Raw genomic sequence first — 72,089 nt, 5'->3', positions numbered from 1 at the left:
AAAAGTCTTTTCTGCAGATGGTAAGTTCTTTGTCTCTTACTCTGTGTCTGTACAGTGCCTAACATCATCTCAGTTAAGGTACTGCTATTTTACAGGGGGTTTGATAAACGGGAGTTTTGACAATGTTTTTGATTAACAAATAAAAATATCAAAAGGCACTGTAACGGGGTGGCATTCACCTCTCACAAGCGCCCGGGGTCGAGTATGTGTGCCTGCACTCTCTCAGTTTGTGGAGACCCTTCTCAGTGGTTTCTCAGGCAGGTTTTCAGTGACTCAGCCCTCTGACCAAGTCTCATACACAGTCTGTATGTGAAACAGAACAAACTCCTTCCAAGGTTTACAGTCATAGATATTTATTTAGGTCAGAAGGGACCATTATGATCATCTAGTCTGACCTCCTGCACAACGCAGGCCACAGAATTTCACCCACCACTCCTGCGAAAAACCTCTCACCTATGTCTGAGCTATTGAAGTCCTCAAATCGTGGTTTAAAGACTTCAAGGAGCGGAGAATCCTCCAGCAAGTGACCCGTGCCCCATGCTACAGAGGAAGGCGAAAAACCTCCAGGGCCTCTTCCAATCTGCCCTGGAGGAAAATTCCTTCCCGACCCCAAATATGGCGATCAGCTAAACCCTGAGCATATGGGCAAGATTCACCAGCCAGATACTACAGAAAATTCTTTCCTGGGTAACAGTCTTTAACTTGTCCCAGACCTGCTATAATGCTGTGCCCCCAGGGCTTCCTCCCTGGAGACACTGTCTTCCTGCGGCCCCTCCCTGGGGTCAGTCCTTACTCAGTCCTAGCAGCCAACCAGGAGCTCTCTCTTGCTACCCCGGCCCCTGTCAGAACAGAGCTGTCCATGGTGCGGCTGCTCTTTCAGCCAGCCAGGAACACAGTGTTTTCTCCTCCAGCTCCAGGCAGCAACTGGCTGACTCTGGCCCTGCAACTCCTTTTATGTGAATCTGTGGTGCCCTGATTGCCTGCTCCCTGTAGCCTCCCTCATTGGCTGCTTCCCCACAACCACTCTAGGCCGCTTGGAGGACGTCTCTTCTGCTTCTCTCTGGGACGGGGTGTGGTAGGACCCTGAGGCCTCCAGGCCTAGTTTACCCCATCACAGGCACACTTTAGTGAGAAATTAAATGTTCAATTTTGGAAAAAAAGGTAAATTTTCTACAAAAAAAATTTCGTTTGAAATTTTCAACCAGCTCTAATCTAGTGTCATGTAATTAGCTTATGATGTAAATAACTTCATATGATATAGCAAATCAGGACCCCAGTATTTGGTACACTTCCATGTACTGTATGATTGGCTAAAGAATATAAAATGAGTAAGATGTATTTGTAAAAAAAGAAAAATATGGATGATTGACCAATTCAGGTAACAAGCACCTTCAGCTCCTACAGACTTTACTAAAAGCTAGAGTGCAATACTCTCACCCAGGTTGAATGGTACCTTATTTCTCGAGTGGTCCCACTGATTTCAATGGGATAACTCAAGGAGTAAGTTAATGAGGAAGGACATCACTTTCAAGCCATAAGAGTTGAGTGTACTCAACGCCTTTCAGGACTGGGCTCATTGAGAGGAAAATTAATTTTAGCACTTTGAGATGAATAAAATTCATCTTTATGATATTTTCTAGAGTCTAAAAAATTGCACAATTTATATGCTAAATCCTCCTGGGGGATGGGAGGAGAATAGCTCCAGTTTCCATGCCTAAGTGTCTGTTCCATTTAAAGCATATTAGACAGGCGAATGAAAAATGCATGAATCAATCAGCAACAAGGACCTTGATCTCAGAATGAGACAATGCTGAGCACTGAGATTTATGGTCTTGCTACCATAAACAACAATTACAATGGGAGGTGACATCAGAATAGTGATTTCTTTTCTTTTCCTGTTGATCACAAGATGTTGATTTCTGTGTCACCCTGTCAAGTGACTAAATGTTCACTGCTTTAAAACCTTACCAACGTTTGTTTAGTTAAGTTCAGGAACATCTCGACTGCAAGTATGAAATTACCCTGTGTTTGCACGATGGATTATTTTATCCACGAAACAATTGCCTATTGCTCATTATTGTCCTGCACTTGTTCTCTGTGCAGAACTTCCACTGAAATTAAATCGCCAGGAAACATACTATCCTGAACGTCTTGCATTGACAGGGGTAGATAAGACACTCATTCTGACAGCTTGTGAACCCCATCTATCACATCCATGGACAGTGGCAGAATACGCAGTAGAGCTGTACCCTGCAGCTATGAGACCTACAGTGTGCATTGATGAACTACATCCTAATCTTAGGCCATATTCTGTAAAGTGCTAGAGATGGGACCGGTTCCAAAGTCCAAATGCAAATGTGTATCTGGATTTCAAACACCCCAAAGTTTATGGATGTTTGGATCTGGGGTTTTTGTTCACACCCATCTCTAACATAGGCAAACCAATTATAATGGACAGAAATATTTATAACGCAATATAGTTAGCACACAGAAAATTGTTACCCACATACTGTCTGCCCATATACGACACTCCTCTAGTAGAGGACTGTGTACATACACACATGGTAGGAGGGTGGAGAGACCCTCACTAGTAGCATATTATCATGGAGATGTATATGCATTTGAAATTTCAAATATCAGCTCCAAATCCAGATTTGAACTGCCCAAAGTCAGAGGATATTTGGATTTAGGGTTTTGTTTCATGACCATTTCTTGAATGAATGGCCCCTGTCCTGTGTTTTATCCTTGCTGCAATCAGTACAGCTCAAGCGGGTAATGGGGCAGGAGGCCAAAGGAGACTTTACACTACCTTTATGCCCTCCCCCACTTACTGATCCTGGAGCCAGCCAGAGATAATCTGCCTCAGGGCTGATTCAACATATGCTTGGCTGCCTCTGGCCTCACCATAGGGTTGTAGATATCACCTAGTCATGCTCCCTTCCGTCCAGACATGCTCCCTATTCCAGGGCCCAGGGCGGCAGGAGGTGTGGCATAGAACTCAAGCTAGGGATTCCTCTACACTGTGGGAATATGCCAATTACACAAGCATTATAGCTGTTCCCTACTGGAGTGGCACAGAACATCCATAGCAAAGCCAGGGGTCTGTCCCAATACCCGTGTATGAGAAAAATCCTAGCCCATTATATTGCTAAGGCAGAGTCACCAACCAAAGGGAACATTTTAAACATGGTTTCGCATAAAATCCCTTAAATAAATCTATACAGCGTGTAATCAGTCAGGTTAGTTAGCACAGGAAAAAGATACACAGAAATTGATATATATACATCCTGACTAAAAACAATTTAGTCACTTGTGAGACCAGTTCCACACCTCTAGTGTATAGTCTCTCTCAATGACCTACTGCACATGATAGAGAGCTGCAATTTCACACGACACATCATGCAATTCAATGAGGCTGAATCAGCAACAAAGCGAACTTTCAGGATGATGTAGCAATACATGAAGATGTTTGAGTCTTTGCTGTTCTTTATTTGATTTGTTAGACTGGTAATTCGAATTTGCACCTTGCAGCACTGGAAGACTTTGTGAAATAGTTTTTTGCTTTAGATTTAACCAGCTATTCTGCAGTGATTGCCTGGTACCTCCCTGACATATGGGAGGAATTTTGAAAAGGAAATTTGGTTATTACTATCACTCGGACCATTAAAAGTTGCTACTCTGCCAGGTTTCCATGCCTTTTCAGGATGTGATGCTACTGGCAAGTTGGCTGGAAAGACCAATTATGTTACTGAAAGGCATTATATTTGACCTCCAAAGACTCCCTCATCACTCTGAAGGTGCTTGAAATGGCTGAGACAGTCACTGATGAGCTCATAAATGCACTGGAGGCGTTCATATGCAATGTTTACCATTTGAAGACCAACATTATGACACTTTCAGAGCTATGTTGGTGGATGTTTTCCAAGAAGCAGACCACCACCAATGGGTGCATTTATACCTGCTATCAAGAGGGCAAATTATCAAGCAATGGAATGGCTCTGAGATGATCAAGCACATGCAAAACTATCCTCCCTATCGGGCTTGGAGGATAGACTGATCACACCAGTTATGTGTGAAATACCATGCACTCCTGAATCAATCCTTCAGCTAATCAAATGCTCATGTGCAAAGACCAGATGCTTACCACCTTGCAAATGTTTGGCTGGCAGCCTGTCTTGTACGGAGATGTGTGAGTGCAGCATGGACAAGGATCAGTGTGATAATGTGGCTAGCAGTGGCACTCTAGATGGAGATGACACCGATGATGACTGATAAATAAATGTTTTCCGTCCTACATGTCAAGGCTAACTTCCTTATAGGATTGCCAAAGATCAATGTCTTTTTTATATAAGCAATGCATCCTGTGTTAAAGAATATTTTTAAAAAGCTTGATTTTTAAACATTTTTTTGGAATGTATATCTACATCATTGTTCTAGGTTTATCATGTTTGGTACCATTGTGTTCAGAGGAGAAAGGGCTTTTGAATGATACCCAGCTTGACCCATTTCTGATGACTTTATATTACTAAAATTTCCACCAACTAGAGGACCTGGAATTGGGAGGCCGGGGCAGCAAGTCCCCCCTGCTACGCTGCAGAGGCTGACACCATAGAAATTATGATTCTGTAGATTTTTCTGAATCAAAATGACACCTCTCTTATCTTTCTCTCACTAACTTGCCAATGGAATAAGTTTTTACTACCTTATGCTCCCAGACTGTTGGGTGCATGGAGAATTTAGTCACGTCCACTAACATAAGTAGGAAATACTCATGTTATTCCTCTACACTTTAAAAATAAAATAGACCCTGACATCCATATTGAAAGAAATACATTTGTACTTTGACTTTACGGGTTTCAGCACTTCAGTGAATGTTTTCCTATGTTAATCTAGCCAAAATAATGAATGTTAAATTATATAAATTTTTTCATTTATATTTTCTAGGGACTGTGTTTAGTACAGTACCTCACAGAGAATTGTCACTCAATTCTTAGTAAGAATTCTATGTCTCCTGGCAGGAACATCATTTAATCCATGCCTAATTTCCCTAGAGGATTACTTGAACATTTATTTTAATTCCCTTTCAGTTTGTGAGTTTATGAAATCTTACATTCTTCATTTTAAAGCTGAAATACTTTTATCATGTCAAGTTACATTTTTACAGAACTGACAATAAGATCCACATACAGTAACAAATAATTCTATTGAATACTTAAGAGCATGAGCTAAAGCCCAGCAGAGTCAATGGGAATCTCTCAGTGTAGACAAGGCCTCAGAGTGGCAGACAAACCTAGCTGTGTATCTGCTATATACAGAAGTAGGTCAAGTATTTAGAGATACCTATGGAAAACAGAATGAAGTGCATGTGTCAGTGCCTGTCTATCCCTTAGCATCATCATTGTATGGGCCACAATGGGACTGTGGGACTATAGGAGAAACAGAGCCTCAGGAAAAGGCTTTAGTACCTTGAGAGAAAGATTAATAACCTAGAGTTCAATATTAGGATTAGAAGGATTTAAAAACTTCAGGAAGAAAAGTTAGGAGATTGTACAAGAAAAAAAGAAAAGCTGGAAATTAGGGAAATAGTAAAGCTGGGCAGAAAATAGATTTTCTGTTTTGTGAAAAATTCTGTGAGTTTCATACATTTTCCTTTCCAAGGAGGAGCAAAACCAAAAAATTCTGAAATTTCCTGCAAAATAAAATTCTGGAAAAAAATATTATGGCTTGACCAAAACATTTTGTTTCAATAAAATCAAAACATTTTGTTTAGATATTGACTTTTTTAAATTGAAAAAAATAATATAAAATGTAAAAAATTTCATCACAAAACCTGCCAAAACTTTCCATTCCCAAAATATTGAAACAGAACATTTCAACCTTATGAAAACGTTCTTTTCCAAAACAAAATTTTACTGAAACTGACACTTTTCCATGAAACATTTCACTTTTGATGAACTGCAGTTTTCTGTCAGAAAGACATTCCAGCAGAAAATTTCCAGCTAGCTCTGGGAAACAGCCGAGGGACATACTGGCCGCCACTTCCAGCAGCTCCCACTGGCCTGGAGCAGCGAACCGCGGCCACTGGGAGCTGCAATTAGCCGAACCTGCAGACGCAGCAGGAAAACAAACCGGCCCGGCCCGCCAGGGGCTTTCCCTGCACAAGCGGCGGAACAAGTTTGGGACCCACTGATCTAGAGGAAGCACCGTGTCATAATTCCCCCTCACCTTCAAGCAACCCCTTGTGGGTGGGCTTGGTAATGTTGGGATTACTTCCTCAGTGTCCCTCTCAAACTCCTTAAAAATTCCACCATGCATTCTCTTGTGTCCAATATTATCCCTCCCTGAGGCCAGTTTATTGTCCCACACAGTGCAAAGTGGTCCTTGAAAGCCCCAAATACAGTCTGTTTATCCCCCACACACAGTGCACATAGTTCAGAAACATCAGCAGGCTAGCTCCTCCACTGCTCTCCTAGCCTTCAGGCCTTTTCAGCCTCCCAGCACTGAGCATGGCTCTTCTTTTAAGCCCCTCCCTGGACAACTACCTCTTGCTCCACGTGTCTCAGGTTGGGCCGATTAGCCCACCCCTTTCCACCACCACCCCCAGCTCCCAAGCCTAATTATCTTGACGTAGATCCTCAAAGGTATTTGGGCTCCTAGGGTGGGATCCATGATGGTACTTAGGTGCTTAAACCACAGATTTAGGTGCCTAAATCTCAGGTTTAGGTGTCTAAATCCCAGTTTTGGCTTCAATGTGAGCCACAAAACTCCCACCAAACCTTGTAGGTGCCTCTTTCAGAGTAAAAGTTCCCTATGAATCTATGTTCCTGCCTCTGGGCATGTTCACTGCTGCCTCACTCAAGGCATCTGGATGCCTAAGCCTCAAAGCACTTCACGAACCAGGGGAAGACAGGTGTTCGGCCCCCTAAATTGCTTGCCTACATCAGTAGGTGTGCTCAGAGGCCATGCATCAGATCCCATTCTAAAACCAGCTGAAGAAAGAGGTGCCCAGGTTGTAATTTTTAGCCAAGCGATTCAGGCCCTCACCTCTGATATGGGAGACCCAGGTTCAATTACCCTCTCTCTGCTAATGGGGAAGATGAGATTTGCCATCTCTCCGGAGAGTGTTCTAACTACAAGACATCCACTGGGGAGGTGAAAGACCCTGAATCCTGTCCCCCTTTTCCAGCAACTCTTTCATTAGCTATCCAGAGCACAACAGCTTCAATCAAAGAGACTGAGGGAGTCCCGTACCAGAATACCTTAGAGCTCAGTGGTTACATCAGCCTCTAGCAAAGGGGAAGGCCCTTGTTCAAATCATCTATCCCCTCATGGCAAAGAAGGGGGAAATGAACCTGTATCTCCCATGTTGCAAGGGAGTGCTCTAACCACTGGGCTAAAAATCATAAGCCACACCCCCCACCCTTCTGGTCATTTTGTGTGGAGCAGGCAGGCACCTTGCTCATTCCCTCAAAGAGTATCTTAGGTGCCTAAGCCATCTGACTACAGGTGGTAGGTTCCCCTTGGTGGATTGCTAAGCTGACATAAGTGTCTACCTCAGAGAGGGGTGGGGCTTAGCGTCTCCCACTGGCTAACTGAATTGGGAGGCTAATATGCTGGCTTTTGTGGATCCCATTCTTAGGTGCCCGTCTCTCCCCATTCAGTGTATAGGGAGCTTAGGCACCTAACTCAAGCTTTGTGGATCACAATGTTGCTTCTGTGATTATCTAAGGGCCTAAAAATTAGGCACCGTCATGCTGAGTGTTGCATCACCTGAGTCTCTTCATGGATCCTACCCCTCCCATCCACTGAAATCAATGGATGTTAGGAACCTAAATACCCTTAAGGATCTGGGCTCTCCTGACTTCAGGTTATACCCTCGCCCCTAACTAGGCCTAGCCAGGGTGCACCTGTTCAGTTACAGAAGAACTGACACTCTTCCATAAAGGGGGCACCCATAAGGTCCTGTTGATGCCATTCTTGTATCTTCCAATAGAGGCTGCACTGACTTACTCTGACCATCAAAAACTAACAGTGCTACTTCAGGGACCCCCAGCATGACAAAGATAAGTCTGGAGATTAGATGTCAGGCCTCCCAGCTTTGCAACACACAGTGCTTTCTTATGTTGGCTTTTCTTTTAGCTAAGAAGGACCTTCCAGCATCACCCATTTCCCCAGCAAGGTTACTGCTCTAGGAAAAAACTGGCAGCAAACATAGTAATGAGCCTGTTTCCACTGAGATTTGCTAATCACTATTAATTTCCCCCCTGCTCCCAAATGCTTCAGGAACTACTTATTGAAATTCTTCTTCTCCTGTTTTACTGGAATCCAGCACTGCTGCTGCCAAACCTGCCAACAGGCGCAGCAATGCTACTGTGATAAAATAGGTCCAATTCTATCCCAATCTTGCTTTCCTAGGGAAGAACAGAACTCATTAAATAATTATCAACTGTGACAAGAAAGTAGCTGGCCAAACACTTGCTGCTAATCTGGGCATGACAGCAGGACTATACCTTTCAAAGAGGTAATTAGCTAGATGAACAACAACGTAAGTACCAGACAATGACATGGAAAAGATTGTCCCTAAAGGACAGATTCATTATATGTAGGGTTTAGTGTTTGCGTGACTTATGAATGTTATTTTCCATTATACAGTTACATTCCTCTCTTTCTCCCTCTTTTCATTTTGTTCTCTCTGTACAGTATATGTAAGGGGAGAGTGAGAGAATTTGTAGCGGCAGGTTGGAGTGAGCAATGAGAAGTAAGTGACAGTAGCTACTCTAAGAACACTGGTATTTTCATGAGTTAAGGAGTCACGGGATGGGGCAACACTATCATCAATCATTCCCAACTCATGAAAATTTGAAGTCTATTACACAGCCCACCATCATTTTATATTTGTAAGATATTTCTGTAGGTTTCTGCAAAACAAGTCAATGATAGTTATGAACTTCCAGAAATAACAGGCCTGATCTTCAGCTTGGGCAAACTGAAGTCAATGGAGCAGATTTACACCAATGAGAATCTGGCCAAAGAATTATTGATATATTTATCTTTGACTGGTAGTTTGCAACAATACCACTATATTTATATTCTAATGCTGTATACACTAATTTATATTATAATGTTGTTTGTTAAACCACTTTCTCTTGCATGTCCCTAATCTGCCAGAGATAATTCCATGAAACTGCAAAATTGACATTTTGTTGTACAGTGGTAAGAGGATCAGACTAGATTCTAAGAGGTGGGCAAACTACAGCCCGCGGGCCACATCTGGCCCACGGGACGGTCCTGCCTGGCCCCTGAGCTCCTGGCCCAGGAGGCTAGCCCCCGGCCCTACTTTGCTGTCTCCCCTCCCCAGCAGCCATGCCACTGCGTGAGCAGCACTCTGGGGGGCAGGGCTGTGCGCTCATGCAAGGCAGCGTGGCAGCATGTCTGGCTCCGGCTGGGCGGCGTGGTAGCCAGACATGCTGCTCTGAGCGACATGGTAAGGGGGCCAGGGCCAGGGGGTTGGATAAGGGGCAGGGGACCCCAGGGGGCAGTCAGGTAATAGGGAGCAGGGGGCAGTTGGATGGGGCGGAGGTTCTGCGGGGGGCAGTTGGATAGGGCAGAGGTTCTGGGGGGGCAGTCAGGGGATGGGGAGCGGGGGGGGGGGTTAGATAGGGGGTGGAGTCCTGGGGGGCGGTTAGGGGTGGGGGTCCCAGGAGGGGGTGGTCAGGGGACAAGGAGTAGGGGGGGTTGGATGGGTAGAGGGTTCTGAGGGGGGCAGTCAGGGGGCGGATAGGGGGTAGGGGTCAGGCTGTTTGGGGAGGCACAGCCTTCCCGGCCCTCCATACAGTTTCGCACCCCGATGTGGCCCTCAGGCCAAAAAGTTGGCCCACCCCTGGTCTAAGTTATTTCTCCTCGACTGAACATTAAAGGATGGTTCCTTTAAACCAAACAAATCATATACCCCAAACGACCCATGTTACAAGACTGACAATTACAGTAAACTGGTAATCAACACCAGTACTGGAGCAGTTGTTATACTGCATGAAATAAATCGCAGTCTGGAGAAGTTCACTGCTAATAATAAATGGAAGAGGCAAAACCATGATCTCACTTACACTCAGTTCTGGAACTATACGCAGCCAAACTTGACTTAAATGGGATTCTTTGTATGTACATAAGTGTTTACAGGATTGCAGCCTTGGTTTGGAATGCTAGAGTAAATCCAAGTGGAGGTGGATTAGTTAGCAGAGTGCAGGTGAGGTGGTCAACGGTGCATGCAGTTTATCAGATGGCTCTGTAATTTATTCTATGATTAGCACAACTGCATATTTGGTGTGGGGCTATAGATACACATACACACATATACACACAGAGCCAAACTTTTTTGGCATGTGGTCCATGCAATCATTTCAAACTGAGACTCTGGGCTGTACTTGTTCCAGGACTGCTTCTCTGTTGCTAACACACTGAAGTGCCTCAGGCTTCGGACTCATTCTTTGTTTGTTGGTCCATTAAAGTTCTTATCTCACACTCCCTTTTGGCAGAAAATCCTGTTATTCCTGCTTTATGCTGGCCTAGGCCCTTCTCTTGCCTCTGTTCCTATTAACCTATGGCAGTGACAGGAGCAAACTGAAGCAGCTGGCTGTAGACTCTGCTATCAAACTGTGAAACAGCTGCTGTGCAGAGGGACCACACTGAAAAACTTCTATATCTTGGCCACTCCAGACATGGGGTAGGGAAAAGGGAGAGCTTCCATTTACAGATATTTAATTGCTGAAAAACATAGGGGTGTGTGCAGCAGCTTTATTGGCTGTCACACAGAAGTAGCGCTTTTCAGGTATTTTTTGGCACTTACTAATGCCATTATCAGTCTCTGCATCAGCATCCAGTGGGCCCATGTTGCAACTGTGGGCTGGTCTACACTACAGTTAGGTTGACATGAGGCAGCTTATGTCAACCTAATTATGTCAGTGTCTACACTACAGCTACAGCCTTCCTCCCGCTGGTGTAAGTTCCCTACTACACCAACATAATAACACCACCTCCAGGAGATGCATAAGGCTTATGTCCGTGTAGTTAGGGTGGTGCAGTGTCTGTATAGATTCTGCATCCTTTAGGTCAGCTGTTGGATGTCTTGTCAGTTTCACAGCAAATGACAAGGTTGCCCCACTCCCATTGGAGAGCAGGAAGGGGAGGATGGGAGGAGTGAGAAGCCCTGGGAGGGCTCCCCGTGGGGAACGGGGAGGGTAGAAGCCCCAGGCGGCTTCCCCCACTTCTGGTGGGAAAGGGGGAAGCCCTCCAGGAGTCCAGGAGCCTGTGGGGCAGCCTAGCTCCTGGCAGGAAGCTGCCAGCAGAGCTGAGAGATCAGGCTTTCAGCTCCCCACACTGCCCCCTTACGTCGGAGGAAGAGCTCCTGGTGAGGACGCTCACCACCAACCCAAGGAGGGTAGTGTGGATGTGCACCACTGCAGTAATTACTGTGGTGGCTGTAAGTCAAGCTAATATAGGTTGACATACATTTCTAGTGTAGACATGCCCTCAGTGTGCAACTGATTTCCGAATTTTCTGTTTAAATTACTACATCTCCGTTGGTTATTTTTGGCAGGCATTTATTGATAGCATTTGGCACCAACTTCAAATGAGCAGCCAATTTCTGCTCTCAGCTACAACATTGTGACATCTGGAATAATATTTATACAGGTGTAACCAAGAACAGAATTTGGCCCTTGTATCTTTATATAATATGTCTTACATATTATATCTGTATGTAGATATAAGAGATGAGACTGAACTATAATCTCAGATCCAACTCCCATCCCAAGCTTTGGGAAAGTTTGGATTCTGATCTGATTTCGGGTCTGAACTTTGCAGCTTGGGCCCCTCCCTAACACATATAATAGTACAGGCAGCTTAATCTTCAGCAAACCATCACTTCAGAGCACTGTTGTATAATATATTGAAATAGCACTCACAAAAGCAGCACAAAATAGTCTGTACCACTATCAGCTAAAATATTTTACCATAAGTACCTTCAGATTCTTCATCATGTCAAGCTGCATTAATCACTTCACAATCCTTACAGCGATTTCTAAAGTAAAAGAAATAACAAAGTCATTGACCAGGGCATGGGAACTAGGTTTTCATTTGAATGAATTAATGGCGAGTGGGGTACTCCAAGTGACTGCTTACTCCACTTGTTCCACTGTGTGGTGTACCCATGCTGCCTGCATGTCAAAAGGTATATTTGTATACAGGAGTCTACATTGTCTAATTTTGGAGTGGGTACCAACACAAATATTTCAATTATGCCTATACAAAAACAATAAAATTGTATGCCAATGTCTATCCAATTGGCATGAAAGCCCGAGCTTAGGTTTGTTGCATTCAGCTAACATTAAAAAGCCATATATCAAGCCACTTTCCTGTTTATCATCTTAAAAATGGGAAATTGCTAACTGAACAAAGTCAGTCACCAAAGCCGCCAAGCTAAGTTTGCTGTGACATTGATGAATATTCAAGCCAATGTCTTTCAAACGTTATTGTGAATCACCTTTCCCTCCTTCCTTCCCTTGCTTCACTCATCTTGCTGGCTCAGAATTTTCACCTTTGTCTCAGACCTCAGCTGCCTTTGGTTTATTGCATATGATTGCTATTGTCTTTGTCTCTTTTATCCGCTTCACTGTGTCTCATTTTCCTAAAGTACCTGGCACCCACTTTTCCACAACATTGTTCCTTTGTTTCAGGAAAACATAATTTCAGGAGGCAGCAGAAATACGGTTCCAAAGGACATAAGGTGACATCCTCTCTCACCTGATCTTTATTCATATCTGGTTTTAATTGCATTTTTTTCCATTTCTCAAGCACTCTGCAACTCCCTTCCTCCCTGACAGGAAGGCGCATTTTATTTCTCATAAAAATGCTTTCCTACTGATCTTCTATTCTTCAGAAGTTTCAGAGGCCCTTCTGTTACCTGTTGGTTTTCTCATGTGGGTTGACCTGTTGGCCTTGCTTTAGTTTATTACTGTTTTGACATTTTTCCTCTTTCCTAAGTTAGGCAGGACTTTCCCCCTGCTGTCGTTTCTAATATCTGCTGTCATTGTCTTCAGCATGAATCTTCCCAATTTATGTGTTTAACTGTGTGACTGATAGCTTTCAATGTCTGAGCTGCAATGGCTTTCTTGAAATGAACATTTCCAATCTAAGGTTAAATCTTTGTGCTTGGCTCAAACATAAACTTATCTGCCTAATTTAAATAGTTCCATTTCTTGTCAATGCCATCTATGTTCATTTCTACCAGGTCAAGGAAAGGACACCATCAAAATTTATTGGCAGGTACCTTCTTATCTCCCTGATGCATTGAAAAAAAAACCCTCAGATCACTGAAATAATATAAAATCACAGGTACTTGTGTAAATGGCATGTGATTTTCTGTGTATACTGTATTTACTCCAGAAGACACAGTGCCTATTGAACATTCCATTTAGAAATCAAACACAATGGCCCTACAGCTGTATGGTGACATGCTAGTGAAGTTTAAGGCAGCACAAACTTGCCCATGAATCTGTAGATTAATGGCGCAGAGAAGTATCTTCTTTTTTACCCACAAAAGGTGGCTCACATGTTCAGATTGTGCTGCAGTCCAAAACCAAAGTTCAACTAGCCACAGGAGTCACAAAAACCACACAGGCATATACCTCAGAAACTGCCCAACTCTTTTGGAATGCTCCTACAGCATTTAATACAAAAAGGTAAGCTTTCTACAGGTTTTGTGAATCATCCTATTGCAGAGATATCCCTGCAATAGAATTCATTACAATGGTTCAATAAAGGATATATAAAGGATATAATTCTCTATAGGTTTTAGAGTCATTTCTGTAGAACCCTGTTACATTTTTATAGACCCCTCTGGGTTTAATGACAATTAAGTTACACAGCACTTTTTCATAAGAGAGCTATTTTCTGATAGCTGGTTGGGTGGCTTTCTGGAGGTGTTCCGGGGATAGCTAGTTAGCTTGTGAAGGAGAAGCTGGGGAAAGTTGTGTTTGTGGGATTCTCCAGAGGCAAGCGGCCACTAGAGGAAGATAACTGTAGAGGTGCTTTGTAGGAGGTAAGAAACGATGGCAGCTGAGGGTTCAGGGAAGCTGAGTGTATGGGGTGAAAGTTGGACAGATAACCTAGGGCCAGTACTGGGTCCACTCATCTTCTATCTCCACCTCTGCTCTGCCATCACTACATGCCTACTCCTCCTGGGTGTTCTTTCCTCTCTCCGATCCAGCAGAGTGAGCAGCTGGTATCATAGCAGGTACCACAGCCAGCAGCCTCTGGTGTCCATGAGCCCTAATTGCAGGCCATTCCCATGGCCCAGATGAATGCCCGACATCTCAGGTGGACTGCAGGAACGCAGGAGTGTCAGGCAAGGCATTTGTCAGATCTGCATGTGACTCCCTGTCTGGCAGCCCAGAAGGTATTGCCTTTACTCCCACAAAGCTAGAGGAAAGAACACAGAAGGTCACAGAGGCCAGATGCCCAAACAATATGAACAAATAAACATTCACTATGTCCCTGATCTGTAGATAAGACAACTTCAGTTTCCAGGTCCGTTTATCAATCACTCACTACCACCATTATGCATATAAAATAACAAATAGGAGTGTGTTATAGATATGAGAGATGGCACACTTAAGCAACTGGCATGGAGACGCTTGCCAATGTGATGGGCCTCAGTTCAAATATGACCATAAAACCAAATCTGAAGAAGAAAGTTTAGTCATCAGTGAAAACAAGTTTCTTCCCTTTTCCAAAGAACTGAAAAAAGGTCAGAAGTTGCTCTACCTTTCTTTGATGAAGTTAGTAACTTGATATTATTTCATGTTATTCTTATTATCATCCCATTATTCCAACACAAAAGACCAGGTCCTAATGAGATAAGGATACCAAGATTCTACACATTTATTTTTAAAAAAAAATGTGGTACCACATTGTGAACAAACATACAGTGTAATTCTAATTATTGTCCTCAGTAACTATCAGACCAAAAAAATCCTACAGTCACACTGGAGAAAAAGGCTAAATTAAATAGAACTTTCGCTTCTATCTGTCACCGATAAACTGTGTTATAGTGTCACTGGATTCACCAACCTATTGTTTGACTTCCGAAAGAAGACAAAAATTAAAGTGTCTGGAAGTCTGGCTCTTAATGTAAGCTGAATGCAACAAATTCCATATGAGCTTATGATGAATTCTGGTGTACTGCACAACTAAGTGATTGAAGAAATACTGCATAGGTTAAAACGGTCAATTACTCAGACATCTGCATTTACAGAAGTAGTAAATGAAATAAGCAACTTGACACCCATTCAGGCAAAGCATTGGCTATGATAAGGGAGATATGAAGAACAATGGAAGCTAAAGCTAAGTTTCAATGAAGGTTTTATGATCTATTGTCTTTTTCTTCTTCTATGGCCTTGACGCAGGGGTAACCATTATTATCTAAGAACAGGGGGTGGACAGAAGCATCAGATTCCTGGATGTAGAAGATGGCAGGATTTGTCATGTTAACTAAATGCAATTCCTTCTAACCACTGATGTTTTGCACAAAAAGAAGCCAGCTATTGTGGCTTGAACACATCCATCACATGGCCCATAAGGGTTTGCTGAAGTGAAAATAACTGACAATGATTCAGAGATTAACAAAATATAAGATACAAATTACAGCAACTGTCTTTGAGAGGACTGACTCAGTGAAGTGTTGAACAACATCCATGTGGTAGCTTTGAATCACCAACTGCTTATTTTGCTAATAAGGCTATCTCTGATAGGGACAAAATAGCATCCTGAATGACATATTAACTATACCTTACTTATTACCATCTTATTAACTAGTCCTAAGCAACCATCTTATCTGGATCCATTTTATCAGGTGTTAAATAAGGGGATCGAGCTTAGGCTTTGTCTACACTATGCACCTTTTACTGACACGGCTGTGCCACTAGAGCCATGCCGCTAAAAGGAAAGATGTACCGGTGTTATCAGTTACTCTATGATTTAACAAAATCAGCTTAAAATATCAGTGCAATGGCAGGAAGTGACAGCAGGAAAAATAGATCAACTAAAACTAATCATTTATTTAAATCTGGAAAGCTATGAGACTTACAGGGGTCAGCAACGTGTCCTTACATGGACACAAGTGTCCATGGTAAAAATGTTGAGGTCCATGGTAATTTTTCAAGAATCGTTGAATGACTGAATGACATACCCACCCCCCCCCCATGTCCATCACCAAGTACGGTAATTTTGTGAAGTGTCCGTCGTGCAACATGGTGGTGCCAACCCCTGGGACTTACACTGCATGATGCACTGGGATAGCTACAGTACTCAGGGCAGTGAAAGTGAGAGGCAGAGACAAGGTTCAGTCTACTACCCTCCCTCTCTTGACCATCTCCATGGGGAGCAGGAGTGCAAGTAAGGCGCTACCCGCCAGTACGCAGTACCGGCAAGAGATTTTTAGGAGGTACGGGGTACCAGAAAGACTTGGGGCTAGTACCCCCCACCCCAGGAGAGGTGTGGGGTGAGGCTGCACTCTGCTCCTTAAAGGGGCAGAACGTGGCTACGGAGGGCATTCATTTTTTAAATGGCTTTAACAGCACAGTACATAAGCTAACAAACTTACACAAAGGCTTTATTTAAGTTTGTTAGCATATGTATTGTCCTGTTATGTTGGTCAGGAGTCCTCAAGAGGGGAGCGGTGCGGGGAACGGATGGTGTTTAAACCGTGTTTTTGATTCTTTCTTCCCCCATTGGTTTGAATTATCCATGACATCCATACTGCATCACATCAAGTCCAGATCATTAGAGGAATGCCTCTGCTTGCACTGACCAGAGGATGTTTGGATTCTGATGTCAGCCCAGTTCTGCAGCCTTACAAGAATCAGGTGTTGTCCCCAGTGTACACAGAATGCTTCCTTGCAGCCAAACTAGTCTAACATGCATTCTGTTACCTGAAACTGGAGCAGAAAAACAAAGAAAACAAATGCATCATTTTCCAGCTTTGTGGGTGAGAGAACTATAAGTGAAGATTATAATGCCAGACACTGACGGCCTTAAACCAGCTGCCTCAGGAATCTGCCAAGAACTTTGCTGAAAATATGTTCCTCATCTTAGCAACGGAGCTAAGACTTATCACACATCTGCCCACCTTTATTTGAATGAAGCTCCTTCTGATCTAACAGCTCGGGAATTGTCAGTTTCACACAGAACAATATACAAACTTGAAACCTAATCCTGTAAACACAATCATTTGATCAATCCCATTGAAGGCAATGGGACTATTTGCATGACTATGGACCACTTTTGTGGACTGGTAAGAGTTTCAGGAGGCTGTTCCTATAAAGGAAGTTGAATCCCCCATTGAAATGCAATGTTTGGGCACAATACCATAAAGCAGTTTAGGATACAGTTCTACTTAAAATTTGTCTTTTAATAAGTCATACTATGCTGAAATGGCTCCTCACCCAACTCCCATATTCCATATAAACAGACTGAATACTACATATGTGGAGGGAGAAGTGAGTAGTTAAGCATGTTGATGTTTGTATATACATCAGGGGGCGTCGGAGGGGACAGGGAGAGCACGAGGAACCCAGGCTGGGGGCAGGGCGGGGAGGAGTCACATGGAGGGTAACATGGGGAGATCACATGCCCCCTCTTCTATCCCTCCCATGAGTGCAATATGGCAAGAAATTATTTCTACTTGCGCCACTGATGGGGAGGACATAGCAGCTCTGCAGAGCCGCTTCCCATCCTGTACTGCAACCATTGATGCAGTAGCTGACAAGGGGCATAAGGACAATGTTAATAAAACACATGTTAAATGGATTAAAAACTGACTAACAGATCTCAGTGGGGAATAATCATCAAATGGTAGTGTTTCTAGTGGGGTACTGCAGGGATCAGTACTAGGTCAGATGCTATTCAACATTATCATCAATGAGATGGAAGTAAGTATAAAATCAATGTTTATAAATGTTTTGGATGACACAAAAATTGCCAAAGTGGTAAATAACTATGAGGACAGGGCAGTCATACAGACTGATACGGATTGCTTAGCAAGCTGGGCTCATTCGAACAAAATATGTTTTGGTATAGCCAAATGCAAAGTTATATGTCTAGGAACAAGAAATGCAGGACGCACCAGCAGATTGAGGGACTGCCTCCTGAGAAGCAGTGACTCTCAAAAGAATTTAAAGCTGGACAAACAAGTGGACAAGCAACTTAATATGAGCTCCTAGCACCATGCTAGCACAACAAGGAGTAAAGTAATCGTTGGATGTATAAACAGAGAAGTAGTAAGTAGGGAGGTGATTTTACTTTTGTCAACAGCATTGGTGAGACCAATACTGGAATAATGCATCCAGTTCTGGTGTCTATATTTTTTGAACGATGTTGAAATATTGGAGAGGATGCAATAAAGAGCTACAAAAAACAGCTGGAGAAAATGCCTTGCAATACAAACTTGAAGATTGAGAGGTGACTTGATTAGAGTGTTTAAGTACTTACATAGGTAGAAAATACTGGTTACTAAAAAACACTTTAACCAGTGGCGAAAGGCATAACAAAAACCAGCAGTTGGAAGCTGAAGCCAGACCCTGGAAATTAGGCACAAATTTCTAACAGTGAGGATAATTAACCATTGGAACAAACTACCAAAGGAAGTGGTAGATTTTCTATCTTTTGATATCTTCAGATTAAGACTGGATGCCTTTTAGAAAGTTATGCTTTAGTCAAGCACAAATTATTAGACTCACCAAAAAGGTAAGTGCGTGATATTTAAAGGTCTGTGAGATACAGGAGAACAGATTAGATGATCTAATGGCCTTGTGGCCTTAAACTCTAGGAATCTATAGTTGAGGGTTTTGAGGGGCATGCTAAAATGGGAACCAAAAAGGACACTCACCCAGAATATAAGGGAGAGCCACCAGCCCTCCCCCACCCCCTCTGTGAACTTTTTTATTGGGAAAGTAGACATATAAAGACATGATTCTTGTCAATAGAGTGACTGGGGAAATATGTGGCCTTGCTTAGTCTTGGGGCCTGGGTCACCCAGGAGGGTATTATGTCCACGCAACTAGAAAGAGAGATACTGCTTGGGATATACCCCCATGTCAGTAAGGGCTTACTACAGATGGTGGGGTTCATTTAGTGTCATTCACCTGTGTCCCTGGGGACTTGCAGATATTTCCCTTGTCTACAATGCCTTTACAAGTAATAGGGCAGATATGATGACCCTGGGTATCTCATTCACTATCCTGGCCAGGAATCTGTGGGATAGATTTGGTCCCAGGAAGTGCTCAATGGGTCAAAGATCTTACTCAAGTCCACAGCACAACAAAAGTTGCAGATAAGCAGCAAAAGGGAAAGTATGTGGCAACTTCATGAGGTTGTGGTAACCTTGGACCAGATCCTTATCTGTTGTGAATAGGTGTATCTTCTTTGAAGTCCACAGAGCTATGCTGATTTACATCAGTTGAATATCTGACCCATGGTTGATGATTGTTTTTTTATTTGCTTGAGTCCTGCCGTGGCTCTTTAAGCAGAGGGTAATGCAGATCTGGCAGGGGCAAGCTGGAGTTAACACAGAATGACAGTTGTGAGGTTGCTGATTTTGTTGCAAACATCTGAGTGTTGAGTTTCAGAGTAGCAGCCATGTTAGTCTGTATCTGCAAAAAGAACAGGAGTACTTGTGGCACCTTAGAGACTATCAAATGTATTTGAGCATAAGCTTTCATGGGCTACAGCCCACTTCACCAGATGCATAGAATGGAACATATAGTAAGAAGATATATATACATACAGAGAACATGAAAAGGTGGAAGTTGCCATACCAACTCTAAGAGGCTAATTAATTAAGATGAGCTATTATCAGCAGGAGAAAAAAAGCTTTTGTAGTGATAATTAAGATGGCCCACTTCAGACAGTTGACAAGAAGGTGTGAGGATACTTAACATGGGGAAATAGATTCAGTCTGTGTAATGACCCAGCCACTCCCAGTCTCTATTCAAACCCAAGTTTGCAAATTAATTCCAGTTCAGCAGTTTCTCATTGGAATCTGTTTTTGAAGCTTTTCTGTTGCAAAATTGCCACCTTTAAGTCTGTTACTGAGTGACCAGAGAGGTTGAAGTGTTCTCCTACCGGTTTTTGAATGTTATGATTCCTGATGTCAGATTTTTGTCCATTTATTCTTTTGCGTAGGGATGGTCCGGTTTGGCCAATGTACATAGCACAGGGGCATCAATAGAGATGGGGAGTGGCTGGGTCATTACACAAATTGAATCTATTTCCCCATGTCAAATAAATTTGTTAGTCTCTAAAGTGCCACAAGTACTTCTGTTCTTTTTGAGTGTCACTTTCACACCTAGCAGCTGCCCTTGCCTGTTCCCTGTAGTTATCCAGTTCTGTCAGCATGATAAGGTCCTGAAACTGCATTTGTGCTGCTGTTACTTTTTCTCTTTGGTAATTTGTGTGAGGGCTTTTTATATTAACATATCAAAAATGCTTGCAAACTTCACTTAGTGGGTTAAAATACATTCATCTATTGGCAAACTAGTTCCATACAACAGGCAAAAACTCACATCTTTGCAACTTTCAGGCCAGGGCCTCATTCTCCCATATGCAGTAATAACCTGCATTGGGGATCTAAACTCTGAGAGTTGAAATTTGTGGAGTTCTATGGGAGTTCTCTCATGGGGCAGTGGGGAAAGGAGTTTTCTTCCTTCATGGTGTAGTAACTAGGCTATGTCTACACAGCGCAGCTTACAATGGTGCGGCTGTGCTGCTGCAGCTGCACTGTTGTAAATGCGCTGTGTGGCCACTCTTTGTGGCCGGGAGAGAGCTCTCCTGGCAACAAAATAAAACCACCTCCAATGAGGGGCGGCAGGTTCGCTGCTGGGAGCACGACTCCCACCGACGAAGCGCTGTCCACACTGGTGCTTTCTGTCGTTAAAACTTTTGTTGTTCAGGGGGGTGTTTTTTCACATTTTAGTGACTAAAGTGCCAGTGTAGACATAGCCTTAATCTGCGTTAGCCCTTGAGTTTGGGAGGGAGGAGAATCTAATATAGTTTGGCTGCTCCCCCAACCTATCTTGCCCCATTAGAAGCTAGGTACCTGTGTTGAAGGGAAGGAAGGAGTACGTCACAGAGGTAGCACTCCCCCTTTTCACCATTATCTCAGCTGTGAGTATGTCTACACTGCAATTGAAGGTGTCTTTGCAGCTCATGTAGACATCCCTTCCTAGCTTTAATCTAGCTAGCATGGCTAAAAACAGCAGTGAAGGCACGGTGGCACGGGTTTCAGCGCAGACTAGGAATGTGAGTACGTGCCAAGGAAACCAGGCAGGCGGTTTTACAACCTGTGCTGAAGTCTGTGACACAGCAGCTTCACTGCTATTTTTAACTGTGCCAGCTAGATTAAAGCTAGTGTGGGTATGTCTACCTGAGCTGCAATCACACCTCTGATTGCAATGCAGACATATCCTGTGATTCACAGGCTCAGACTCCTTGTGCATAAAGAAGTTATGGGGAGCAAGATGGCCTTAATTATTTCTATCTTCAAAGCTAGGTTGAGTCTGAAAGCTAAAAAGTGATTAACAGTGGACAGTTACTAATCTCTCTTGCTCCCTATCTTTTTCTTTATCTCACTGTTTCCTGGCCACCCTACTTATTATTATTTAAAAGCTAGTGGGGAGTTTGGCTGAGTAAGGAACGAGTAAAATCTGAGGGAGGGGGGCCCTCAGGATTTAGAATATTTCCAGTTCATAATAGTACCTACCACTCTTATACTGCATTTCAAAGAAGAGACAAGGCTCCCAAACCAGACCTCTCTGGAAGTAACAGCTCCTGATATAGAAGTTTTTTCTTGTCCTTTCTCTCCTCACAGGCTGATGGCCGATGATTATAGCCCTACCAAATTCATAGCCAGGAAAATCACGTCACGGACCATGAAATCTGGTGTGCCCCCCCATGAAATCTGGTCTTTTGTGTGTTTTACCCTATACTATATAGATTTCACCGGGGAGACCAGCGTTTCTCAAATTGGGGGTCCTGACCCAAAAGGGAGTTGCAGGGGGGTGGGGTCACAAGATTATTTTAGTGTGGGGAGGGGGCACAGTATTGCCTCCCTTACTTCTGTGCTGCCTTCAGAGCTGGGTGGCCGGAGAACGGCGGCTGTTGGCACCCAGCTCTGAAGGCAGCGCCCCACCACCAGCAGATGGGCAGAAGCAAGGGTGGAAATACGATACCATGCCACACTTACTTCTGCTCTGCTGCCTTCAGAGCTGGGCAGCCAGAGAGTGGTGGCTGCTGAATGAAGAACCAGCTCTGCAGGTTGCAGCGCAGAAGTAAGGGTGGCAATACCATACCATGTCATCATTACAACCCCTGTTCTCTAGCTGCCCAGCTCTGAAGACAGCGCCGCCACCAGCACCAGTGCAGACGTAAGGGTAGCAGTACCGCAACCACCCTTATAATAACCTTGCAACCCCTCCACAACTCCTTTTTGGGTCAGAATCCCTATAATTACAACACTGTGAAATTTCACATGTAAATAGCTGAAATCATTTAAATTATGATTTTTAAAATCCTATGACCATGAAATTGACCAAAATGGACCATGAATTTGGTAGGGCCCTAGCTATGATCATTGCTTACACATACCCATAACTGACTTTTACTCTTGACTCACAGTTCACTTGAGGTTTTAGGTCTTAGTGACTGACTCCCTGTAAATTCCAAGTGAAGAACCTTGCTTGGCAAGGTCTGTTCGTCCTGGTACATAATAGAAAAATACAGCTTTCAATGTAGGCTGCTCAAAAGTTTCTCAGGAATTCAGATCATGTTAAAATAACTATTGCTTCACTAACTAAACTAAAAATCTTTATATCATCCAGTACAATGTTCACAGTTTTCCACAGAGCAGTTCCAAGGTTGTGCATGAAGGTGAATGGCTTTGGTTCTAAGCACTTCTTCATTTTAAGAAATTCAAAGAACAGACACCACACTTTGTTCTTTGACTTTCTTAAACCTATACCACACTTCAGATCCTTCCACGAGCTTTCGTCTTTCAGTTCTAAAACATAAAAACTTCAGAGTTTTAAAAAAAAGATAGAGAAGTAGAAATGTCCTGGGACACAAGGTATCATTTAGAGATTTTATCACCCACCAGTCCTGCATGGTGTTGAGTGTCCTCAACTCCCCTTGTAGGCTTTGGGAATTGAGAGCACTCAGGCCCAGCTCCCATGGAAGTTAGGTGCCTAAATGCCAGATCTGGGCCTCAGCTGCTCTCATGGGTACCTAACACTTCACAGGAATGCTATCTGAACAGCAACTGTACAAATATTTATATGATTAACTTATTGAGAATCAGCATAAACTGATTAATACAAACATAATATTTGGAAGCTAGTGTTGGTTAGAATATCACTTTCCAGGTAATTATTCATTCTGCCATTCCGACTGATTCCCAAAAATCCATTCATAGAAACTCACATACAATGAGGATGAGCATGGCATGAAAACTTAGATAAATTAGACAGATCAGAACACTATGTTTTATTAGTTTAAATATGTAATTTTATAATAGGGGGAAAGAGGAAAGGAAATATATAGACAAGATATTCACAAAATTATTTTTATTAATAAACTATCAAACCAGTTTTAGTTACTGAAAACATCCAAAATATGTTAAAAGCTATCCAGGCAACTGGGTGAATTTCTCCCTAATGACTGAAATGGAGCTCAGGGCTTATGGTGAGTTTCACCCTACGTAAATAGATTCATATATTAACTCTTAGAAAGTTTGTACTATAAGCTAAGTTATCTAGGGTGTACTGAATAAAAGCCAATTTAGTAAATATATTTTTTTTAGAATTTTAGATTCTGCCTCTTTATCCTCAGCATGATCCGATGAATATGCTTCTTCCACTTATGCTATATTTCTAATGTGTTCAAGGGCTCAGTGTTGCAAGATGTTGAGCATTCTTTGGGACCTAAGCCAGTTAAGCGCATTGCTACAAGAGAGGACATGATGTGAAATCCTGGACCCATTTTTTAAATAATATTTAAATAATAATCATTATCCCAAATATTTTAGATTTTATTTATTTAGAATCTACTTTTGGAGTTCTAACTGACTATAATTCCATACTCAGTACACATAAATCTACGGTGGTGCATGATTAACATTTAGGAGGAGGAAGTGGTATTACATTTTTTAATTACTGAGCCATATTTTTTCCATTTTGGTTACTGACCCTTTCCCCTTAAAAAGATGTAGCAGTTGGACATAATTAAAATAGCTTAGACCCAGAGGGCTGCATTATTTTTGTAATGCTCCAGTTATTTCAATGTGTTAATATGAGAGAGAAGATTGAAAAACAAGAGCCATAACTGGATGGATGCTGACATAAAAATGTTTGAAGTTTATATTTAATAGCTTATACAGCAAGACTTTTCTATCATGGCAATTTGGAAGTTAATTTATCTTCATTTCATTTTATAAGCAGCTAAATCAGTTACATCAAAACAAATATCATTGAAACCCAGCTGTCAAGTCGTTGCATCATATTAGAAGGCAAAAACATTAAGGAAGCAGAACAGTTCATTTACCTGGATAGCACTAAACTAGCCAGTGGAGACCTCAAAAAAGAAGTAACATCGAGGATAGGAAATAGCACCCACAGCATTCACTAAACTCAACAATGTGTGGAAATCAAAGATATATAGCACCAAAATAAAACAGAATTTTCAACTCAAACATAATCTCAATGCTAATTTATGGGTGCAAGTGCTGGAGATCTATTAAAATGTTAGTTAGAAAACTATATACCCTTGAAACTAACTGCCTAGAAAGATTCTAAGCATTGAGACTGTATTACCAGTGAAGAGATCTGAGAAATTACCAGCCAGCAGCTTGTCTTCACTAGAATTAGAATGAAGTGTTGCATGTATTTGAGGCATGTACTCTGGAGGCCAACACAGAGACTCCCACATGAAGCTGTCAACTCGAAACTAACTGGTGTGATGAAACGAGAATACCCAAGAGAAAAACCCTTGGCAGGGAGGGCAGAACAGTTGATCTCAACACCATAGAGCAGATGGAAGTGGCAGCTAACTACAAAGAGGGGTGGAAGAGACTGGTTTCTGCCCTATGCACCAATATTGGTGCAAGAAAGACATAGGTGCTGGAACTAGGGGTGCTGGGGTGCTTCCACACCCCCTGGCTTGAAGTGGTTTCCGTTATATACAGGGTTTACAGTTTAGTTCAATGGCTCTCAGCACCCCCATTACACAAATTGTTCCAGCACCCTGAAGAAAGATATAATAATGATAAAATAAAAATAATAAAATAAAATAATAATAATTAATAAAGTGAACCATTCATTTACTTCCTTTTTCTGTGTAACCGTACACTCTTAATATACCAGCTTGGGCCAAATTCAGAGGTAAATCAAAATTTGTCTAAGTAAACCTAGTAGGAGTTTTAGGAGTGTGCCTTCTTTTGGCACATGGATTACATCCGTTTGGAATCTATCTACATTTAGTTAGACTCCCTTACATTTGCTTGCTTCAGTCCTTCTCCCTTTTGAGCCCCCCACAGCAAGGCTCTGCCGGCACAGAATGCCCTTCCTTCAAAAAGTGCATTGGTGAGAGCATGTTTTGCATTTTACATTTACCTACTGGTAATAATTTCATATTTCTCTGCTGCTATTTGATTAAGATCTTCTGGTGCAAGAACTGGATTGGAACATTTTGGTTAATGTTAAAACTCTATGGCCCACTCCTGTAGTTCTAATTTAGGGACAGGTTCTGATCTCATTTACACTAGACTAACACCAAGGAAGGAACTCTAACTTTACAGGGTATAAATGAGATTAACACCTGGCCTTCAGTTTTACTGGCACTAAAATCAACGAATGGTAACGAGTTTACTCTTTTAGTTCAAGAAATTCTTTCTCAACATTAATTTTTTTTATTCTTGTTTTGCACCCTCTTTGGTTTCTAGTTTATTCATTTACTTTTCCTTGTGAACTTTTTCATGTTTTATGTTCCAATCTGCACATCTAGACAAACTGTTTCCAGGTGATTTATTGTACAAATTATTTCATGTAAAACTAAATGATCACCTATTTATAGCACAGATAACATACCTTGGAGGACTATATTAATCTAGAGTACTCACATACTACAAGTGATGCAGAAAATATTTATATCCATCTGCATGCTTAACTCGTATTTCTGAAATGAATCATCTTCCAGTGGTAAGTCCAACTGCTGTATAACTAACACAAAACCTCATGTATTGAAACGCTTAGGCACAAACGTGTGAGTTAAGAGCACTATAATAACCTTAACTAAGCTTTCTTGAGCTTTGTGGGGTTGAGCCTTACCTTGAGTATAACTTTAGTATAGATTTATTGCATTTATTATTTCTAAAGTAATCAAAGGCAACATTTATTCCTGTTTTGAGTAAATTTAACATTTCCTTGCTCTGATGGCTTTTAGCCACATTTATGACATGATTTCTGCTGTCGCACTGGGACTTTTTGTCATTTGTTTTGTTGCTAATTATCTTGTTTATAAATGGGAGAGCCTCACCTGTGAGGCTAACTAGTTGTAGGTAACAAATAATTGCCCCCATTAATTCCACATATTTCCTTCCAAGCTATCAAAATATTGCAATATTCTAGAATAATGTCCCCATGGCCCTCCAATTCTCATTTTCACTGGTATAAATAAGGAATAACTCTGCTAAAATCAGTGGGGTTACATGGATGTAAAATAGAGGTATACTTTTTATAAGCAGGGCTTCCCAAAGCATCTGCGGTCCCTGCAATTCAATTTCTAAAGTTCCTTCATGGATTCAGTGGGGTTCACAACTACACGGCGGTGCATGTAGAGTGACATTGTTAAGCACCATTTTGCTGGGTTTTTCTAGATTAGGAAGTTTTATCACATTGGAACCCTTTCCAATAGCTCAGCGTGTTTGTGAGTGAGATAGCAATAAGTTACCCAAGGGCTGTAGTTTTGATGATTGTAGGGGACCCACATGAGCTTGCCCACTAGCCCTGTTTATAAGGCAAGCAACAAATTCAGAGGCTGTGTGTGACCTACAGAGCAAAAATCCTCAGCACGACCAGGTCTTCTGCATCTTTCTTTACATGCTCAGCTGCTCTTCTTGATAGAGAACCTGAGGTTGACGTGAGCCAATACTGGTCCTCTGAGATTCATTGTCTATTATACCCGCCCAAGATCAGGTTTACGGTTGAGACATAAGGGTTTATTAGTTTTGCTGCTTTATCTAGACGGGAATAGTTAAAGCAGCAAAACCTGCCTCCTGTGGATGTACAGCTTATTATGGTTCAGGAAGAATAAGCTACACTGGTATAAGGCACCTTGTCCTTTATACCAGTATAATTAGATGGCTTTTGCACAAAGCGTTATAATTATATTTGTTAAATTCACCCCCTCAGCCAACACAGTTATTGCTATAATTTTTGGAGTGCAGACCAGCCCGAGGGATTTCCACCGCTCTTAAGGCTGAGCCAGCAAGTTGAGAAGACTTGCAGCGCTGATTCCGGAGACCAGACCGCCCAATACCAGGGGATTTGTTTTATCCAGGCAACCCTTAGCCCCCCCCACAAAAAGTGTCCTGATTTCCCGCCCCTTGCTACCTGGTCACCGCAGTGCTGATGCCCGCGCTGACTAGAAGAGGGGAGGATCAGAGAGAAAAGTCCCCTCCAGGGAGGCCCCAGGTTTTGGCGCTGCCCTCGGCCCCTTTTTTTCCGCCTCAGAGGTGGGGCGGCGGGGAGCAGCCGCCCCGTCACGCCCGGCAGGCTTGGCCAGCTCTTGGCTGGGGGCCCTTCAGGGCTGGGGGGGGGCACCCGGTGGAGCTCCCGAGCCGGGCGGGCTCTAGGACCCGGCGGGCTCCTGCGGCGGTTTGGCGGGGAGTCGGCTGCCGGTGTACGTGGTGCCGCGCGGGTGGCTCGGCTCCATTAGTAGCGGCCTGGCGGGGAGCCCCCTGCCGGAGCGGGAGCGGGAGCGGGAGCGCCGCGCGCCTGGCTGGGAAGGATGCGGGCGGAGGGGGCTCCGTGCGGGGAGGGGCAGGAGCGGTTCACCAGCCCGGGCAAGGGCCGGGGGCTGCGGGCCCGGCAGCGCTTCGCCCCGGGGGAGCTGCTCTTCAGCTGCCCGGCCTACACCTGCGTGCTGACCGTCAGCGAGCGGGGCAACCACTGCGAGTCCTGCTTCGCCAGGTACCTGCCGGCCCGGCTCCCGCGCCGGGCAGCGGCTGCCCGCGGGTCCTAGCACCGCCCGCCGCCTGCGGGGCCCCGGGCGTGCCCGGCGCACGTGGGTCCGCACGTGGGCCCGGGGGGGGGGGGTGTCCCCAGCCCACAGGGGTCGGTGGGGAGTGGGGCTGTCGCCAGGGTATGCTGGGCTTGGGGAGGGAGGTTAGAAGTGGGGAGTGGACAAACTGAGCCTGGGCGGGGCAGGGGAGGTGAGATCTCCTGGACACGTGGGGTCCTGGTGGTAGGAGATGTTGGGTGGAGTCCAGCTGTCGGGGTGTTGGCCTGCACTACCGGTTTTCAACCTTTTTTTTTTTTTCATTTGTGGATCCCTAAAAAATTCAAATGGAGGTGCTGACTCCTTTGGAAAGCTTAGACATGGCCTGGGGGCCCTCAGGGGTCAGTGGACCCCAAGTTGAAAATCACTGTTCAATGGTAGTGACAATCTTTCACAGACTCCTTTGAGGTAGACTTCGAACCCACCGGGGTCTGTGGACCACAGATTGACAACCACTGCCTTAGATTAGGCTTCTGGGGGTGACTTGGTTTCAATCCTGTGCTTTGCCATGAGCTTCCTGTGTTACCATGAACAACTCACTTATTCTCTCTCTCTCTGCTTCCTTTTCCCATCTGTAAAATGGGAGTAGTATTTTCCTATTCCACACTGATGAATTCGGGTTGCCAATCCTCCAGCATTGTCCTGGAGTCTCTGGGAATTAAAGATTAATCTTTAATTAAAGATAATGTCATGTGATGAAACCTCCAGGAATTCATCCAACCAAAGTTGGCAACCCTATAAATATGTTAAAGGCTGAAGCACTCATATGTTAGGGTAAGGGAGGCTATATATCTTAGATAGATAGCAGGGGTCATGCGTGAATACTGCTGCATTCATGATTTGGCACTGCCAAGGGCTTTTACGTTGCTGAGACACCTCCCCCATCCTTTAATTCTCTCGGATGTTTTCTTCCTCAAGTCTATTACTCATCTGAAGATCCACTGACATCCAAGTTTGTCATTATTATGCTGTAACGTGATCTTCCTGTGCTGATTTTACTCCCTCCTTTTTATTAAGTAATAGTGGAGGTGAGCACCACAGGCATGTAAGCACATTCATAAAATAATCTCATATATGGGTTACAACTTCCTGTGGACTCAAGGATCCTCCTTTGAAAAAACTTTCCTTTTTACAGAATTGTTTCTTTCTTTGTATAAACTTTATATGGGTCTTTGGGTACAGCACTGATCCTAAACGTCTTTCTTAAAACTGTTTTTCTTTTGGTTTTATATTCAGTTCTGTGTAGGTTCATAGGCACCAACTTTTCCCGGCATGCTCGACACACCCTGCTGCCCCGACTCCACCCCTGCACTTCCCCCATTCCAACCGCTTCCCCAAAGTCCCTTCCCCAACTCTGCCCCCTCCCTGCCCCTATTGGACTCCTTCCCCAAATCCCAGCCCCGCCTCTTCCCCAAGCACTCTGTGTTCCCCCTTCTGCCCCCCAGCTCCCAGCTGTTTCATGGCGGCAAGCGCTGGGAGCTAGGGGGAGAAGAAGGGATGCGGCACGCTCAGGGGAGGAGGCGGAGGTGAGCTGGGGCGGGGAGCTGCTGGTGGGTGCAGAGCACCCACCAGTTTTTTCCTGGGGGTGCTCCAGCCCCGGAGCACCCACAGAATCGGTGCCTATGTGCAGGTTGTTATATCGCTCTCATCCCCATAGTATCTGAGCGCCTTCCAGAAGTGCATTAACTAAATGACTAACATCTTCCAGGTTTGTTCCTTCAAGTGTCCCAGAAAAGTGTTCCATTTCCTCTTGAGAATCTTCTCATACTCTGTGGCATGATTCTGAAAACTTAGGCCGAGGAATAACTTTATTCATGTGAATAATTGCATTGCATTCAGTTTTCAGAGTAGCGTCCATGTTAGTCTGTATTCGCAAAAAGAAAAGGAGTACTTGTGGCACCTTAGAGACTAACATTTATTTGAGCATAAGCTTTTGTGAGCTACAGCTCGCTTCATCGGATGCATTCAGTGGAATTTTTTGGTCTCTAAAGAGCCACAAGTACTCCTTTTCTTATTGCATTCAGTGTGACTAAAGTTACATGCATGCATGCCTAAATGTTTACAGATCAGAGCCTATAGAATGTATCCAGCCAAATGTTGCTCAAACAAACGTTCACCAAACTTCATCCGTTCAGCAAGATGTAGTTAAACTTGTACCTTTCATGGATCTTCTCTGTTCTCTGGCCGATGCCTTTCAATCTCCATGCTTCCTGAACCATATTTGAAAGGACACTTAAGTTGAAACTGTCAATTTCAGCAAAATTAACTAAAATATTTTTGGTGAATATGAATTTTTGACCTAGACCTAAGTCCCCTGGCACATTTTTTTAAAATATAGGCAGGAGTTCCTGTTTATTTTTAAATGTTTCTCTCCTCTGTTGCTGTGGGAAAGGCCCACCACCCAAAAGCCAAACACTCAAAGAGGCGGAAACTGATTAAACATGGGGGAAACCGTAAAACTGATATGCAAAGTGCTATCAGATACACAAAGGTAATGAACTGAAATATATAGAGGAAATTCTAATTACTTTTAAATATAATACTCTTAGGGGTTACTCAATAGTAGGCATACAGTTTTCAGATGGAAATTTTTTTACTCAGGGTGGCGATCTTTAAACCTCAACAGCTTTTTAAGGGGGGGGCATGGAGGGAGTACAGTGCACCTTGCAGCAAATTCCCTATGGTATTTGCTGTGTTATGGCTTTATACAAGTGAAAAGGGACTGTGGGGGGTTGAGGGAAACTTTTATAATACATTAATCACAGAGCAGATGCTGTACCCCTAATTAAATCACTTGAAAGTGTTTAAAATGTTGTGTGTTTAGATTTCAGAGGGCTTGTTGATTAAGAACATTTTCAACTACACAAAAACTGTTAGATAGACAAGCAATAGAACTAAAAAATTAGGACGCAAAAGATTTATATCCGTGATTAAATCAACCAAGCAACCAATACTTAGAGAAGAAGGAAAAGCAATATATCAGTGTGTGGAATGTAATTTCAAAGGATAATGTAAAATCTAGCAGCATAGAATAACATGTTTCTGAAACCATGGCTTGATTAGGATAGTAAAGTCTTTTACGTAATAACAGCTATTAGGAACACTTGCATTTGAAACTCTTAATAAATAAAACAAACAAAAATAAATAGACCAGGTTCAAGCTGTAACCAGAATATTCTGGACAGAAAGTCATTTGATTAGGAAAATACAGTGTATTGTGCAAGACTATTTTTTAAAAAAGTGCATTCCTGTCACATTCACTAAGCTGTGGTTGTATGTCAAACCTATAGGGTATAGCCTCTCTATTAAATTCACTATTAGAAGATGTATATAACTTCTGTTTTATTTTTTTAAGGAAAGAAGGATTGTCCAAGTGTGGAAGATGTAAACAGGCATTTTACTGCAATGTGGAATGTCAGGTATGTGTTACAACTTCTTGTGAGGAGGGAAAGGGGTTCACTAAAGCAGTAAGCTGCACTTATCATTAGTTTAGTACAGCACTGATAGGCTGTAATCACATCTAGTGTTAAGAATAGCAAGCTGGTCAGTTTCAGCATCCCAGAGGTGCTGAGAGTGGAGTTGTGCCTTGGACAATTACAGGATGTAAACATGTTCATATTAAGTCATTCAAGATCAGCTATGCTGGGACATGGTATTACTGAGACATTTGATTAGTACAGCCTACCAGCCCACTAATTACTTCAGTAACTTCAGCTTATTTTAAATATACTCAGATTTAACGTTAGTCCCGTAAGCTGGTGAAGAAGTCCTTGTCCAGCTGAAAAATCAAAAATAAATATCTCTGATTTAACTTTTTCAAAATCTATTGCAAGTGTTGCTGCTGTTGATAATTATAGTGCATATTAGTTTAGAAACCTACTGTGCTTCCTCTCTTAGTCTTCAAAAAAGAATGAGATAGGTTCATGGAGGATAGGGCCATCAATAGCTATTAGCCAGGATGGGCAGGGATGGTGTCCTTAGCCTCCATTTGCCAGAGGCTGAGAATGGGCGACAGGGAATGGATCACTTAATGATCACCTGTTCTGTTCATTCCCTCTGGGGCACCTGGCATTGGCCACTGTGGAAGACAGGATACTGGGCTAGATGGACCTTTGGTATGACCCAGTTCGACCACTCTTGTGTTCTTATGTTCTCAGACTTCTATTACGGGGCAGAGATAACCAGAGTGGCCATTCTCTGATATTCCTGTTATGGAGCTTTTAATATGCTTTAAAGTAGAATAGAATGAAGGACTGGTTCACTGAAAAACACCCCAGTGCAATTCTAATTCTGTTTTTTCTTTGTTTTGGAGGGAGAGCTTGTTCTTATCTAATTCACTGAATCTAGCCAATTCCAGTATGCTGCCTTTGCATGCTGTCAGCTTGACCTAAAGTAACCATGCTCCTTATCTGTGAGAAAAATATACGCCGTCTTAAGTGCTAAATAATGAGACACATCTTAACTTATAGAATCCTCTAGGGCAAGGGTTGTGGTATGGAACGTTGTTCATGAAGGACTAAGGTGACCAAATTCACTTCATTGGGAGGTTAGATAAGAGCTGAGGTCTTTGGTGTGAAAGCAGATTTTCAGCTAGTAAATCATCCATCACAAGCCTTATCTTAGATGATAATGTGCTGATTGTCATCTTGTTGTTGTTTGTATGCAGAATATTCTACATTCCCATTAGCTGGGATGAAATGCAGAATATTCTACATTCCCCTTAGTTGGGATGAAATATTGTAATTGTGCTGTCCTGGTCCTAAGCACAATATTTGGGATTGCTGCTGCAGCTTCAGAAAGAGCTTTCATTTTAACAAGCCATCTCGTTCCTCTGAGTGATGTTGCATATCTGTAGTATCTTTTATGCATTCCCCCACCCCAAACTTCTAGCTTTTGTGCTGATTTTGTCTGTAATTCTGACATTCCTATAAAAACACTAAGAACGTAGGGCCAGATTCTACCACACTTAGTAGTCATTGTCCTCCCACCCCCGAGGGCCAGTTTCTGATACCTTACTCATGTCAGTAGGACTGTTTGTGGAATAAGGTGCTACCCAATGTGAGATCAGAATCTGGTCCAGAATTAGGTTCTAGTCAATGTGCGTAATGAACAGCAGGATCTGGCCTCCTTTAATTTTCTTTCATCTGCAAAGGACAGTGGGACAAGGGTATATTTGCCTATTAGCTTTATATTTTTTTTTTCCTCTTTTGCTTTCTTCATTTCCGTTATTTATATGTGATGGAAAGATCTCTGAGAGGTGGTAAGATGGCCAAACTTGTTCATGACGACAGCTGGGGAGAGAGAACCTTTTAGTTTAGGTACATAATCTATACCTCTTCAGGTCAGGCTTCCCCCCTATGTTTTAGTGTGCGGGATTGAAAATCATCAAATGGCCTTCTACTTTTGAGTCACAAGTTGGTTTGGAAAGCTTTAAGCAAAGGCAGCTTAAAAATTTGAATATTGATATTGGCTTACATAAGAGGTTGTCAGGACAGTAGTTGCATATAGCAGAAAGTGAAAACTTCATGAAGTGAGCATCTTTAAGGACCCAGGGAAAAGTCCTGGAAAAGCTTCACAGGAAGCCTAGCTAAATCCTCTGACAACTCATAATCTCATCATGAGAAGCACTTGCACTTAGATGTAAAAAGTGCATGCCGGGTGACATTGTTTCATACCAGACCTGTACAATTCATGTGAGAGAATCCAATAATATTTGCAATAAAATTGCTTTGTGCTGTATAACATCTTCCATCTGAGAATTTGTTTCTTCACAAACAAGGAAATAAGCTTCACAGTACTCCTGTGAAGTAGATAATGGCTAGTGTTGCCATTTTACAGATGGATTAATTAAGGTAGAGAGAAGTTAAACAGCTTGGTCCAGCTCAAATAGCAAGTGCACATTGGAGGCAGTAGTAGGATCTCCTGATGTTGAGTTACTTGTGTTAGCCACAAGTCCATCCTCTGCCTCCCAGTATTCTGAAATCTGCACTCTAGACTTGAGGAGGCTTATATAATAGGAGCTAGTTCCTCTCTTCCCATATGCATTGACCCCCCAAGAACAGGTATTCTGGTACTGTAGATCACTCATTATTTTTTACAGAGTGAGGTAGTATTTGTATTTAGCTATCTCTAAAGTTTTTCAAGGGCCAGAACACCTCTTATTTTGATGAAATGTCCTTCCAAGAGGAAAAGTCTTCTTGCCATCCACTCAGGAAGTCGGAACATCCTGAAAGCTTCAGGACACAACATTTAGCAGAAGAGCTGATTGTGTGCTAAGTTAATGATAATTAAAACCCTTCCTAAATATGTATACATAATGCTTTGTATATAAAATCATTCAGTAGTGTTTTGGTGTCTTGACTGTAGTGTGATGTGCCCCAGCTTTGGCTCTTTCTTCATCACTTTACGTGAAATGCTTAGGGCTTCTTGCTCTCTCGTTAGCATAAATCTATCTTCAGTGTTGTAGATCCTTCTGAATCATTCAGGTGAAATTTAGGAACGTTGCTGGGATTCAATTCTTCTGACATTCTTTCAATGTTATCTTCGAGCGCAACATTCTTTAGAAACCGGTCCCCAATGACTGTATATGCTGCACAGACAATCTACATCACATCTTCATCCTTGTCTTGTTTAAAGGCACTTTTCACCAATTCAACAATTCTCTGTCAAAGTTGAGTAGGACATCTGTGCCTTGATATTGAACTTGTAACAGTGGGATGTACAGTAAATGTTTCCCTTTCAGCTTCCATGGATGTGGGACTTCATGCTTTCGTTTTCTTCATACCAAACTGATGAAAGTCTGGAGCTGCACTTAAGAGCTTTCTTATAGATTGTTCATTTGATATTTTTAGTACTCTATGAATCCACATTCATTTGCCCAATTCAGCTAAAAATTGCCCTTGCCAACAAGAACCTGGTATAGATACAATGCTATAAAAATAATCTGAATATCACTCAGTCTGACAACTGTTTGTCACATATTCAGTGTAGTGTTCGGGACATGAAATCAATTTCATTTCAGTTCACACTCCCCTTTCTAGAACAGTTTAAAACATAAGAACAGCCATACTGGGTCAGACCAATGGTCTGTCTAGCCTAGTTCCCGTCCTCTGATGGTTGCCAATGCCAGCTGTTTCTGAGGGAGTGAACAGAACAGGGCAATTATGGAGTGATCCATCCCCTGTTGTCCAGTCCCAGCATCTGACAATCAGAGGCCTAAAGACACCCAGAGTGTGGGGTTGCATCCCTGACCATCTTGGCTAATGGACCTATCCTCCATGAATTTCTCTAGTTCTTTTTTGAATGCAGTTATACTTTTGGCCCTCATAACATCATCCCCTGGTGACAAGTTCCCCAGGTTGACTGTGTGTTGTATGAAGAAGTACTTCCTTTATGTTTGATTTAAACCTGCTGCCTATGAATTTTATTGGTGACTCCTGTTTCTTGTGTTATGTGAAGGGGTAAATAACACTTTTTCTCAACACCATTCATGATTTTATAAACCTCTACCATACTTCCCCGCCATACCAGTCGTCTCTTTTTCCAAGAGGAAAAAGTCCCAGTCTTTTTAATCTCTCCTCCTATGAAAATTGTTCATAACCCCAATCATTTTGTTATCCTTCTCTGGACTTTTTCCAGTTCTAATATATCATTTTTTGAGATGGGATGACCAGAACGGCATGCAATATTCAAGGTGTGGGTGTACCATGGATTTATATAAAGGCATTTTGGTATTTACTGTCTTATTATCTATCCCTTTCCTAATGTTTCCGAACATTCTGTTCACTTTTTGACTGCTGTTGGACACTGAGCGGATGTTTTCAGAAAACTATCTGAAATGACTCCAAGATCTTTCTTGAGTGGTAACAGCTAATTTTGTATGTAGAGGTGGGATTATGCTTTCCAGTGTGCATTACACTGCACTTAGTGCATTGAATTTCATCTGCCATTTTGTTGCCCAGTCACCCAATTTTGTGAGATCCCTTTGTAATCCTTCGCAGTCAGCTTTGCACTTGACTATCTTGAGTAATTTTGTATAGTCTGCAAACTTTGCCACCTCACTGTTTACTCCTTTTTCCACATCATTTATTAATAGGGTGAACAGCATTGGTCACAGTACAGCTCCTTAGGAGACCTTGCTTATTTACATCTCTCTATTCTGAAAATGGACCATTTATTCCTACCCTTTGTTTCCTGTCTTTTAACCAGTTACTGATTCATGAGAGGACCTTCCCCCTTATCCCATGGCTAAGTAATTTCCTTAAGAGCCTTTGGTGAGGGACTTCTCATTGGCTTTCTGAAAGTCCACATACACTATATCTAAGCCCCTTCATTTTCAGTTTAAACCAATTTTTACCGAAAAAATCCTGGGTTTTACAAAAAATATTATTTTCCCCCCCGATTTTTGCCCTACTTTTTTTGTATCATTTAAATATATAAAAAATAACTTGTTTTATTAGGAAAATACAATACATTGCATGAGATGTAGGAATTACGATAATACATTAGTCTGTATGTATATGCAAAGCTGCCTGTTGAAGTAAGGCTATGTATTAGTCTAGAAGATATACACAATAAACAGGCATGCATGCAAACTCTATAAGTGCGTGCGCATCTGAATGTACTGATGAATCTCACGCCCACCACGTACACATTTCAAGCCATTAGCAGATAAGTTTAAAGTTTTGACACACTAAGATGGGAAGAAAATTAAAATCTGTATCAAAATAAGGAAGTATTTGAAAGTTTAAAAAAAAATAGGAGAAAAGGATGAAGTTGACTGTATGCGCTGCAAATGGTGTGGCGTAAATATTTATAGGGTATTAGTTATAAGTCTAGAAGAGTAAACTGTTTATTCAAATGAAAAGTTTTATTTGGATATTAGAGATATTGTTTTCTTAAACTCAGAGGTGACATTGTGTTTTGAGTTCCATTTTAGTTCTTTAGCAAACCACATTGAATTCCCTTCATCAAAGCATTAATCTACTGAATACTTTTCCCCCTGTCCTTCGATCCACCAAAATAAACCCTGATATTTACCCTGAAAAATTAATTTTTTGCGCTGATTTTTCACTTGTTTTTGTTGGTGTAGTAATAAACACTGATAAATTCCTGGGAAAAATTAAACAAAATAAAAAACAAAATGAAGGGCCCTAACTGTATTCACTGGATCACCCTTGTCCACATCCTTGTTGACCCCCCTCAAAGAATTCTAGTCGATTGGTGAGGCATGATTTCCCCTTGCAAAACAGAGTTAACTCTTCCCCAACGAATTGTGTTCATCTGTGTGTCTGATAATTCTGTTCTTTACTATAATTTCACTCAATTTGCCTGGTATTGAAGTTAGGCTTATCAGCCTGTAATTGCCAGGATTGCCTCTGAAGCCTTTTTAAAAAATTGGTGTCACATTATGCTCTTTATCTATGATTGGAGAATAGCTAATTTAAGTGATAGGTTACATACATAGGTTATAGAGTAGTTCTGCAATTTCATATTTGAGTTCCTTCAGAACTCTTGGGTAATTACCATGTGGTCCTGGTATCTTATTACTGCTTAGTTTATTGGTTAGTTTATCAGTTCATTCCAAAACCTCCTCTACTGACACCTCAATCTGGAACAGTTCCTCAGATTTGTCACCTAAAAAGAATGTCTCAGGTGTGGGAATCTCCCTCACATCCTCTGCAGTGAAAACCAATGCAAAGAATTCATGTAACTTCTCAGGTTTCAGAGTAGCAGCCGTGTTAGTCTGTATTCGCAAAAAGAAAAGGAGTACTTGTGGCACCTTGGAGACTAACCAATTTATTTGAGCATAAGCTTTGGTGAGCTACAGCTCACTTCATTGGAATGCATCTGGTGAAGTGGGCTGTAGCCTATGAAAGCTTATGCTCAAATAAATTGGTTAGTCTCTAAGGTGCTACAAGTACTCCTTTTCTTTTTGTAACTTCTCAGAAATGGTCGTGTCTTCCTTGAGTGCTCTTTTAGCACCTCTGTTGTCCTGTGGCCCCACTGATTGTTTGGAAGGCTTCCTGATTTGATGTACTTAAAGTTTTTGTATCATTGGATGGTAGTTCTTCAAATTCTTTTTTGGCCTGCTTACTTGTACTTTTTACCTTGACTTGCCAGAGCTTATGCTCTTTTCTATTTTCCTCAGTAGGATTTGACTTCCAGTTTTTAAAGGATGCTTTTTCCCCTCTAATTGCTTCTTTTACTCTGTTTCGCCATGGTGGCAATTTTTTGGTCCTTGTACTGGTGTTTTTTGTGTTGTGTTTTTTTGTTTTTTTTTTTAATTTGAGGTGTATATTTAATTTGAGCCTCTATTATGGTATTTTTAAAAAGTTTCCAGGCAGCTTGCAGGTGTTTCATTCTTGTGACTGTTCCTTGTAATTTCTGTTTAATTAGCGTACTCATTTTTGTGAAGTACCCCTTTTTGAAATTAAATGCTACTGTGGTGGGCTTTTGTGGTACTGTATTTTCCCCCCTCCCCTACAAGACTCTTAAATTTAATTACATTATGGTCGCTGTTACTGGGAGGATCAGCTATATTCACCTCTTAGACTGGATCCTATATGCCATTTAGGACTAAATCAAGAACTGCCTCTTCCCCTGTGGGTTCCAGGACTAGCTTCTCCAAAAAGCAGTCATTAAACTTTATCTCTGCATCCCATCCTGAGGTGACATGTACCCAGGCAATATGGGGATAGTTGAAATCCCCCATTGTTACTGGGTTTTCTGTTTTTGTAGCTTCTATAATCTCTCTGAGCATTTCACAATCCCCATCACCAGGTCAGGTCATCGGTAGTATATTCCTACTACTATACTCTTATTATTCAAGCATGGAATTTCTATCTAGATAAACTCAAATATAGTAAAAATATTAAATGAATCGAATTGTACCATAGAGCCTATGTCCCCCCCTCCCCACATATAGTGCCATTGCAATATTTCAACTGATTTGAAAGTAATTCTTCCAAGTATAACTTTTTTAAAAATAAGTTTAAAATAGCAAACAAAAGGTTTTGGATAAGTTTTTCAGAATTATGGATTGAGTAGCTGTAGAAATTGTTTTGTAATTAACACTTTGTGTTTAATGGGCTATATTCTGTGCTCAGATACAACTTTGCAGCCCGTGTAAGTTCCAAGGGTTGTCCGCTGTGTGCAGTTATGTAGCATCTCCTACTGGAGGGTCTTAAAGGGCTTTACACACTTTAGTGAATTAAGCCTCACAACATGCCTTTTCAGGAGGATATTTTATCTTTTTTTGCAAATGGTGGCCATGGCGGCATAAAGAGATGTATAGACTTGCCCAAGGTCACTCCAGAAGCTTGAGGTAGGTCTGGAAAAAAGTGGCAGATCTGGAAAAATGAGCCCAGCTCCTGTCTCCTGGCCACAAGTCTTTGACCCAGGGACGCAAATACTGTGTTGCAGCGTGAAGATCCCTTTGCACGTCACTGACCACATGAGGCAGCTTTAAAGCTGGCACAAGTAGCGGAAGGAGGATTAGCCCATTGGGTGGGGCTGGGGGGAATCCACCAGTGGCATAGAGTTGGCATAGCAGCTCCCTCACGCTCACATTCTGGGACTGGCATGGGGGATGTGGCTGGGGCTAACTTAATGTTTGCTGATCTCCAGTTACTGTTTTGGCCTGTTGGCAGCCAGAATAACTTAGAATAGCCTTCAGGTTGCTCCTCTTGAACTGAGCCATTACATAATCACAAAGCCAGCCTAGGACAAAGGTATCACAGAGATGAGCTTTATATACCATCTTTGCAACCCCAGGCCCTTTTGAGGTGGACTGCGTGCTCCTTGGCTGTAGCTCAGGATTCAGCCCTGGGTCCCCCTTTCTTCTGCTGCCTGCTATCTGACTTTTTTTCTGCTAAGGTTTGTGAGTGACAGTTGATTCATATCGCTCTGCTTTTCGCTACCAGCATCGCACGGTATCGACCTGCAATTACACTAATGGAATTCAAGTTCCACATGCAGTTGTTCAGGTCTTGACTTTTAAAGTATGGTTTTAGTCGAACAGCATCAGACCTGTGTTCGTTTTTGTCATCCCCTCCCCCGAAATTAACTGTTCAACAGCTCTGAAGAGAAATGTTTTAGGAGGGTTACATCATTACAAATGCAGAACTGGTGAACTATAAACCAGTTACAAGTGCTTCCTCTTTCAACTATTTAAATACACCTATTGTTTATCCCTTACAGAGAGCTGAGGTCAGCTAATCATCCTGCAGCTTGTTCTGTACTTGTCTCTTCCTTCAGCATTTGAAATGTGCTCTGCAGACGGAAGGCTTGAAGATTTTATTTGTTGTATTGCACTGTATGGAATCTGTATTTCTGCAGCAAAGGAAACCATGTATTTGGAGCCTGCTCATTTCTCACTCAAGTCAGTGGCAAAACTCCAGTTGACTTCAGTAGGGAAAAGCTTTAACCCTTGAGGTACAATTTTGGACAACACAGCCGCACAGCCTCAGAAAGTGGGGACCAAAGATGATTTTAACCGGTCTTTATCTTTTCCCTTTCCTGATCCCAGCCCATCTAGGTCCCTCTACTGCAATTTAGGGTAACCTCATGGCTCCTCTAAACAATACCCAGCTGCCCAGAGCTCCAAGGGGCTATTTTGACAGCCAGGTATCACCAGAGCACAGTGACCTGTCTATTCCCTGTTTTCTGTCCATGCCTCCACTCCAGGGGCCAAGTGGCAAGGGCCCACTGCACCCGCCTTGTGCCACCTGGACATTCCCATTAGTAAGGGGAATCCTGAGGAGGTTGATTAAGCCAGTTTACCAACTGCTTTATGCCACTGGAGTGCAGAAAAGGACAGGGCCTTTGTTTCTTATGCAACTAAATCCCTGCTTGCTAGTTTCAGTAAGAATCTTGTCTTGCAAAAAGTCTGCACATTTTCATACAGGTGGATTTAAGTCAAATATAACTTGGAATGTTTCTGTTATGTTAAAATTTCATTTAAGTGAACATGCCTCTGGGCTGGGAAAGAAGAGTGAGAGGAGACTTACAATCCTTATGTTATCAAAATTACTAAGGGTACAGTGAGAGCTGATCAGGAGCTCTTATCTTACCCTTCCGTTTAATATGAGTACAAGGGGACACTTGATGGAAGTTTAAGGGCAGTAGGCCTAAAATAAATAAAGGGAAATGCTACCGTAATTTATATACATTGTAAAGTCCATGTGTCGTCTTCACACTCTCAGGAGATCATTTTGAAAATACTTTTTAAAAGGATTAGGTGATTTGTGCACATTTAGTTGGGAAGTTCCTGGAGTCCTTACTTGAGAAATGTTCACATTGGTTTTAATGAGAGTTTTGACTGAGTAAAAACGGCAGGATTTGGCCCATTGTTGATAAAAGACCAAATGTTCAGCTCCGCTTCCAAGAGGGGCGGGTAGCAAAAAAGCACTGGAATTGGGTGGAATTGGGGGAGGTGTAGGGAAAGGGGTTCCACTGTAGCATCTGTGTGGTCATGGAGGCGTGAGGCATCCAGGTAGATATCCTGGGGCTCTGGACAGGTCTCCTGAGATCTGCAGGTTTTTAGATTAAGCACCACTCTGATGGAATGCTCAAACAAGCTGTATCTACTCTTGAGATTCCCTGTCTCCCACATGTGAATAACCAGCGTTGGGTCCATATTTATCCATGTTATTAAGTCAAAGTATTTTGTGTGGCAAGCTAAGGCTGCGCTCATGGTAATCAAATCTCATTCCTTGCCTAGAGAAGCTACCTTACTGGTAAAACTGTTATAAGTGTTAGTATATGGAAGTGTTTGCTTCTCAGTCTCTTGTCCCTGTCAGCTCAGGACTCTCTTAATTTAAGTTGTGACTAGCTCCACCTTTATCTCTTATCTTATTTCTGCTAATGTTGCCCCATTGTCCCCTTTTCCCTACCAGCCTCACTATCCCCTTCATTTCTCAGTCCCACTCTCATGCTCATGTCACCTTCCATGTTGCTCCCTGTGCCTGGAATGATCTTTGCTCCTAGTGGGCCACTCCCTCACCCTTTCCTCACTGAAATCCTGCCTAAAAAGACTTGCTTCTTCTGGGAGTCCTTCAAATGCTAACCCATGTCAATCTTGTATCCTCTCCAGCCCAACATTATGTAAATGGGGACGAGAGGGAAAGAAGACACAAGGGCTTGAACCTCAATCACTTGTCACTGGATGTAGCACTTCAGGGCCATATTGCAATACCTTTACTCACGCTCAACAATACCATACACCACAAGTAATGGTATTCTTTGTGGGGGCAGGAGCACTGCCCAACACAAGTATCAGTGGTAGAATCAGGCTCTAAGTGTTTGCATGACTGGGCTCTGTTAACCCTTCCAATGGCTTTCCCAGGACCCTTTTTGTCTTATCTGTGTATCTGTCTTCTAGACTCTCTAAGCTCCACTGGACAGAGACTGTTTTTATTTGTCTTCTGCTGTACCAACAAAGCACATCACTGCCATTTAACAAATGATAGTAATTTTATATGGGACTGAAAATTTAAGATCATGTTTGGCACCCCAAATGTCTCCCTTTGGGCTTGCATTGAGTACTGGTTGTTGGTTTTGTAGTATGCTGCACTAGTCTAGTCTTCAGGCCAATAATCCAGTAGTCCTAGCTGATGCAATCGTTTTGAAGAACTTGGTGGAGGAGGTTACTTTTCCACTCTTTGATGTGGAAAACACAAGGCTTAGCAAACTTCCTTTCCAAAAGTGTTGTCACTCTGCCTTAAATGAGGGGAAAAATACAGTAGATGTAATGAAAATAGGAAAAAAATATCATTAATACAACACTGGGGATTCAGCTAGAACAATGATACCTGCTGTAATGCAAACCACTCAGAGACAACGTGGAAAAGAATGCTAAATGCAATCCTGCTGTGATTGCAGAGAAGGACTCTCTGAGTGTTTTCATAACCGGTATTACTCAGTCATCACTATTCTCTATTCCTGCAATGTTTCAGGCTTTTATCTTGCTTTGCACAATTCAGCCATATCTTGTCCCTTTAACCTCCCTACTACCTCACATAGCTCAGTATGATTCTGCCTGAGGAAAGATTTTAATTAACAATGCTTAGAGAATAAAGGAAACAAATGCATTTTGAAAACATTATTTTGAGACAGGCATATAATTTTGTATCTTGGCTTTGTTTTGCAAGTATTCTTATTAATTAAACAGTGTATGTGAACGTAAGTCTGTATAAAAAAAATTTAGGCTCTGATCTTACACTTCTTGCACACCCCAAACTCCTCAAGTTGTGGGAGTTTTGGATGTGCAAAGAATAAAGGATTGGGTCCTCATTGTGTAATTTTTGCACACAGGCTAAGGACTAAGGGCCCATAGAAATTTTCCAACCAGCTCTCACAGTGCATAGGAATTTGGTATTTCCAAGGACAAATTTTGAAAAATGTGACTGCTGCATTAATGGGAGCATCCAAGATTTTTTTTTTTTTTAAAATGATACAACTAAAATGTAAAATACTTTAAAATTTTACATTGTTGTCGCCTTTTAGAACTGTCAGACCTTGGGGTTGCTTCACATAGGCTTTACATAAAATCTCAATTTTGGATTTGAAAAAAAAGACACTAAGGGCAATGGGCAGTGGGTCTGACTTTTATTTTGGTATATAAAGCCTTAAATAACCATGGATCAATCTACCTGAGGGACATTGAGTTGCTCCAAATCCTATCATGGCACTTCAGGTGGTGATGATGGGCTCCATGCTGGAATTTTGCAAGAGTGAAGTGCAGGGCTGATTCTCTGAAGTCCTGTGACTTTGGAGTATGTGTCAGAGTGCAACATTAGTATCCCTCTAGGAGCAGCGAAAGACTTTCATGTTCTGACTTGAGTTCAGTCATAAATTTGTGGGGCTTGTTATGGTATACTCCCCTGTCTTCTCCTCTTCTCTCCTCTCCACCCCACACCTTCCCCTGGCTCAGGTGTTTTAATTGAGGATAGGGATTGATTGCCTCTTAAGTATTAAGGGACAAATGTATAAATGTAACCCATTGTGTGTGTTTTACCACTTTATATGTCCTGTGGCGTGAATGTTAGAAATGTGTGATTATAAAATTGAACATTGATTTACGTTCTAAATATATAAATAAGGTGAAATACACTGCAGTCCAGGAGAGGCCTGAACCACACCCTGTGTATCACTTAAATCTGTTAATGTGGATCTCTTTGTGCAGGCTTTAATGGCCTGCATCCATTTCATCCAAAGAGTGTTCAGGAAAGTCTGACACCTGAGAAGAGCTGTTCATAACTTTGCTTGATGGCAAAAGATTAATTACATGGTTGCATGAAATGTTTTACTGTATATTACATTTAAGGGAAATATGTAACATTAAATTTTAACTAAAGGGTGTCTGTCCTCTTTCAGCCACTACTCTTGCTACTACTGCATTGGAGAGCACCAGGCTTATTCTATTACACTTTGCTAACTAACAAAATAAATCTGAAGAATCTATTCAATAGGTCTGATTCTGATCTTACATACACTGTCTTTTTATTGATGCAAACTCATAGATTTCAGAGGACTTACTCCTGATTTACACCAGGGTCATGTCCAAATCGGGGCCAATGTATTTATTAAATGGAAATTGAACCCAGTCTAACCATTAAGAGAGAACCTAGTCTCCCCTCCCACACTTGTTCTGAACAATAAGGATTGACGATTTAGAAACAGTGTTTCATATTTGTTTCTTTTGAGTTTATATTTTATTTCTACCAAGTAAATGAAGATAGTATGACCTTGACTCATCCTTGGCGAGCATGTTTAAATAGAAAACTGTCCCTTAAAAATTACTCAAGCTTTTGTTCTGATTTAGCAAGTGTCATTTTATTTTTCTAAAGGAAACACATGTCACTTGACCTCCAGGTTGTCGTGGGACTCGCTGCATCCTCTTTTCTCATCTCTTTATCTACTGCAGTTCTTTTTTTTTTTTTTTTTTTTAACCTTCCAGAAAGCAGATTGGCCTATGCACAAGCTGGAATGTTCTGCCATGTGTGTTTTTGGGCAGAACTGGAATCCCTCAGAGACCGTGAGACTGACCGCGAGGATTCTTGCCAAACAGGTGAGCAGAACGCAAGACTTTGAGAGGTACGTATGTGTTTTCAAAGGGGGGTGGAGGCGAGGAGCCGGAAGAGCCGGAAAAAATGAAAATTTGACCGACAGTAACTGTCCCAGCAAAGCATGCTTCATGTTAGTTTCCTGTGTACAGATTGGCTGGAGTGCTGAGTGTGAGCAGCTGAAAAAACTGACGTCTGAAATGGCTACAGCAGCATAACGTCCAGTTGGAGGCTTTGAGAGGTGTTAAGCTGATGTCTTAGTAGAACCAGTGCAGTGTGGGCTAAAGACCAAAAATTGGAGAATTTTACTAATAGGTTCACTAAATACAATGGGCCTGATTCTTTGCTCATGTATACCAATGTGACTCTGAGCACTGAAGTCAGTGGCACAGCATCAAGGCAAAAGTAGCATAAGTGAAAGGGGGATCAGACTCAGTGTTTGTGGTGAAATTGATGGATACCACATGTGGTATCTGTTGGCAAACACTGGCTTTTTAATGGCAGCCACATTTGTTAGACTTGTGTGAAACAGAACTTCCTTCAGATTTTACTGTATAGCATTGTATAGTTATAGCACTGTTCACTCTGTAAGCACCCCATAAGTCCTGATTCTCTTCTCATTCAGACAGATGCAAATAGTTACATAAGAACGGCCACACTGGGTCAGACCAATGGTCCATCTAGCCCAGTCTCCTGTCTCTGACAGTGGCCAATGCCAGCTGCTTCAGAGGGAATGAACAGAACAGGTAATTGAGTGATCCAGTTAGAATGAATGGAGTGATCCTGATGTAAAACCAGTGTTCGAGGAAGGAAAATCAGTCCCTTGGTCTTTGGAAAGAGGTTTATTTATAGGAGGATACTATGCTAGTGTGCTTGCTCTGACATTGTAGTATTAACTCCACCTGCAATATTCCTTGGAATGCAGAATTTGTGGTGATGGGAAGGGCATAGCAGAAGTGTTTGCAGGGAAGAGATGGGGCATGTAAGTTTCAAGGTTATTACACTGTGTATTTTTGCAAAGCTCTAAATTCTGTCTGCAAAAACAAATCCTCTCTGAAGCACATTTGTACGATCGAGGTCTGCATATATGACAAGGGCAACCCGGATACTGTATATAGAGAGGATTTTGATGGCCTGCTGGGAAGGTGGCCTGCATACTCCCTCTGTGCCTGTGTGTGGGGGTTTGGTTTTTTTAATTAAAGCACAGTCTAGTGGTGGTCCACAAACAAAATTAGATGTTTAATGATTAAAAGTCATTGGAATAAATTTGTGCTTGAGGGAGGGGGGAACCTACATGCCATATAAAAGCTAAATATGCAAACCGTAGTCCCTGAATCTCAGCTGCTGGGCCACCTGCAAAGCCATATATAATGGCCAAGATTACAAAGAAGTGGCCTTAGGCCAACAATAGAGCAGTGCTTTTGAACTCTGTCAACAGTGACTTTATTCACTTTCCTCAAAGCGAAGCCTGTTTCTTGCCTGCTTTGCTGCTGTTAGTCGCTTTCTGGGTATCTAGAACAAAGCAAATTACATATTTTAAAATACTCCACTGGTTCTGTATGTGCATTTGATTGGAGTTAGTTTACGCCTGCTTTGTTTGGCACAGCAATACTTTTTTTTTCTGCCTTGTAAGTTTAGTCAGTTTGACCAGATCACTGTTCATTGGCCTTTATAAAGCCTGAATACAGTGAGGGTTTTATGTTTTTGTTTTGTGGGTAAAAACATTCAATGTAAGCATTGATAGACAAAATATGTGATCGTTCTACATTTTTTTTCTTGTCATTGCAATCTTTTTCTGTTCCTAGAAAACCCACCCTGAAAGAACACAGTCAGAAAAATTGCTTGCAGTAAGAGAGTTTGAATCACGTAAGTAGAGAAGACTTGCAGGTAACAGGAGCTCTTTTCCATAGTGCATTTAGGAATTGCTTCATTACCCTTCATGAAAATCTTCTCCAAGCATCTCTGTTATAGGAAGAGGGAGTGAAAAAAAGAACCGCATTTCCAAACATTTTTGTAATGCTTTAATTTCTTTTTCTGTTGGTAGATTGGGGAAGTGAGGGTGAAAATTTAGACAGATTAATTATGTAGTGTTCATCAGATGGCTTTCCTGGCACTCTGGTGACATTTCTGAATTGTAATGTTGCAAAATTAAAATAGCTGGTGTTGTTACCAGGAGGCATAAAATCAGAGACAACACAGTTGTTTGATGGTGACAATGACTATGGGGCTAATTGCAGAATCCTCTGGACTGCACTTCCGTGTCTGTCACTGCCAATCAAATTTGACATGTTCTCTGTGATTGTGTTGAAATTCCATGTCCTGAATGCTCCAAAGTGATCTGAGGAAGGAGAGAAGGCAGTGGCTTGCTTTTATCTGGAAGGTTACCGTTTCCACCCCCACGCCCTGGAGGCAGTTAGAAATTGAGCAACTGTTAAAACTAACCAGCCTGGAATAGTCTGCATGGTGCTGCAGTGTTGCTCCCTTTCTTGGTATTGATAGTAATAAGAAGAAGCTGATGTGCACATGTCTGAGATGATGGGGCGATAGTACTGTAGGCTTACATGCCTTTCATCCTGAAGGATTCCCAACCCCTTGACAAAATGCTAGACAAATGCTGTCATTGATGGAGTGAGAAGTGGCGGTTATTTAACCAAGCCCAGCAAGACTGCCGAACAGCTTTAGTACAGGAGGTGAATGAGATTACTGCCTCAACTGGAACTGCTTGGAGGAATGGAATGGTAAAGTGTTGGCATTTGTCCAAGCTAGAGCAGCCTACATCTGAGAGGAATTTAGAGGACAAGTTGTCAAACAAGCTAGTGGTGGGAACTGGGGGGGGTGGGTGTTCATGGAGGGTTTTCTGTGTATTCTGCTGAATTTTAGCCTGCGTTAATATAAATATCTTACTCATTTGGAAGCTCAAAAGGGTTGGGGTTTGGATCAGTGGATGCTTATCCAAACTGTGGCAGGGCCCTCCTAAAGCACTGAAATGCTCTGCCACCACAATTCTGCCCTTCTCCCCGAGCAGGCTTCCTTTCTATTTCTGGCTGTCTTGGTGAGAAGCCCCTTTGCTGCCCGTTACCCACCCGCCTTTGGCATCTTCAGCAGTTGCCCCCTGCCCTCACTCTCTTCCCAGGGATGGGTGAGTGAAGAAATGGCATAGGATTCCCATTGGGAAGGCTTCATCTTTCTTTCTTGCACCTGAGCTCCCCCTAGTTCTCATCCCGAAATTGTCCCATTTCAGTGTCTCCACTATTCTGTGTCTCCCCTCATTTGTCCCCACTCTTACGTGTGTCTCTCATTTGTGCCCCTCATTTTCAGCTCTTTTTCCTGTAGTCTCTCTCTTCACTGCTGTCATATTTTTGGGAACGTAAAGGGGAATTGCAGCATTACTTGGCTTTGCAGGTGTGGCTTGGTACTCCTGCTGCTGTATAGAGTAGGGAGGAGGACAGTGGTAATAACTAGGCACTCCATTCTGCTTCTGTTGGAGTGAGAGCAAAGAGTGTCTCAGGCAGAGAAGGGACTGGGAAAATGCTCAGTCCACAGCCACCTCGAAATGTCAGATGGCTTAGCTGCCCAGGGTTTTGGTTGGAACCAAGAGTGGGACTGGGTATAAAATACCAAGACAGGACCAGACAAGTATGCCAGGACACCACTGCTGATGCCTCAGGCCTTGCAAATGGTAGAGACCTTCACTGATTGCAAGTGGTTAGGACCTCTGCTATTAGAGATCCTTTTGGATGAGGGGCAGAACAGTCTCTTCCAGTGTTATACTGGGACACTTTCAGTACTGACTAGGACACGTCTACATGGGGAAGGTCTATCATGTTGGGAAATGTTTCACTAGCAAGATATTAAATGTGGCTTAGCACCTTTTGTAGACGGGGCCAAGTAGTGTATAAGAACATATTCACAGCCATGGTTAACCCTAGGGCTAAGTTAACCATCAGCTAACATGTTTTAAACACTACTGTTCTTGTTCTCAGTAAGGGGTATTGTGTTTAATCTCTTGTTAATAAAAAAGCATCATCCAACATTTTCTAATCTCATGCATTTTCCCAGTGTATACACGTGGCCTTGGAAGGAGAAGCAATCACAACCACTTCTTGCAGTACCTCCATACAGCTGTTCCTTGGGGGTCTCCCATCCAAGTTATGACCTGTTCTGACTTAGATATGGCTGCAGTTAACCAGGAGAGAGTTCTTTGTATTGAAACAGGATGTCTTCTTTATCCACAGACCTTGATAAACTAGACAATGAAAAGAGAGAACTGATTCAGAATGACATTGCTGCGCTTCATCACTTTTATTCAAAGCACATAGCGTACCCTGACAACGCTGCCCTTGTAGTCCTCTTTGCACAAGTAAGTTGGCTAGAATAAAATCCATTTAGGTAGGTGGTATTGTGAGAATCTAGTCTTCATGAAAGAAGCAAAAGACAGCAATGAGAACAGCCTTCCTTGGATCCAAACAGAGGTGGTAATGGTAAAACGTTGCTATGGTGTTCTCTCCCAGGCACCGGTTTCTATATGTGATCCGGTAATTCATTTATCACTGCTCTGGACGGGTGGCAAGGAGGCAGAATATCATTTTGGATAACATTTTGAAATCTTAAAATGTTTAATTTCACCTCTCTCTCTTACCTTGAATTCCACATATATCCAGACTGCATGTATCTTTTGGACACAGTAATAGTTGTGATGCTCTAAGAGTGACATTTCGCCTTCGTGCCTGCACCCCCTCATCCCCCCTAAAAAAAAAAAAAAAAAAAAAAAAAGTGAATGCACATTTAAATCCAGAATTGCCAAGCATCACTCTGTCTTTCTGTCTGGACTCCCTGTTTAAGCCTCCAACAAAGGGTGCCGTGCCATCTGTGGTGGTAGGTTTTTGAGATGTGGACAACAGCCTACTATTGGACTGAGACTGCCCACTCCTTTTGTATAGGCCAGTGCCTACGGTAAGAGGTCATCGTTGCTATTCTTACCTTAATTAGCGGTTAAACTGCTGTACTTCAGGTGAAAGTTCCAGTACCATATTCCATTACTTATCCTCTAAGCCATCTGGTTTCCCATGATTCGCTTTTTGTTTTTGTTTGATTTTCTTTGGTGATTGAAAAGTTTTCTTTCTATTTTTTTTGTAAGCCTTTTCAGTTTGCCAAGTGATCTAGAAAGAGATGCATCCAAACCTCTGCTTCGATTTAAGGAATCTGACCTGTCCAGATTCTTATTGTGATTTTGAATATTTTGCTGGAAAGCAGCCAGAGCCCACAAAGATTAATTGATTTTTACTAAAACAGTAGCTTCTCCCATGCTACTCTGTTCTTGGGCAATCTTGTCAGCTCCCACTGCTTCAGCTACTTTCTGCATGCTGCTGACTCCTCATTTCCTGCTCTTGGGTACTGCAGACCCCTCTTCCCCAGCATCCCTGACATCCGCATTGCTCCCTTCTGTCCATACAAAACCCAGCTAATGAGATCAGCATCCTAGCCTGTCACCGTGTCCATGTTACGCTCTACACATTCCTCCAGGTCCATCCCCTGACACCCCTTCTTGATCACATCATGCTCAAGGGACTTGTCCCCTCCTTCTAGAGTCTGCATTACTCTGCCCCCACCTTTCTTCCCTGCTCTAGTCTCTTATCCTCTGTTGTTTCACTGATGCCAGCCTTGAACGCCATTCAAGTTTCACAAACTTCCCTTTACACATGGAACGCTCTCCCTGAATTAAACTCTAACCGACTAACCTCTTATCCTTCAAATCCCTTCTCCTGACCCATTTCTGCTATGATGCTTACAAGAAAGAGCCACCTACTGATGACTATAGGTTGAGGGTAGTTGGAGGTGCCTGACTATATGTATATATTCTTTAAAAAACACTTACAAATCAATTGGAACCATCACATTTTGTGTCTGTCACCAGCCTATGTAACCCTATGTTCTTATTGCTGTTAGCCTCATCCTCCTTCCTACCTGTTGTTTTACGTTCACCTGTTTTGTGTCTTGTTTTAAATTTGATTGTCGGCTTTTGGGGCGGGATGTTTGTACAGCACCTAGCATGATGAGGCCCCCATCCTGACTGGGACCTTTGGATACTACCACACTACAAGTAATCATCATTAGAAGTTATTTTACCATTCTGAAGGTGGTGTTGGTGAGGACTCTTTATTTAGAACCATGAATTCTGCTTATGTAGTTCATTGGTCTTTATCTGAAGGATGGTCGAGGTGGGTTGGGGGTGGGGTTTCACACTGCTTGCAAAGTACATTCCTAACTGTAGTTTGGCTGGTGGAGCATAGGCGTATGTTCCCGGTAGTTTCAGTAAAGAGGAAAGACGAGGGATTCTTTCAGGGGGCTTCATGTGCAGTTGACAATCCTACTAGTCTATACTTGATTGGCTGCACCTGGGTCTGTTGTGTCTTCATTTGTTACTTGTGAGACAACAGTTGTGTTCATTCCATTTTGGTATCACCATGGAAAGGAGAGCTTATCGATACTGGCAGGGAGACGTATAGGGGGTTAAATTTCTGTTGGCATAAATGCAGCTGTCATCAAAATGGGGACTAAACTACTTGATTGGGGTTGAGATGGATTTTAGTGACTGTGAACATATACAGGAAGTGCAGCTTTAAATGTTGTTGTTTAGTGCATATGCATTGGCACTGAGACTGTCGTAGGCCAAATCCTGAAGTTCTTACTTAGACTAAGGGCTTGTCTACATTACCGCTTAAGTCAGTAAGTTACATCACTCAGGGGTGTGAAAAAGCCAACCCCTGAGCAGTGCAAGTTACATCAACTTAAAGCGGTGTCCACACCACACAATGTCTGGCGGGAGATGCTCTTCCGCTCTGTAGCTTCCACCTCTCACGGAGGTGGAGTAATTATGCTGATGGGAGAGTGCTCTTCCGTCAGCGTAGTGGGTCTGCACCAGACGTGCTACAGAGGCACAGCTGTACTGATGCGAGCGGTAGGGTAGACTAGCCCTAAGTTCCCATTGAAGCAATGAGAGAAAAAACATGAGTAGGGATTTCAGGACATGGCTTTATGGCCTGCTTGACTCCTCTCTTTCAAGGGTATTGACAAATATCTGGCCTTATCCTGTGTCCGTGTAGTTTAATTAAACCAGTCTGCTTCTGCCCCTCCCACTATGTCTCCACTGTCATGTATTCCCAGCGTTAGCTTCTACTCTATTTTCCACAAAATTCAAGTTCTTCGTCCATTACTAATAAATAAATATTTGTACTGCAGGTGCAATTTGAGGCCTTGACCAGGTTGCACCCCACTGTGCCAGGCCCTGTGTGTCATATTCAAGGCACTGCACAGGCCCTTCACTGTCTGTCTGGTTTTGTTCACCCTCCCTTTTCTTTGTCCACATAGCTCTGTCCAGTCCTCTGTTGTTAGCATTCCTCTGGGCCAGATCCTGGTCCCATTGACATCTGTAGTTAAATTTCCATTTGAAGCAGGATTGGCCTTTTCTGTCCTCTGCCACTTCTCAACTTTGTGCCTTGTTTCACAATGTCCTCTCTGTTTGGAATAGTCTCGCTCTATACAGGCAACCAGTCCCTCCTTCTTCCAAACTCTTCTTAAGCCTCATGTCCTGTCCTTGGCTATCCAAATGCTGATGTCCTCTGTGTTGTGGTCTGATCCTACTCTGGTGCATGAGTCTTTATCCTTTACATTTAGTCTGCCTAAAAGACTGTAAACTCCTCAACATGAGGACTCTGAACACCAGTAGCTCTGTAATAAATACCGACTAAGAATAAACAGAATCGCTACCAGATTACTTCAATTTACTGCTCAGTGTGGTCCCTTATAGCCAGAGGAATATATAGTATGTAAACATGGAATATTAAACCAGAAGATTGTGATTACCAGAGATCTAAGCTAATCACTCTCTCTTTTCCTTAGGTTAATTGTAATGGCTTCACAATTGAAGATGAAGAACTGTCTCACTTGGGATCAGCAATATTTCCTGAGTAGGTTGAATTTTATTTTTTAAACAATAAATTTTTTTTTTTAAAAAAAAGCACCGATACATGTTACAGAAATGGTAAATTGAATTAACCCATGGTTATGATTCTATCTCTAATGAAATACTCCAAGATACTGGAGTTGTAGCACAGTGGCTTCAAAGAACTGTCTAGTGTACATAGAGGGACATGTATAGTACTGTGCAATGGAGTTGTGCAAACTTTTTATAATGAAGTTTCCCCTGCTTTTGTTGGAAACCCAAAAGTCAGGCCATCTTTGCCAAAGAGTTCAAGAGGGTCCACCTACCTTTTGATAAAGGTAAAGTTTCAAGTGGCTGTGAACCAGTTTATGATTTTAGACATTTTTATTTAAAAACTTAATAATTTCAGCAGAGTTACTCTTTCAGTTTGTTTTGAAGCCATGAAACTCAGGGTGTGAACCACACCTAGATTGATGTGAACCAGTGGGCTTCTAGTGATCAAAAGAAATTGAAAATAGTTGCATAGATGACTTCCCCCATAAAATCTTTCCATTTTGTTTTTAGTTTGGTGGAATCCTTAACCTGGTGCTCTCTGACCAAGTGATTAGACTTTGTTCAGTGCCATCTCCCTAGCTTTGTTCCTTTTTAAGTAGCAGATCTCCTTCATACATCCCTCCAACCTCCTCCTCCGATGTTTTAACAGTGTGATGTGTTATGTTGCCATGACAGTGAAAAATTATGTACAAACTCTGTCAGCTCTAGAAATAAATCACAGATGTTATTAAAGTGCTGTTCGTGGAATAGGAGCCTTTCTAGTGCTCAAGAGGAAGAAAGGTCCTCCCTTCAAGGGAGTTGGTATGCAAATTCCCCTCTTGCTGCTCACAATATAGCTAAGGAGATGACTATAAGCCCATATTGAAGGCATTGCTTAATCTGAGTTTTCTGGGCACATGCTTCCATCGACATCAGTGGGAGCCACAGGGTGGTGGTTGGTTGTATTACCGTAACATTTAGAGTCCCCAGCTGAAGTCCGGGTGCCATTGTGCTAAGTGCAGTTTATGTTGTACATAAACAAACAGAATAAGACAGTCCTTCCTCCAAAGAGTTTACACTCTCTAAAAAGACAAGGCAAAGGGTGAGAGACAGGCAGTGATGCTGTTATCCTATTACAGTTGGGGAACTATGGTACAGAGAGATTAAGTGACTTACCCAAGGTCACAGAGGCAATCTATGGCAGAACAGGGAATTGAACCTAGAGCTTTTGAGTGCCAATCCAGTACCTTAACCGTAAGACCATCCTTTCTGTCTGGGGGTGCTCAGCAACTCTGTGAATTAGGCCTTTTGAATTTAACAGTTATATCTTTGAGCTAAGATTTCTCCTTGATCTCTGACCAAAGATGCAATTATTATTTTGGGGGTGAGGCGTGGGGTTAAAGAAGATATTTTAGCTACTGTGTCTAATAAAACAGACAAACTGAATTTTCTCAGAGCCCAGAGTGCTGGGGGACATACTTTTCCCCAGCGATTAAGATTTTTTTGCACACTTTTTGTGTGCATAACTGAAAAATAATAATTTTTTTTTAGACTTGGGGCCTGCTTTTGCTCTCTGTGAAGTTGATAAAAGTTTTACTATTGGTCTCGGACTCCAGTGCAAACAAGTGGCTTTTTGTGTACTAAATTTCTGTCTGCATTGCTTTCAAGTATAATAATACTCAGTGTTCCTCTTCCCCAAGGGATTCCCCAGGCACTTCTCAAGCTATGAGCCTGGCTCTGGTCCCACTGAGACTTGCCATTGACTTTACAAGGCCTGCTCCCATTATACATACCACTGTAATATAGTCACCTTTGGACAGCAGCTACACACTAGCATTTGGCACGCTGCACAACAAGGGATGGAAGGACAATTTGTCTGATCCTACCCTATTCATTAGCAAGACAGTTGGTTGTAATTTTATAATAACAATACTATAGCCTTTCCTAAGGTTACCTATGTTTTTAGCTGAGACACATCTTGCAGAGCAAAGTGACTTGAGCTATTAGATGCTGAAGTGATGCTTTTTGCTTTCAGACACAAAAATTGCTCTTTTGCTTTTACAGTGTTGCACTGATGAACCATAGTTGTTGCCCAAATGTGATTGTAACCTACAAAGGGACCTTAGCTGAAGTCCGAGCTGTTCAAGAGATTGAACCTGGAGATGAGGTAAATGCATATCATGAGAGTGTAAATGCAGTGGTGTGTGGGCATGCACGTGGTAAAGTGGGAGTGGACTTGGCTTGTCAAGCATTGCTCCAGTTAAAATGGAAGCCTCTTCCTCATGTCTCTTGTCTTTCAATCAGTTCTGAAAACTCACTTTAAAAAAAAAAAAAATCAGGGGTGGGGCAAGGGGAGACAGTGTCTTTTTGGTGGTTAGAGCAGGGGAATAGGAGGCAGGGCATTGGATCTCTGCCACCAGTTCAACGGAGGAACCTGACCCCTCTGTGCCTCACTTTCTCTATCTGTAAAATGGGTGTAAGTAGCTAGCCTTGAGGCTTGAATTATTGATGTTTAGCTGATGCTTTGAGATTCCCATATGAAAAGGGTCAAATGAATGTAAACTATTATTATTACTGTAATGATTACCATTACCAATATAATACTATTGTAAGGAAGATGTGGAGATAGACAGAACAAGACCAAGTAAAAGGGGGGACTGATCACTTCTCTGCTATCCTATTTCTGTCTGGACAGAGCGATCGCATAACATGGAACTCATCCATACCAGACTGGATAAAACAGGACCATGCTGTGAAAGAATGACGTTATTTTGACCTCTATGACCCCAGGGGGGGCAAGACTGTCAATGAAGGCTGGATTGAATTTCCCCTGACTAGAACTAGGCTTTTTAGGTTGCATCCAGCCCATCTGGGTCAGTCACTGATCTTTAACAATGTGTCTTCATCAGCAAAGATCACCTATATCTGTTAAATTTATCTTGGGCAAGGTGGGGGGAGGTGCTCAACCATAATCTTGAGTGACAGCAATGGTGCATTTGCTAAATAATGATGGAGTTTGTGTAGGATTTCACTGTTAGACCCTCGATAATGGCATATGAATGATAAAGGTTAATCATGTTAAAATAAGTTTGAGGTTAATTTTGGTAGCAATTGTCTGTCTATTTATTTTATTTATTTATTTATTTATTTGCTTTGGCTTTTTATTTGTTTAAGTGTAATGAAAATAATGTGACTGAAGTCACTAAGAGGAGGAAAGCTGTTTGGGGTCAGACTGTGAACACGCCTTACTGGCGATGGGGTAAAGAGTTACTCGCCTGAGTAATGGGACAACCCAGGTGTATGATGATTCCTCATTCTGAGTAGGGGAGTTGGTCACAGTAACAGCGGCACACATTGCAAACAAAGTTTAATTAATGCACGTGAGATAATTACAAGGTGGCTATTTATTGTGACATCCTGGACATAGTATCTTTTTATAATGGACTTACTGTTTGTGGGGTTAAAATGAGAACTATAACACATCTCTTGACACCTTGACTTTTAAAGCTGGACTGTTATTTACAAGACAATTGCTGGCCCTTTGGTAGAAAATTCCCAAAACCGGAATCTTGTATCCCATAATTGGTCTTTTAACATTTAAAAAATGTGCAGTGTGTGGACAAAGTGTGTTGGAATGAATCGCTTTGCTTGTGTACAACAGTCACGTGGCCTGTGTCTCCATCTTCTGGTTCAGTGTAGCCATTGCATCAGAAAACGGTCCGTTTCCACATACAGCTCCTGCATCTTGTGTGTTTTGTGCCTGGGGAAATAAATTGAGTGCCAGCATAGAATAAAAACAAGTATAACTACTGAGTGAAATTGATTGCTGTTAAGAGAGGGTAGCAGACCAGAAAAGACTAGATCAGATTAGCACAGCATTTTAAGACTTGGTTCAACTTCCTTATTTCTCGCTTATTTTTTTGCTCTTCACTGATAACATGGTCAACTGTGCTGTGTATTTAGGATGTTTCTTAAGAGGATACCATTTTAAAACACAAAACAGTTTAGTTAGTTGCCAAGAGTTCCATTGTGCAGGGCTCAGAGGGAGAGGGTAATTAAAACTAATGAATGAGAAATGCCTGTAAAATGACCTATAATAATTTTTTTGTACTTAAAAATATCACTGCTTTACATTCTGATTTTTTTTTTTTTAAATACCCTTCCAGAACTGAAGCACTGGCTCCCTTTTGGAAGGTGGAAATCTCCCCAATAAATTAAAGCTCTGTCCTAAATTTTCCAAAGCTGCTAGTGATTCTGGGTGCCCAACTGGAGACATCGTAAAGGGACCTGATTTTCAGAAAGAGCAGAGCACCTAGCCTCTGACAGTCAGGCCCCTTGAAGGTTTCTCAAGTTGGACACCCCAAATCACTAAACACTTAGGCCCCAGTTTCTAGCCTGGCAGGAGCCCAAGATGGCACACTTAAAGCCATGACATATTTAGGTACAGAAAAGCTCTCTTGCCCCATCCAGAATCTTGCGGGTCCTGAGCCTCAGTCAGAGGGGAAATTCCACCCTTAGAAGGAGGAAGCATTTTTCTGGCAGATGGAATTAATGAAATAGCGACTGATTGATTGGAGCTGCTGAGAAGTTTTGAATGTAAGAATTAGTCCCTGGGAGGTGGGATTAGTGGACAGGTGATGTGATTGTAGGGATGTGATATGTTGTACAGCAGGGGCGGGCAAACTTTTTGGCCTGAGGGCCACATCGGGTTTCCAGAATTGTATGGAGGGCCGGTTAGGGGAGCTGTGCCTCCCCAAACAGCCAGGCGTGGCCCAGCCCCCACCTCCTATCCAACCCCTCTCCCCCCCACTTCTCGCCCCCTGACAGCTCCCCCAGGACTCCTGTCCCATCCATGACCCCCTGCTCCCTGTCCCCTGACCGCCCCGACCCCTATCCACACCCCTAGCCCCTGATCACCACCCCTAACTCCCCTGCCCTCTATCCAACTCCCCCTGCTCCCTGCCCCCTTACTGCGCTGCCTGGAGCACCGGTGGCAGGTGCCAGAGCACTGGGTCAGGCCACGGCTCTGCAACTGCGCTGCCCAGAGCGTAGCGTGGCGTGCTGAGGCTGCGGGGGAAGGGGGACAGCGGGGGAGGGATGTGGCCTGCGCGTCGTAGTTTGCCCACCTCTGTTGTACAGGTATATGGTGATCTGATTATATTAGATATTTGAAATATATGGATTGTGTGTATGTGGTGTTTATTATAAAATGTGGGTGCACTTACTTTTTTACATACTTTTTTTTTATTGATTTGGTATGGTTTTTCCCTCTAGATTTTTACCAGTTATATCGATCTGTTGTACCCTACAGAAGATAGAAATGATCGGTTAAGAGACTCCTATTTCTTCACCTGTGACTGCAGGGAATGCATTACTAAAGAAAAGGTAATATAACCAGGGTATAGAAGTATGTTCCTGATGACCTACCCACATACCAGAGGCTTTCATGCTGTTTTCTATCTGACTAATCAGATTTGGAATGTAGGGAGTGCTTTCTGTCTGAGACCTTCTCTCATTCCCTTTCTCTCCACTGTAACCATAAAGTATCATGGAATATCCTAGTAGGTACTTGCTTAAAGGTAATATGAAAACTGTTAGACCCGGGTTTTTGTACTGAGTGTCTCCACAAACGGGATGTACGGGGCATTTGGCACAGAAATCAGTTTTTTTCTGGCTTTGGTATTCTTTCCTTCCTCCCCCGCATATTGTGAAATTCTCTTGGTTCTTCCTGGCTTTCCGAAGGTATCCCAGGATGCAGCTTTACAAATATCAGACGTCTCACTGCAGTTCATGGTACCAGCGATGTACTGAATGATTGATTAATTCTGGTCTTTCTTCTGTGAACCAAGAAGTACCGCAAGGATTTCTCAGGGGGAACTTAGGGCTTGATCATGAACCCATCGGTGTCAATCCTGGCTTGCCACTGACTTCAAAGAGTGCAGTTAAAAGAGTTAATTAAAACCTAATTCTGTGCTGAATGGCTCCCACAGCCTGGTAATTGGGGATTTTCAGCAAACAAATCTCTGCTTAACTGAGTTCTTGTACTTGTGCAGCAGATCAGCTTTAATGTGACAATCCATGTGTGGCACTAACTATCAGATGGGCTAACTTTTGTATCATTTCCATGACCTTGTGTGTTACCCTTGTTATATGTAGTCTGAGAAAAAAGGCATTGTGATGGTAGCTGTAGGAACAAGGTTTCAATAAAAGCTCTTTATTAAAAAGAAATTGATCTTTGTCTTGTTAGGCAGAAAAAATAATTGATTTGTTACATACTGTAGGTTGCAGTTAACTGTACAAATTAACCAAAGACCTATATATAGATGGCTTTATTTTAGTAGGAAATATGTCACAATTACCAGGCTGACTGCCCCTCTGACCCCTCTTGATTTCTTTGAGTATACCCTCTTTCAGGTCTCTCGCCTGTAGCTCTCAGCTTTCTGAGGGTGAAATTACACAGTTCTCCCACTCAGATCAGATACTGGGCTGCAGGCCCCTGTGATCAACCATGATTATTCGGCAGGACTGACTTGTGCCCAGCACCTGCAGCTCTGTTCTCTCTAAGGCAAAAACAGTGGTAACCAGTGACCGGCGTCTCCTTAAAGCAACGTATTCAATATGACAAAAGCATTAAGAAAAAACAGGTCTTAAAACAGTAAAACAAACAATACTCATGTCTAGTTTACCAAGTATCTAACTATTTTCAACATAGGGATCCTGTAGGTCTAAGATGCTTATGGACCCCTTGTGAGGTGGGGTCTACAATCCTACACAAAAGAAAGGCAGGCAGGGGGTGAGAAGCCTGCCTGCCTGCAGACACAGTCCCACCCTACCACAGCTGTGAGAAATCTCAATTAGGGAGCGAGAAGGCCCCAGCTGGTGTAGCTAATGAGGGCAAACCCAAGTATAAAGAGGGAGGAAGAGACCAGGTAGAAGAGCTCAAGACTTCAAGGGAGTAATAACTCTCTGTTAGAGGAGCTAGTGCCTGCCTGCCTGCCTCTGAGAGACTACTTCCCTCCTGGAAGTACAAGGGAGGTAGCTGGAGATGGGAGCCTTAAGGACCAAAGGTTTTTTTTTTTTTTTTACTCCTTTATGTGATGTTTATGGACTTGGCCTCTTTTTCTTGGTGATTGGGTTTATGCCCCTGTTACCTGGTCCAGGACTGACCTAGGCTGCTTGAGCTGGGCCTTTGTACAAGGTGGTGTCAGTTGCTGCTGACACCCCTCCTGAGAGTCTCATTAGTGAAGTCTGTTCCCATAATTCACAAACCATCCTCCTCCTGCACCCCCAGACTTCCCTGAGAGAGAACGTTCTTTCAAAGCTGCTTAGTCCTTTTGATCTCCAGGTTCCCAGCCTGGCAAAATAAAACTTGCTTCTTCCTTGGAGACAGGATGTAGGATCCTTGAAACTAATCGCTTCCTCTGTTGTCTTTCAAAGGTTTGCCTGGATAGTCTTATCTGGGACCATTGTGTTGCTTTCCTGCTTGTTCTTGCTGTAGTTCCCACTGATTTTAAGCATTTCAGACATATAATAAATATTCCACAACCCCCAGTATATATTGGTTTCTCATTACTGATATGCTACCTAGTTATTCTTAGATTATTATATAGGAACTCCATGACCATCACACTCAGGTTTCTTAAAATATAGATATAGGGTGAAATCCTGCTCCTGTTGAGGTCAATGGGAGTTTTTGCCACTGGCATCAGTGGAGCAGTGATTTTGCCCATAACATTTAACAATGTACCACTCACAAAACAACCTGTCACTCTACCTCTTATGGAAATATCTACAGTCAAAAGGACATGAAAGGGAAGTATGGAATAGGATTCATTTTCCATTGAATTAAGTTTCTTGGTGAGCCTAAAGTGTCTGGGTTTTTATTATGGGAATTCAGAAAACTTGTGTCAAATAAGCAGTGAAACTTCTTATTTTGAAGTGGTTTAGTAACTGACGGTATGTCCAGTTACTACACTTTACAAATCTGTGTAAAATCAATACTGGAAAACTCTTTTGGTGTATTGACAAAGGAGGGTGATGTCAGATAAGCGGATCAAGCAAATGCAGAACAGTGGACAAAATCTGCTGTTATACCTATGCAATGGGGCCAGACTGGTTGAAATTCTGTGTCTTGTGTTACGCAGGTGAGACTAGATCATAATGGTCTGTCTGGCCTTAAGATCTGTGAAATCTCTACTGTGACTGAAAGCAGAATTTGGCTGTGTATATCTTTAATTTTAAATGATTTGGAAAGGTGAATTTAGAGAAGTTTGATTAGTTCTAGTCCTGCAAGATGCACTGCATGCACAGTAGAACCTTGCTAATCTGCACTTCGTTAGCGTGCACACTAACGATCACCTACTCACAACTGCAGTCTTCCCCCACCTCTCAAAGATCACATAGCAAAGACCGAGAGGCTTCTGACGCCAGGAGGTCACACTTTAGATTGAACTGGGGTTCACGCTAGATGCTTTTAAGAACCCAATGTCATAAGGCAGCAGTTCCGAGCTTTAGAAATTCTTGGAGAGCATCATAGCGTCTAACTGGGGACATGCTCTTAGCCTTCTTGGCGAGGCAGAGGGGCAATTAATCTTCAGGGAGCGCTTGTACTAGGTGAGGAAGCCATTGCAGAGATAACGAGAGCAAGCAATAGCTTTCTGGTTTGTAGTTGACCCCACAAACCAGCACTGTGTCTGAGAGAGCCATTTTGCCACATCATCCCCCATAGCAACTATATCCTGGCTTGTACCAGTGTAGTCTGGTACTTCTGAGGTACCTATCGTACGGTGCCCAGCACTATTCAAGAGAGAGCAGGGGGTTTTGAGTCCTGAGGCAGGGACTTGTGAGATGGAGTCAGAGGCGCTGCTGAATCGGTGCACTTTGCACCACTTGTAGCTTCCCACCAACACTGTGGAGAAAGTATCGCAGATGGATCTGAGTTGAAGACCTTATCGCAGTTGTTGCAACCAGCTGATACAAGTGACATTTATAAAACACCTTGGGATAGCTCTTGCGTTGTGGACGCAGTCATTGTCCAGGAGTTTGCAAGCTCAGAGCATTCCAGCCGAAGAAAAATTAGAGAAAATTCCAGCCGAAGAAAATTTAGAGAAATTACAGAGGAATAGTTTACTTTGTCTGTTTTCTCCCCTACAGATTTCAGTGGTTTCTTTGTGGGAGCCTAACATTCCAACCATGCCTTTTATTTTATTAATGTTATGTAGCTTTTAAACTGTGTGGATGTTCCTTTACCTGTGAGGTTTGGGATTGCATTTGTAATTCTCATGTGCTTCCTTCAGGACAAAGATAAATTGGAAATCCGCAAACTGAGTGAACCTCCATCAGCAGAAACTGTCCAAGACATGATCAAATATGCCCGAAATGTGATTGAGGAATTCAGGAGAGCCAAACACTACAAATATATCCTTTGCCTTGCCTTTCTCTTGCCCCTGATGGCTTGTTTTGCAAGTTTTAAATCTTTTTGATATCCTGAGGATCACTCCTTTTAAACCTCCCTACCTCCCACAATGCACTTCTGAAGGCAGTTAGAAACTAGACAGTGTTGTTCTCCTCTTTGTTTGTGAAGAGAGAGTTTTCTCTGAAGTGGATGCGTGCGTGTATGAGAGGGATTGTCAGAACATTGTGTTGCTGCCTTCTCTTTACAAAATGTGGTGTTATGCTGAAGAATGTGTTTGTTTCCCTTTAAGCTGAAAATGTTTCCTGTTGTGAGTCAGGTACGTTTTAACAGGTAGAAAATATTCAAGTAGATCCACCACATCCCAGAGCTAGATGGCGTTTTGGCCAATCTGTGTTTGTGCAGAAGCCCATACTTTTGAAGACATAATGGGTAGAAAAATAAAGAACTGAGTCAACAGCAGGATGATTTAAAAACCCTTAAAATGTCAACGCAGTTAGGAAGGTTAGTGATATTATTTACAGAGAGTCTGGACTTACTGTCCTGAAGTGAAGGACCAGTCCAGTGGACCTCAGTGGCTGTGGCCCTTAGCCAAGCCATACAGGCTAATTGCTCACCGCCAGAAGTTTCCTTCTGTTGGCATCCAGGCCAAGTCTATGTTGGTTGCTTTTTTAAAGTGTTACATCTGACCTAGCCTCAGCCCAGAGTGCACTCAATAGACTTTCACCCCTTTATACTAGATCTGGATTTGGCCCTCTGGCTGCATTTGCCCTGATTTGACATGTGACAATTTAGCCCTTGAGAATATCTGGGGACTTGACACCAGAATCAGTGGATGGGGAGGTAGTAGGGGCCGGTGGTTGATGTTAAAGGGTCTCCCTAGCTGAACTCAGCGATGTCAAGGGCCATGAAGATTTAATGATAGAATAGTCTTGATTTTAAACGTTGGAAGGAGTGGCTACGAGGCCTTAATCAGGGGGTCTCTCTGTTCTTGTGCAACACTGGGGGTTGCAGCACCTCTGCAAAGCAGCAGCTGCAAGCACCTGTAAAAATAAAACTGAGCTGAGCGTCCCACCCTGCATGCTGAGCCTGGTTTTGCAGCAGAGGCGATAGGTGTGGCCCACAGAAAACTGTTTCCACTGATGATTACATTGTAAACTCTTCAGGGCAGGAATTGTGTCTTCATATGTGTTGCACAGAACCACTCCCTGGTCGTGACTGGGATCTGCGTTTGCTAGTGCAAAATAAGCATGGAATAGAGCCATGGAGGAAAACCCTTCAAAAGGCTTTTAAAACTAGATGGGGTTTGTTTGTATTTTTAATCTTAAAAACAAAAAGCTTGCTGGAGCAGTTTAACCATCCACCTGACATCCTGGGTGAGAGAGGAGCACAGAGCAGACCCAAACGTAAGATCATAGAATATCGGGGTTGGAAGAGACCTCAGGAAGTCATCTAGTCCAACCCCCTGCTCAAAGCAGGACCAACCCCAACTAAATCATCCCAGCCAGGGCTTTGTCAAGCCTGACCTTAAAAACCTCAAAGGAAGGAGATTCCACCACCTCCCTAGGTAACGCATTCCAGTGTTTCACCCCCTCCTAGTGAAAAAGTTTTTCCTTATATCCAACCTAAACCTCCCCCGCTGCAACTTGAGACCATTACTCCTTGTTCTGTCATCTGCTACCACTGAGAACAGTCTAGATCCATCCTCTTTGGAACCCCCTTTCAGGTAGTTGAAAGCAGCTATCAAATCCCCTCATTCTTCTCTTCTGCAGACTAAATAATCCCAGTTCCCTCAGCCTCTCCTCATAAGTCATGTGTTCCAGTCCCCTAATCTTTTTGTTGCCCTCCGCTGGATGCTTTCCAATTTTTCCACATCCTTCTTGTAGTGTGGGGCCCAAAACTGGACACAGTACTCCAGATGTGGCCTCACCAATGTCGAAGAGGGATGTGATCATTCCCCTCTATATCTGCTGGCAGTGCCCCTACTTACACACCCCAAAATGCCGTTAGCCTTCTTTGCAACAAGGACACACTGTTGACTCATATCCAGCTTCTCGTCCACTGTAACCCCTAGGTCCCTTTCTGCAGAACTGCTGCCTAGCCATTCGGTCCCTAGATCATCTAATGGTACACTAAGAGTGGAATTTTCTACAACTGTTGCAGAATTGCCCATGTACAAATTCCCCATCCCTGCATCAAGGCTGAGAAAAGGTTTGGGACACACGGCATGGGGGACTACAAACTGCATCTGGCCACAGGGGCATATAGTTACACCTCCTATTTCAACATCTCTCCCATAAGTGCTTTCACATCCTCTACATAACATTTTTCATGGCACTGCTCTACAGTGAGTGACAGAAGTTATTTCTTCTTCTGCCTCTAGAAGACTCACCATTTCACAAAGAGCCCGTGCTACTTCTGGACCCTTCTCCATGGCAACACACAGGTATTCCTGTTGAAGTGGATAACAGCAACTGAAGAAGCAGTGGTCTCAATTTCACGATTAGATGAACACCAAGGATTTGGGGTTGAGTGCCACTCTGTCCCTAAACCACCCAGCACTTGTGATTGCAGACATCTAGAGTGAAGCCTTGGCCTCACTGACGTCAATGGTAAAACTCCCATTGACTTTAGTGGAGCCAGGATTTCATCCGTAGACCTTATTTTTAACGATAGTTGGTGGGAACTATTTTGGCACTGCACAGGTTTTTCATTGACGTGTGACATGAAAGCCTCTATTCTGTAGAGAGGCAGTGTGGTCTAGTGGACTGAGCATACCCCAGGAACTCCAGTGTTCTAATCCTGGCTCGTGCTGCATCACCTTTCCGTGCTCCGGCTCATCCAAGGAGTAAGACAGTACTTGTCTCCTTCCCGGGGCGTTGTGAGGATTAGTGTTTGCAGAGCACTTTGAAGAGCTCTGGAATTGCACACACATTTCTCTCTTGCACACACTCTTCTGAGCATTCCAAGAGTAATTTTTAAAGGAAACAGTTTAAATTCCATAATCTACAAATGTTATACAAGACCACCCCTCATGCTCCACCTCACTATTCAGTGGTATTTACCTGTCATTTCTGGTCTTCCCTCAATTTTATAGTAAGTACATGGGGAATTCTGCAACAGTTGTGGAAAATTCCACTCTTCACTAGCCTCTGCCGCCACGCTGCACTGCACCGCCCCCCCACCCACAAAGTACACGAGCACTGGTGCAAGAAAACCACTCAGGACTTAAAGCTGGGTTTGCAGGTCTGACAATTAAGGGGTGGGGGGGGGGGGGGAACATGCAAACTGAGCACACTTGATCTGGAGTTGCTGAGACCAGGAACCCCTTGATGCCATTTTTTAATAGTCCCATTTTCAAAGAGCTGTACTCAAAGAAAAGCTTCTCAAAACCATTCTTTGCTGGACAACCATAAGGTGGGTATCCTCAAGACGTATAACACAGGTATGTAGTTGGAAACCACTCATGTAATGTGTTCCTTGACTCCACTGTACCCCCTAGTGAATTACTGGAGGTTTGTGAGCTTAGTCTGGACAAGATGGGCTCCGTGTTTGAAGACAGTAATGTTTATATGCTGCATATGATGTATCAGGCCATGGGAGTCTGTCTGTACATGCAAGACTGGGATGGTGCATTGCGCTATGGGGAAAAAATTATCAAACCATACAGGTAAATTTAAGAGCTTTTATTTTTAATTATATAATGCAGTAAGTTGAACACATGTTTAAACGAAACATACGGGCAGGCATCACTAATCTGATTGCACGTTGTATAGAGATGCACTGTACAGTAGTGAATGTTCATGGCCTGTTTAGAAGGAGATGCAGGACCAGATTGTCAGCGTTTACGTGATCAGAATAGGGCCAGGGTATTAACAATACTTGGCTTTTTGCAAATTCCTGCCACAGAATTGCAGGACCTGTTTACACTCCCAGCTGTGTTTCCTTATATTGGTGCCTGTACTAATCTTGCCTAGTTAATGAAACATGTGGTCATCTCTAATATTGTATTGATAGTTTGCCTAAGAGTAGTTTTTTAATCTTACCCCTGTCTGAATACTGTAGCTAATATCCTGGCCCTTGCATGTTAGTAGAGATTCCAGTCGTCCTGTTGGTTCATTTCATTCATCACCCCCTGTGGTAAATGGCTACAACAAGGCTCTTTTCCCATTGAATGGACTGGGCAGCAGAGGGAGCTTGAACTCTGCTTCTCCTGATTCCCAGACTGAGCTTGTCAAGTCCTTGATGTTCTTGGCGTCTGAGCCTGAGAGAATGTGCAAACTCCGGGCTCTTGCATCGGGACAGGGTAGCGCAGCCCAGCCCAGCCCAGCCCAGCTAGAGCCACCCAGATGTTACCTTTGAGAGGAAAACAAAGAATCTCCCTTGTTTGATTTCTTTTCTGGGCCATGCTTCCCTAGTTTGTTACAGATAGTACATTATGCATGGGACTGACCCTGCCACAGGTCTCCCCAGGAAATTCTCATCGAAAGGTGTAATTTGCTCTCCAGCTGAGGGAGTGCAAGTGAACCTTTCCCTTTGGATGCCAGTGTAAAGTCATAGATCAGCTGGCAGGGAGCTGCGATTGTGCTGGCTCTCTCTCTTTCTCCCCGGGGGCTGAATAGTGTTTATCATCCTTGTGACTTGCCCAGCTTCCACTGGCTCAGAGACTGGCATTCCAGGTCAGCGGCTGAACCCAGCTCCTGCAGTTTAGTTTGCTGCAACTGTAGAGCTGCATTCCAAATACGGGTTCTGTACACCCCCTCCGTCACCCACGTACACGCAATGCTGACTGCGTGCCTTTGGAATACAAAGAATCCTTGGTGCTTAGGAGTGGGGGTGGCTCTGGGAATTGGTAATGATACAGAGCTTTTTCACCCTTTTTGTTGGCCAGATTAAATCCAGTGACTGCAAGTCACTGCCACCTGATGGCTGTTCAGAGGCCTGGGGTGGGTGAAATGAACGTTGTGGTCTCAGTCCAATTCTCAGTTGTGTCCACATCCCACAAACAATAGATACTAACTCATGGCAGCCACAGCAGAGAGTGCAAGGATTGAATGGGCAGCTTCTCACACCTAGAGCCAGGGAGAGGGGTTGTGGGGAAATACTGTGGAAATTTTTTTGCAGGATCTGATTAAGCCAAGTTTTTCTTTCGCAGTAAGCATTATCCTTTATACTCTCTGAACGTTGCCTCCATGTGGCTGAAGTTAGGGAGGCTTTATATGGGACTTGAAAACAGAACTGCTGGAGTTACCGCTCTGAAAAAGGTATTTCCACCCTTACCCAGTAACTGTAACAATTTTAGCTAGGCATGTGATTGTTGAAGTGTTACCATTTCTTAACCAATGAATGACTTGCTAGAAAACTTATCATGGCTTGTATTGATTTACTTGATTTTCATCCTTTCCTTAATTCATTGTGTGTTTGTTATAAAGATGCAATGCAACTGCTGTTACATCATTTCACTGTCTGTTATGCAAAGCAGGTCTTTCCTGATCTTTTCACAATTAACTTTAATACTGCAGAATCAAAATAGTACAGTATGTGTGTCATGTTCCCTGCCTATTCCCTTCATTGAGTCAGAGTTCCACTTCAGCTAGAGAAGTAACTGTGGGTGCAGTTGCATTTCATTTACATCCTTGTTGAATGAGCTATGTATCTTCCTTCCACCCACCCCCCCAGTCCTGGCCCCTGAAGCATTACACGCTATTTCTGTGGTTCATATATTGTTGAGTTGTTCAAAAACTGAACACGTTTCTGGCTCTCACTCATTCTGGAAATAGGACACAGGCAGATTAATTTTCATTAGGTGGGTTGAATTTTTAATGCATATGATAGATTATAGTGTGCTGTGATAGCAAACCCCTGACATTTTACTTTGATTCCTCTCCTCCCATTATTAATCTGTACTGTGTTTCATGATCCTTTCTTTCCCCCTGTTGTTTTTGGCTGAGTACTCTCTCTTTGATACAAGTAAATACCTTTTTGGTTTCCTTAACCTCTTTTTGTTTTTGTTACTTTGGTCTGGAATTCCCTGATTTTTGTAGAGGTTTATTTTTAGGTAAGACAGACTTGAGCTGGTATTAAAGGAGACCTCCAGCCTACAAGAGCCTGCATAAATTACATATTTTAAATGTATTTTTTAAACAATTTAATGTTGGTCAGAATACAAACAGTGCAGGAAAATCTGTTGGCAGTCAGTTTCCCAACATAAATATCTTTTTCTAAAGACTTATTTCCAAAAATAGCCTACAGGAACACTTGAACAAACTGGCAAAAGCATCCCAGATAGTGGTGCTGCATCTTGAGGCTTATTAGAAAACAAACCAATTATCTTTTCACGTCTCTTTGGAAATAGCTCGGACAGGATCTTTAGATTTCATCCTTTGAGTGAGATGGGAAAGCACAGGTCGTTGGTGCTATTCAGGTGGAAGTTTAAATCTTCTAAAGCCAAAACCAGTAGGGGATAATCCTAGTAAATATTCCCTTGGTAAAATGGGTTCTAAGATGTTGTGGGTTCTTACTCCATGGTCTCTCAGGCCATGCACAGTGTACCTAGCCATTTGATAGCATTGTCACCAGCCTGGTGAAGAACCGGGAGCCCGCAGTCAAAGTTAGTCAGCAGGCACTCATCAAGGATATGCGACAGTCTGAAGTTGACCACATCGTGGGTCGTTACAGAAATGCCATTTGAAGAGATTGGCCGCACAATTACCCAGTCCTGTGCAAAACCAGTTCAGGAATGACCACAGGTGCCTTGGTCAAAACCGGGTGGGCAGGTGGTTGGTTCAGTGACAAGAGCGTGATTAATGACAGTCAGCACTGCCCATGTGTTATGCCAAGCAGATTCCACAGTCATGTCCTGTGGTGGCATAAGTGACCAGAAAGGGCATCTATAAGACGTGCAAAGAGTTGAAGGTGGTTGGAGAGGTCTGAGGCAAGTTGCTGTTCTCACTGATCTTGGCCAGGAGCCCCCCACAGTGAATATGAGATGGTGGTATGTTACTAAGTATTGGCAGCTATGGCAACAGAGTTGCACGTAAAGTCCCAGTAACAATGCGCATAGCTTTTAAGTTTTACATCAAGCAGCCTTCTGAAACAAGCAACACCAGACAGGAGCACAGTACTCTACTGTTGAATAGCAGAGGACAAGGGCTGATGTTCTAAGCGTCTGGGCGCTCACACCCCAGGTTGAGCTGGCCAGTTTTCTGAGCAAGTTGTTCCAAGGGTTAACTTTGGCTGATGTCTTCTTCAAGTGGTTGTGGTACATCAATGACCTATCCAGTGTCATGCTAAGGTAAACAGGGTTTGGGTTGCACTGCAGGCGTTGGCCATTTAAGAAAATATTTAACTCATGGCATGGGCTTGCATTATGCAGATAAAATGTGATTGAAACTGGAAGACCTTGGCTGCAGGTGTCAGACTACAGGTATAGGAGAGGAGCTGAGCTCATTGCTCTGGAACAGCTGTCAAAATATTCCCTATTCCAGCAGTTCTCAAAGTGGGTCACAACCCTGTTTTAATGGGGTCTCCAGGGCTGGCATGGTGGGGCTCAGGCTTTGCCCCCCTCCCACACCATCCAGGGTGGCAGGGCTCAGGCTACAGTACCCCTACCTGGGGTCATGTAGTAATTTTTGTTGTCAGAAGGGGGTGGCAGAGCAATGAAGTTTAAGAACCTCTGCCCTACTCTCTTCCCTAGCTTGCAGCTTTCTATCTTAGAGTTGGCAGCATTTCCAGGGGTGCTGTATGTACATAGTTTTGAAAAATGCTTTGAGCCTTCAGAATGAAAAGTGCAGTATGAATGTAAAACTTATTCTATCAAATGAAATTCATACTGTTTCCTATGGAATAGATGACTTTAAAGGGATAAGAGCAAGAGGTGTCACTGTTCCACACTCCTGAGGAGATAACTTCTAGCCTAATGCTAACTATGAATCAATTATATGAATATTTTTTCCTTTCACAGGCAATTGCTATTATGGAAGTAGCACATGGGAAAGATCATCCATACATTTCAGAGATCAAAAACGAATTCAAGGACCACTGAGCCTTTGAATCGATGCAGTCCCTCTACCTTTATTTAAAAGCCTTGCTAGCAAACCTACAAGAGTGCTTTGAAAATTGCTGTCCTATGAAAGCACTTCTGTAATATAAGTGGCATGACAAACGTGCACTTGGGCCTTGTATCTTGCATTCTCTAAGGCTTATGCAAAACATCTTGAGCCTTTGCAAATTCTCAAATGCTTTTTTAAAAAAGGAAATGTCATGGTTTCACACAGCTCATGCCTCCGACAGCACATGTGCAGAAGACCAATTTTTTTCCCTCTACAAAGTTGAATGTATTAGCTGTGGAAAGTAAATAAAAGTGGTACATTGTCATGGCCCTACTTGTTTGCTTCGTGCATGCCCTAATTTTGTGACAAACATTTTTACTCTGTAGAATTAAATATTGAAAGCAGCTGCTTTTCCTATATCCACTGTGTCCTGTACTTTTTTTTTTAGGAGTTTGAAAATGTCTCTTCCTAGCAATTTTATTCCATTTAAAAAACATTGAGCTTGACAACCCTGGCTCAGTGGATCGGTGCTGAATTGTAGGCTCTCACCCCAATCTTACTTCAACTCAGAGCGTCTGTAGGCACAGTAACAGCTTCTACAGAGATAGCACATGTAGGCCTTTGTCTACGCAGGGGCATATGCTGGAGTGCACCCTCTGTCACAGGTGTTAACCTAGCATGGGCCAGTTCCATGGGTTTGGAGGGTGATGATGTTGGATTCTCCTTCACGCTGAACCCACAAGGGAAGGTGCCATAAATTGCTGCTATTATCCCTTAGCTATTTTGGAACCCTGGCTTCACAGGGTTCCATAGACAGTCTTAGGCTGGGGAGGGCCTAGCTGCAGGGGGCCTAGAGCAGGGACACTGGCTGGGGGTAAGGTGAGCTTGCCTTGTTAGAGAGAAGCCCTTTTGCGTCCACAGGGAGCTGCCGCCAGAACATCCCTGGCTGCTAGATGCTGAGTTGGAGACCAACTTGCTCCCCCTACCCCACCTCCAGAAGAATCCAAAAGAAACTCAAACTGAAACACAGGGTTTGTTTTTTAATGAGGATGGATGGGGGGGGGGGGGGGCGGGTTGGTTGGTCAGTCATCTCTCAGAATCCAGGGTTCTCCCTCTCCCTCTTAGTTACACACTTAAAGTCAATCAGGTATGGAGTTAAATTATATAAACATACTGTACCATTGTTACAGCTTGCAAAGCAGGCATGA

General features: G+C 42.7%; 1 protein-coding gene across 1 annotated transcript; it reads left to right on the top strand.

Annotated features, from left to right (window-relative positions):
• The first annotated feature begins 27,986 nt into the window (after positions 1–27,986).
• SMYD2 (SET and MYND domain containing 2) lies at positions 27,987–71,300 on the top strand. The gene is made up of 12 exons (XM_037895728.2): positions 27,987–28,289; positions 31,733–31,796; positions 45,338–45,448; positions 47,249–47,309; positions 49,679–49,803; positions 53,343–53,410; positions 55,483–55,585; positions 58,693–58,803; positions 62,715–62,835; positions 66,326–66,500; positions 67,986–68,094; positions 70,794–71,300. Exons 1-12 carry the CDS (start codon positions 28,108–28,110, stop codon positions 70,872–70,874), a joined length of 1,311 nt encoding a protein of 436 aa, XP_037751656.1. The 5' UTR covers positions 27,987–28,107; the 3' UTR covers positions 70,875–71,300.
• The last annotated feature ends 789 nt before the right edge of the window (positions 71,301–72,089 follow it).

Source organism: Chelonia mydas, chromosome 3, assembly GCF_015237465.2.
Source record: "Chelonia mydas isolate rCheMyd1 chromosome 3, rCheMyd1.pri.v2, whole genome shotgun sequence".
NCBI classification, from domain to species: domain Eukaryota; kingdom Metazoa; phylum Chordata; order Testudines; family Cheloniidae; genus Chelonia; species Chelonia mydas.
This window is presented reverse-complemented; position numbering and strand designations above follow the sequence as displayed.

What these genes read in the sequence shown, in the direction of transcription:
- SMYD2 (XM_037895728.2), top strand. Translation starts at nt 28,108, where the DNA reads ATGCGGGCGGAGGGGGCTCCGTGCGGGGAGGGGCAGGAGCGGTTCACC. An exon ending in TTGTAGTCCTCTTTGCACAA is followed by an intron (nt 49,804 to 53,342) that starts GTAAGTTGGCTA and finishes TCTTTTCCTTAG; the next exon opens with GTTAATTGTAATGGCTTCAC. An exon ending in GAGTTACCGCTCTGAAAAAG is followed by an intron (nt 68,095 to 70,793) that starts GTATTTCCACCC and finishes TTCCTTTCACAG; the next exon opens with GCAATTGCTATTATGGAAGT.